A 62,176-nucleotide genomic window follows, 5' to 3' on the forward strand; every position below is an offset into this window, starting at 1 on the left:
TTAATTAGGAAATGGCTTGGGGACTTAAATTGTAATTAACTAGAGGTCCAAAATAGCAATTAGACTGTGCAAAAAAAGTGATAGTGGACGGTAATGTTATGTTTTGGTAATTAAGTAAAATATGATTAATTAAGATAAAAACATAATTAATTAAGTTATAATAATATATATACTTAAAAAAGTGGAAGGAGAGTTGAAAGCATCTCATCTTCTTCCTTTTCATCCTCCCATAACTAAGGAAACAAAGAAAGCTTCAAACATTTCTTAACTTTCAGCAAAAAATTCAAGTTCCAAGCCATTTTTCTTTAATTTTTATAGTTTTGAGGTCATGAGAGCTTGATTTATCTAGCCCATTTACCAATTTGTAAAACTATCAAAGTTTTAAAAAGTTTCCATGATTGTGAAATTGATGAAATTGGTGTGAAATTGATAGAAATTAAGCTTGGATGTTGAAAAGGACTAAATTGTAAAGCTCAATTGATAGTTTCGCAAATTAGGGACCAAATTGAATAAAATGCAAAAATGTTATAAAATTTTGGTAGGAATAAAAAGTATAAGGTCCCAATAAATATTTGTGAAATCGAATTTTAATCCGAATGTCTAGATTGAAAGTTATACTTGCTAAGGGTTTAATGACTAAATTGAATAAATTACAAAATATGTGTAACTTTATAATTGAATGTGATTTGATATTGTATATTGTTGGATTATTATTTGTAGTTAAAGATGATGCAGGATCGTCAAGAGGGAAAGGAAAGGTAATAGTCAACGGGGAGTAACTCGAGTCTTCGATTTGTATTTCTATTATTTGAATAACTTTAATTGTTGTATATTTATACTATTTTGCATAATATGATATTAAGGTAAGTTGAAAATTATTATTTGAATTGAATTGCTATGATTGACATTGGTTATCAAAATAGAAGACTAAATGGAATGAAATAGAAAATAGTGTAACTTGATGAATATATGATATTGGCTTTGAATTGGGTTGAAATATGTTATGTAATGAAATGATGAATTGGTTGATGAATTGAAAATGATGAAATGTAAATTGAGTTATATTGGACATTTTATTACCCTATTAACTGTTCGGGCAGAGTCAAATATAGTTGACATACCATAGGATTGAATGAGTATGGGTTACTTCGGCTATATGTCAATGAGCGTTGGGCGCATTTTCCTTCGGATGTTCTAATGAGTGTAGGACAGAACTTCTATTTTGGTTATATCGATGAGTGCTGGGTGCAATCTATTTACTTCAAACGTTCTGATGAGGCACTAAGTGCCAAATTGGTGTGTTGGTTGGGATCCGTGTATCCGTTCGAGCCCAAGTCATGTTAATAGGGAATATAAATTGTGAATTGGTTGATTGAGATTTAAAAATGAATAAAAGTTATAAAGTTGTACTATAGGTAATTATCAACGACATTGGATTATCAATAGCATGTGAAAAACCATGCAAATCAGTTGATGAGCCTAATGGACGATATAGTAAGATATGGAATAATTGGTTTGATTTGGAAATGGTATGCTAATATTATTGAATCCTATGAATTGAGTAGAAATGTGAAATCAATGATGATAATATGTTAACATGGTATAATTTTTAGATTGGTTAAATGAAACTTGTATAGATTGATTCATATGATATATTTTGGTGCTTGTGGATTCATATATGGATTAATGTGTGATTAAAAAATAGTATGATAACATAATAGTTGGATGAAAATGGAATTTGAATTGAATGTTTCAAATTGATTTAACTTATGTTATACTGATTTGAATAATGAAAATACCACTAAGCTTTATTACTCAACGTACACTTTGTTTTGACAAGCGTAGGTTTAGGTTCATATCGAGGTCCTGAGCATCAACTTCAGCATCCAGACGAAGATCCTAGACTCAACAATCTTTACATGGTTTCTTTTTGTTGGTTATACAACATGTACCTAGGTTGAGTCAATTTTTGCATTAGGTGTAAATATGTTCACAATTGAAGTTTGAAATGATCATATGGTTTGAACTCTTGTATTAAGGATTAGTTCTTAATGAAATTGCTCAAATGTAGCCATATTGGTGTACATATGTATGAATGAATAGGTGAATGTGGTAAGGTTAAGAATGACCATAAGTGTGAAGCGTTAGCATGTATTTATAAATCCTAATTGCATGATTGGTAAGATGTGTTATAAATGTAGAGTTGATAATGGTACAATTGAGTTGAAATGGTATGCAATTGTAGTGGATTTTTTTTTTAGGTGGAACTAGTTGGTATCCAAGTAATACTCTTTAGTAATAGTATGTCATGTTGTGATGTAAACATTTGACGTTGCAACGAGACCAAGTTACCCTGCCACAACACAATGTCATGTATTGCTCGTTGAGATGAGGCCTAGTCAGTATGTTGCATCATGACGAGAAACCCCTTGACGTCGCGACATCAACCCAGTGTTTTGGAATCTTTACAATTTGGTCTTAATTCAACCTCGGGTTAGCTTTAAAGCTTTCATAAGCTAGTATAAGACCCAAAAACGACTATATATTATATTGTATGATTGTATTGTTTGAAATTAATCATTCAATAGAATAAACTTAATATAGTTTGATCATAGTTGGTCCAACAATGAATGTGACACCTTGTAACTCGAACCTGGCGACCGGGTCGGGTAATAGCATGTTACACCTTATCTATTCAAAGTCAAGCTTTTACTTACCTCAAAGTATACGAGTCACACATACATAGCCCATCATCCATTCAAGACTAAGGTATGCCAAATTATGAGCGTCACAATTCCAAATTATGAGCGTCACAAGTGAATAAATTCATAAATGAATTTAGGATCTATTCTACTTGGGTCCTGTCTGATTTACTGTCAGTTCATTTAGTCACATCTATGTCTCTATCTTATGGGAGTCATCCGCTCTGATACTCATGACAAAGCATCTCCCCAATTGGACTCGATAGATGACATATTAGTCTTTCAATTGGTTTGCTCATTTTCGATTAAACTGAGGACATTGTAACACACTTATACTCGACCCGATCTTTGGGTCAAGATATTTAGATGCTACATTTGTTGCCGAAGAAATGACAATCAAATTCATTTGGTTCTGAATGCTTTTGATATGCCTTAGTATCATTTTTGAGTCTTATATGGGTTTATTGCAACCTTTAAAATAGTATAAAGAGGAACATGGGTTAAAGTGAAAGGTTCTCAAAATTTTGGGGTGACGTCGCAATGTTGGGGCGACAAGAATCTTATTTCCCATATTTTACCACATTTCAAGTTTTTAACATCCAAGTCCTTTTTCAAAGCTTAAAATTCAATCAATTCCACTTATTTCAAATATCATTCACATTTACCCATTTATAATATCAAGTCCACATAATAAAACATGATATTTAATCAAAGATTGCAAAACTATTAAATTTAACACAATTATCAAAGTTTTACAAATAAGTCCATTAGAGGACTTACACTTACACTTACAAATACAATTTACTCTTTCTACATACCATAACTATTACCAACATATACCAATCAATTTATCAATTAGGACTACCTTAATTCATTTTATAATCATCACTCGCTTAGTACCTTAACAATATATTTGAACTTCTCTTACGTATTAGCAAATTCGTTAATTGCAACAACTTCTTAGCACTATAACTATTCTATCATTTTTCCCTCCTCCTCTCCATTCCACTTCATTAATGTTTATATGTATATATATATATATGAATCTTTTACTCTTAAAATATCATTCTTATATGTAACATTAATTAATGTTTCTTTAGTTACACACATACTCTTATCAAGGCTGTCTATTTGAGTGACAGACACTAGTTTATTTATATTTCGATATATAGAATTTGAAATTAAGATCTGCTTATTGTGTTTGAAACTAAACTCAATGAGATTTATACCATAAAAATTTCATAACTTCTACTTAAGCCAATTAGTACAATTTTTTATTCAAATCTTCCCATGTTCTACTGCTAGGCAACTTTGACTCTTCTTCACTAAAAATTAAATATCTTTTAGTACAAGTAACGTATTATGTTTCTGTTAGTTTCCCTGGAATATAGACTCATTAATATTTTAAGCATATAAATTCCATCTCCTAATTTTTTTTACAATTTATAATGAATTTCAAAGTTAGAATAGGGGAACCTAAAATCATTCTAACCTTGTCTCACAAAATTTATAATATCTCATAATTTACAATTCCATTGCTTACATTGTTTCTTCTATGAAAAACTAGACTCAATAAGATTTAATTTAATATTTTATTCAACCTCTAAATCATTTTCACAATTTTTGGTGAATTTTTAAAGTTGAATCATTGTTGTTGTCTAGAAACTGTTTTAATGCTAATTTTTACACTTTCATGGTTCTTTGTATTAACTTTCATTTAGACATACATAATCATTATAATTTTAATTATTGCCCAATTTAATCCTTAAATCTCGCTTATCATCTACGTATAGTTTTATCATAACTTGCCTTATTTCAATTATAAATTTCACAAGTTTACAATTTAATTTCTAACATCATGATAATTCATTATTTACTATAATTTTAGCTTAACGTCACTTTGTAATTAATTCACTAACACTAATATTTCATTTAAACTTCCAAACGCAATATTTTATTTCATATATAAACTTTTGTTCACTACAATTTAGTCCTTATTATAAAAAAATTAATGTAACTTGAAAATTTCCCACACATTCACTTTTTATATCATCACAGTTTCATCACAATTCCTTTGTATTCTCTTTTCAACATTTGATTTCACATAACCTATTTTGTTTACTTTACAATTTAGTCCATTTTTCTACTACTTCAATATACCAATTTAGTTTCCATACATAATATTTGCATATTCACAATTAATTCAACTAATTTAGCATACTCTATAATTGATTAAAATTAAATAAAGTAAAAAATTTTGTAATTCTTACCTTGTCTCTCTAATTTCCTCACCTTTTCCACCGTTTTCTCCTCTTCCACTTCTAATTTCTTTATTCCAAGACGATATTCTAACTCTCTAGTGTCTCTACTTCACTTCTTCTGGGCGGCTATGGGAATTTTTAAGGAATTTGGGAGAAAAAGTGGGATTTCATAGTAAAGGACCAAAATTGTAAAGAAATGAAAGCCCTCCTACATCTATTTATAACCAACGTGATATGCATGGAAGATGAAGGGATTTTCTACACTTTTCTCCAAAAATATATCATTTAATCATTTCATTAAAATATTAAAATATCTTATAAAATAATAAAATAATCAACCAATCATAATTGAACACCTTACATTCTTAATTATTATACCATATAATTATATAATTTGATTAATGATTATTTTACCCTTCATATTTCTTCAAAATTCCATTCTTGAGTCACTACTCACTTTTGATAAAATTGTGATTTAGTCCCTCGTATTTCTTTCACTTATCCAATTTGGTCTCTATATCCTAATTTCATATCTTAAGAAATTGGGTTATTTACTTTTGATTCTTTAAATTTTCTCATATTTATACTTTAACCCCTTAAATACTGAATAACTATACTTGGGTCTCAACTTTTAACATTATTACAATCTAGTCCCTTCTTTAAATCAACATTCTTCTTAATTCAAAATTTTCTTTGGCCCTTTTCTTTTATCATCTTTATATCTTCTTCTCATTTTATCAGTAAATCAATTATACTATTTTAATTTAATACTAATTTTATAATATATTGATTTTAGAGGTGTTACAGACATGTTTAGGTTCATCTACTAATATAAGTTGTTTTTTTTTTGTATTACGATCTGACCACGTAATACCATTTAGTATTAGTTAATCATCAGATAACCAGTGAGCTAATTTTTGCTTCCATTTTGCTTTGCATGCAAAAACCATTGAGGACAATATACAAAAGGTATTAATGCAATTCATGAATAATTTTATTAAACCAAACAATTTGAAAAAAATACAGGTGTACATAGACGAAAATACTACACTTAGGGCACTAGATTCAACACCATCGTCATATGCAAATGAATAAATTGAAAATGATTCAGTAGAACCTGAACTTGGATATTCTCTCTCCAACAAAGCCACATGTCACCCAAAAATCCACAAGCCTTAACTTTACAAGAGTATGGAAAGCCAACCTTAGCAATGATAAGGTCAGCCTTCTCACCCTTAGCTTATAACGACATGATTTCCAATAGTGTCGAAAAATACAGTTTTAGAACCCCATTTTTAGAAATTGAGTCCTTAAATAATAGGAATATTTACGGAGTTAATATAAAAATATATTGAGGAATGGTCAAATAATTTAACTAATAAAATACTTAATTAAAGCTTAGGGACTATATTGTAAAAGTCTAATTGCTATGGAGTTTTAATTAAAAAATGCTTGAGGACTTAGATAGCAATTAAACCAGGGGGTTAAAATGGTTATTTAACCAATCAATAGCATGATTTAGTGGATGTTGATGTTAATATCCACTTATGCTAATTATGTGATTAAAATTATAAAAGTATGCTTGGTTAAGATAATTAAGCATAATTTATTAGATTAATTAATCATTAAATGGACTATAAATAAAAATTTAAGTGGAAAGAAAGAGAATATCATCATCTTCTCTATCTTTCCTTAACCGTTTTACCATAGAAAGAATAGGAGAAAACCATTTTGAGGTTTCTTTTCTAGTAAATTCTATAGATTTGTGATCATGAGAGCTTGATTTAACTAGCCCATGTACCAGTTTGATCAATTGTTTAAGTTTTATCAAGTTGCCATTATTGATAAATTGATGAATTATGCTTGAAATTAATAGAAATTAAGCTTAGATTATAATAAGGACTAAATTGTAAAGGTTAATAAACTTGGTTGTTAACTTTGTTACATTAGGCACCAAATTGAATAAAATAAAAATATGTAATGAAATTATGCTAGGAATAGAAAGTATAGGGTCCTTAATGAATAAATGTGAAATTGGATTTTAATTCGAAACTAAATATCGAAATATATGCTTATCCTAAGTTCAAGGACTAAATTGAATAAAATAAAAAATATGTGTCGCTTTGTATTTGGATGTAGAATGGATGAAATATGATATTTTTTATTTATTGAATTATCAATCTTAGTGAAAGACAATGTCAGCCCGTCGAGAGGGAAAGGAAAAGAGAGTCATTGATGAGTGACGCAAGATTTCAGTTTGTCCTTTTATTATTCGAGATCAAATTATTTGTTACATATTCTTATTAATTGCATGATTGAATATCGAGGTGAGTATATAATTTTCGTATGAATTGATCTGCTACAATTGGTTTTCAATAACGAGATAGTGAACTGAATTGAATAAAATGGAAGGTAATATGTTTTAGTGGAATAGGGTTTGTAATATACGAATGCATTGAAACATGCTAAATGATACGAGATACTATGTGTTGATGATGAATTGAAATGTAATTCTAAATTTGAATGTGAAATTATATATATATATGAATTGGATTGAATTTAATTAATATGAAATAAATTAAATAATTTTTATGTAATAGGACAGTGTGCAAGGTACGAAAATACAAATGTGACTCAACACAGGGCATGACAGATAAATGTAAATGATTACAGGGTATGGATATGCGAACAAGAGTAATTACATGTATGATATTGTAAATATGAATATTAATGCCCATATGAACTTAGTAAAATGTTAAGATACGATTGGCATGCCAATAATATGTGCGCTTGTGCAAGAAATGTGATTGTACAAATATTATTACAGGTTATATCGAGATCCAGCATTTTCTGTGAATTATCAGGTATTATATGTCTCTGCGAAGACTTTGGTGTGGTAGAGGGATGTATTTAAAAATGTTTATACATTTGATGTGTACGGGCTTTGCACTTCGGTGTCTTGGTGTGGTGTAGTTTAAGCTCCTATGAACTATCTAGTCTAATGTAGTTCACTCGTGTATATGAGTCTGTTTTACTAGGGTTCCATTAGGCAAAACAATGAAATCAAAACTTGAAATTGGACAATGAAATAAACAGAATTTTGGTAACTATTATAATGTATGATTTGAATTGAAATGGTATGAACTTGTGAATTAATACTGGTATATGATATGATTTGATGATATGGAGCTATATGTGTATATATATGTAATTCGTGGTAAATAAAGTATATTAAGCATTATACGAAACGGTTAGAATCGAACCCTAGAGGCCAGTTTGAGTATGAAAGAGCTATGAAGTTTGAAAGTGATTGAATTGGTATATTGATATTGATTATTCAGTTGAATGAATAACTATGTATATGTGTATGCTTATAGATGATGGTAAGTATTAAAAAGTATGGTATGACACAATCATATGAATTTGTCAATGAGAATATGTTTCAATTTGGTATGCTACAAATGAAAGAATTGGTATCGTAATATTGAATGTTAGGACATGGTAAGTTATATGCAAAAGTTTAGTGAATTGGTATGCAAATTGATATATATATTCATTTAATATGTGAATGGAAACTATTAGCATAAATGGTATATTTGAATGAGTTAAACATAGTTTTGAGTTTGATTGTGTGCATTTGCTATTATAACTTTGACTTGAATCATGAAAGTACCACTGAGTTTTATTACTTAGCATACGTTTTTGTTATTTCGTGCACAAGTATAGGTGAATCCTGAGTTTACGAGAAGTACCAGCATCCCAAGCGTGTCACTCGACTCAGCAATGTTTGTATAGTTTCTATTGTTTCGATAAATGGCATGTACCTAGGGATTTAGTCGATTTTGTATCAAAACTAGTAATTTTAGAAGTTTGGTTATTTAACATTATCTTGAATTGAGTTTATGGTATCTTTTGCCATATATGGAATTGATATGATATTTGAATTGGCTAAATTGATGTTGTTACACAATTTTTCAAGTGTTTTAACTTTGTACCATATGGTCCTTTTGGGAAATAAACAGTCATGTTGTGACAACAAACTCTTTATGTCGTGACGAGATCAAGTAGGGAGTTATGTCACAATGACATATTCTCAATGTTGCAATCAGGTCGAGTCAATGAGTTGCAACGTGACAAGGAACCCCCATAGTCATAGCATCAACCCGATAGTTTGAAAATTTTGCTATTGGGTCATTATTCGACCTCGAGTCACCTTAAGAGCTTTCGTAAGCTCATATAAGATCCGAAAATGTTTGTATAACATGTAATAATGGTTTGAATTTAGTAATATGCCTTAATTGTTGAAATGTATTGTATTTGATAGTAGTTATTTTGACAACGAATATGGTGTCCCATAGCTCAAACTCAACGATTGGGTTGGGTATAGGGTGTTTCATAGCTCTAGTCTCCAATAATGCTATCAAAGCTTGAATGTAATTTTTGATATACTTCTTCACAATTCTAACAAATTTATCACTTCCCCTACCTTGATAATTGCACACTAAAATAGAGTTCACCATAAATAAAAATATTAAAGAACAAAGACCTGACTAAGAATTAGCCTATCCATCACCCTCCGCAGCCAGAGATGACATATTCACTCCCTGGGTTGTAGATTGGTGCTGCAAATCCTTAAAAGTACCTAAACCTATGTTTAAACTTTCCACCAACCTATCATTGTTTCCTTGCCAAGAGATTTTCCCTACTCCATTAGCTTTTAACCTCAGTGTCTTACCTTTCAACTAAGCTAATTTCCTTGGATTTGGAAACCTAACCAGAGTTTTAGAGGAAGATTGGTTGATAGAAAGAGACTGGGAAACCACCCATTCTCCCTCTAATTTCCCAAAACCGACAAGCACGCCATTAGGATTGAAATTTTCCTTCATAACAACCACCGAACTAGATGCGGGATCCAATTGGGTCACCAATCTATTATCCTGAATCTGAAGAAGGCCTTGACTTGCTAATATTCCTCTCAAATGTGCCAGTTCCAACACATCCCTCCCAACCGAAAAGGTTGTTGCACGATAATGTTCTTAAAGGGAAGTTCAATATTGGCCTAAACTATTGGAAATATCTAGTTAAAAATGGCTTTCAGTTGCAATGAAAGTTTAAAAATTTTGAAAATCGAGATGGTTTGTGATATTTATAGCAATAAACCTTTTCCCAAAAAGTACCTGTGTTTTGAAAGGGACAGATTTAATTGTTCACAGCTTTCAACTGAACGACCTTTTCTACTATCTTCATACTCTGAATTGCGTCAAGTGTGGGCTCGAGCAACATGAACCAAACACATAATAAGAAATGTTTTAATTACTTTCAGTAGGAAAGTAATTCTCTCAAATAGAAACTAGTAGAAATTGTAATTCCCAGAAAATAGAATTTATTCTCAAAAAATAAATCTCCACTATTTTTTGGCAGAATAATAATATATGAAAGTTGTGTGTAAATAGCTCTACTAGTGTTTATATTTATAGGAAGAGATAAGAGAATCCTTGTTGAATAAGAATACCATAAATAATATTTATTTAATAGAAAATGCTCCCTTAGTCTAACTAGAAGAGAGGGGGGTGACACCCCCTAGATAATAGCGTTAAGGTTGCCACCCCTTATATGTAACATGAGGGGTTTTTGGCTTCTCCCGTATTAGGTCCAATTATATGTGTTTCCTAAACTTTTGGCCTAGCACTTTATATTCTATTCCAACCCAATATTTGTTTTCTATTTTAAAATATATATTATCTTATTTAATTAATTTCATTAATCAAATTAACTAAATTAATTTCTTAATTAAATAAGATTTTCAATCCAATTCTAATTCCTTTAAAGTTATGACAACTTTACTATAAAAAAATCTATGAGGAAATATATTTAATTTTCACAATAAACGAATTCATAATGACTAGTTAATTTGATTCCATTTTCAAACTTAAGTTACTTAATTATAATTAATTAAATAATAATTAGAAAAACTTAAATTAATTCTCAAGTTATTTTTGTATTTAGTGAGAACACACATTCATTTGTGAATGAACTCATTTCTCTAAGTTCTATTTTTTTCTTATTAATTATAAACTTATTTAGTCACAAAGTCATTCCACCATAGTATCATGACTGAGCTCTCCCTAATTACATACCATTACAAAAGCTACTCAATAAATGTTCGTCCAATAACCTTGTCATAAGTTTGTTACTCTCATAGGATATCCTTAATATCTTTAGGATAAATTTTGTTCCCAATATGATCTTATTTTATCTCATGGTAACCATTATATCTTCATTCATGAGGAGTCAATTACTATAAAATAGTAATCAAGTCATTTATCACAATGACAAACGACTTGTGACCACGTTTACTTTTCATTTATCATGTAACGTTGACAAGAGGATATCATTTACCCATTAGATGAACTATGAATTTCACTATTGTTAATGATGCTATATACTACAGAAGGCGTATGCCTAATGCACCAACTTTCGGTTCCTTATCTATTTGAAATTAGGCTTTTACTTATATCAAATTTGTAATGCCCCAAAATTTCTAATTTCATTATTGTGAAAATATGACGCAAATATCTATTAACTTTTGTGGTTATGTGTTCTTGGAGTGTTTAGGAGGTTAGGCCAGACTTGACCTTCGAGGAAAAGCCGGTTCAGATTCTAGAGCGTGACGTAAAGGTCCTTCGGAAAAAGTCTATCCCCTTAGTAAAGGTTCTATGGCGTAATCATAGCACCAAGGAGGCAACATGGGAGCCTAAGGATGCGATGCTTCAGCAAAATCCCCATTTGTTCTCATCAGGTAAAATTTTGAGGACGAAATTTTCTTTTAGGGGGTAAAGTTGTAACGCCCCAAAATTTCTAATTTCGTTATTGTGAAAATATGACACAAATATCTGTTAGCTTTAGTGGTTATGTGTTCTTGGAGTGTTTGGGAGGTCCCAAGTTCAAGCTTTTGCTTGGGAAAATTTTGGTATTTTGAATGAATTAGGCCTTACTCTTGTTTAGTAGGCTTTTATTTGATTGTTGGGTAAATTAAATCAGAATGGGCCAGGTGGTCTGGTGGTTAAATGGTGTGTTATTATGGTGGAGGTATTGTGTTTGAATCCCTATGCATGAAAGGGTATTTTTTTTTGCTTAGATTTCGGGATAGAGTTGTGTAATAAGGGGATTCTGAGTAGTGGATGTGTAGTGGGAATTAGGGGAGAAGATTAAGGGATTTTAGGGGTTATCGGGATTTTATTTTATTTTTTCCCAAAACTGAATGATTCTCTTTTTCAAAAAAATTCTGCCGTCTATTCTTCTCCCTCTCCTCTTGTCGAAATTCTCTGACTTTTTCCATCTTTCTATTCTTTTTCTTATTCTTGATTTTTCCCTAAACCATTTATTTTCCTTCATTTTTGCACGCGGTTAGTGTTCGCTTAGTTTCGGGGAGGCTCGGACTGGTGAATTCAGTGTTCTCGTCTTAACAATAGTTAAACAGAGGGTTATCATTGGTGGTAAGTTGGGTTTCTGTTCATTCTTGGTTGTCAATTCTCTTGTAAACCCGTTAAATTGATGTTGAGTATCTTGATTATAGGCTTTGGAGTACTTAAGGACTGTTTTAGCATCAAATAAAACCAGGTGTGTACCTGAAACGCAAAAAAAAAAAAGATTCGGCGAAAAGCCGAAATTGCTTTCTGTTTAGACAGCAACAGTGGACTAACTTTGAAAAATCGTCATAAATTGTGAAAATCGAATTAGAGGATGAAAAAAATATTGAATTAAAGCTCATTGAGTATAGTTTCTTATAGAAGAAACGGTGTAAGTAATGGAATTGTAAATCCTGAGGTATAATAAACTTTGTGAGACAATATCAGATTGAATTCGGGTTCCCCTGCACTTTGGAAAATCATCAAAAATTGGAAACAATAGAAACAAATGGAAACATCATCAAAATAATTAGGGTTTAAAATTTACATGTTTAAATTATTAATGAGTCTATTTTCAATAGAAATAAATGGAAACATCATCAAAATTTTTTACTAAGAGATAATTAATTTTTAGCAAAGAAGGGACAAAGTTGTTAGACAACATGACAGGGGTAAGTTTGAAGATTTTACTAAACTTATTGACTGAACCAAAAATTCTGAAAATTTTATGGTAGAGAGGTATTTAAGTCTAGTTTCAAAGACATAAAGCAGATCTTAATTCAAAATTCTGTAGCCCAAGATATAAATAATTTAGTAACAGTGACTCAAGTAGACAACTTTGAAGGAACATATAATTAAATAGTGAAAACATATATGAATAATTAACTAGCACGGGTTACATTAAAAATGGATCACGTTGCCAAGGCCAATTTGGGTCGAGTGGGCCACATGGGCGTGTGATCCCATTTTTCTGAAAAGTTCTGTAAGGTTGCACGGGTCGCCCAAGTCGACCGTGGACCTACTCTAGTGTCAATAAGCTTTACTTAGACCCCTATATGTGTGATCTGTCTGTCTGATTTCTATACCGAGCATGTCTTATGATATCTGAATGTCTGAACTATTAATTGCATAATGGCATGACTTATTTTGTATGTTGCATTGCATCGGGGTGGGTTGATGATATTTGGAGGAAGTGTCTAGAAGGCTATTAAGCATGTTATCTGACAGCTTAGCAGCAAAATTCTGATTATGTGTCTCATTTCGGCACAGCATGGTGTGTAGGGATGAGTGGGTTGATTTAATCCCCACATGGTGTGTAGGGTTGGACGGAGATGGTGTGTAGAGGCTGGTGGGTAGGATTCTGATTTACTGTATCTGTATTCTGTGTCTGATATGGGCCAAGGCCCTAATGTATTTTTGAGACTGTATCTGAATGGGCTAAGGCCCAAATTGATTCTGTGATGGGCACGGCCCCAGACTGTATCTAACTGAATTCTGTTGATTATCTGTATGCATGTTTTCTGTAGTGATTTCATACTGAGTTTGCGAAAACTCACCCTTTCTCTATTTAATCTGTATAGGTAATCCCAAGACTTGACAGGTTGGTGCAGCGGAGGACTCGACAGTGGCCACATGTAAATTTTAAACAGTTTTTCGTTAATGCTTAGAATTTATTACTTATTTAGGGTTTTTGATGTATCTTTTGGACTATGGACTGGTTGGCTTTAAATTTGATACTTTATATTATTTTTTATGATTTTTTTTAAAACTACAACTCCACAAAACACGGTTTTTTTTTCTAAAAACTAAGGTTTTTCGTAAATAGAAACGATTTTCCCTAAATTAATTGGTTACAAAAGCTTCCGCTAAGAGACAAGTTTTAAAGCAAATCAACTAGTTTTTTTTTTGAATTAAATAAAAGCTAACTTACTGTAACGATTTTTAAACTCGACAATCTTGTCTTCAAATCCCTTTCCATGTGACATCGCCAGATTCGACCATAACCTCTAGGCCGAGTTTGGGGTGTTACAAAAGTATACGAGTAAAACATACATGTCCATCATCCACTCAAGATTAATGTATGCCACACTATGAACATCACAATTGAATAAATCCATAAACAGATCTAAGATCTATTCTACTTGGGTCTTACCCGATTTACTGTCATCGAGTCAGTTACATCTATGCCTTTATCTTCTAATATTCATCTGCTCTGATGCTCAAGACAAAACATCTCCCTAATTGGACTTGTTAGATGACATATTAGTCTTTCAATCATTTTCGATTAGACTAAAGACATGTTTAGGTTCATCTACTAATACAAGTTATCTTTCCATATTACGATCTGAAAACGTAATACCGCTTAGTATTTGTTAAACGTTAGATAGCCAATGAGCCAATATTTACTTCCATTTTTCTTTGTGAGCAAAAACATTGAGGACAATATATAAATGGTATTAATGTAATTAATTAATTTTATTAAACCAATTTTTTGGAAAATACAACTATACAAAAGGAATATATTACACTTAGGGAACCAAATCCAACAAAAATAACAACAAGTTTAAAGGCTAGAACGCTAGACACACTAGGACCTTTAGGCCCTTGACTCATTGGGCTACTTGCTCTTCCATTAAATCGCTAACATCAAGGCCTACTTTTTCCTTACCTAGACTCTTCAAAGTGGACCTAGAGCTTATTGCATTACTTTCATCTATAGTAGAAATAAAGGGCCGAATATTATCTTAAAAATTAGGAATATCCATGATTTGAATCCCTTGATTTTGCCTCCATCTTCATCTATGTGGGCCAACTCATATTTTTAATTCACCTTTTTGATTCACCTATTTGGGAATGTAACGAGCCAATTTTTTTTATGTCGAAAAAAGTAAGTTTTAGGATCGAATTTATTAAATTGAGTCGTCCAAATATTTTAATCGAACAGTTATGAAGAGAATATGAAATTAGAAAACAGGAATATTAGTAATTAAACTAGAAATAAAATTATTTAGTAATTAATTAAACAAAATATTAATTTAGATATTTATGTATACAGTATGAAATTATAGGATTGATTTATTAAGTAATTAAATTAGGAAAGTTGTTAAATTATAGTACAAGGACTAAGTTGCAAAATGATTGCACTAGTGAAATTTAATTAAAGAATTCCTTAAGGATTTAACTAGCAATTAAGCCATAGACTGGTGTGATTAACGACATTGGTTGATCTTAGCCGCTGATCTCCACTAGCCATTTTAATGTTTTAATTTAATTTATATGTTTAATTATATGATAATTAAATGTTCATATATAAGAGAAAATGGGATAGAGGAATGAAAAAAATTTCATCTTCTTACGGTTCGTTCTTAAGAAAAGAAGAAATAAATTTTGGTTTATTCATCCATGGTCGTTCATCGTTAAGGGAAAAGGGTAAGCCTTCCATGTAAATTTTAGTTAGATTATTAATCTAAGAAGTTAGTTTTACATCACTCATTAAATAGATTTTTCAATTATGGAAGATGAGTTAACTTGCCACTGTTAAAGCTTAAAAGCATTTAGGTTTTGAAAGGTTGCATTCATGCATGTTGGTGTTAAATTGAACTATGGTAAAATCATGTTATAATTGTTATAGAAAGTGTTGAATTGTAACACCCCAAACCTGGCCCAGACGTTATGGTTAGATCTAGCGATGTCGCATTATAGGGTGTTTGAAAACCGTGTTGTCGCATTAAAATCATTTCCATAGAATTTCTTATCTTAATATCTTATTAGTTCCAAAATTGTGTTGCTCATTTAATCGATAGTTTCAAAACGTTCTTCGTTTGCAGAAGCTTTTAAAATAGATTAAACAATCGTGCGTTTAGGAAAAACATTTGTTTCTTTTGAAAACTGAGGTTTCCTACTACTAGCAATTGTAATCCATAAGGTAAAGATAATTAAAACCCAAAACCAAAGTCCGAAAGTCCAATTACAACCCAAAAACTTAGCCAGTAAAAATAGAATAGAAATAAAACCAATTATCGAAAATATAGGTTAAAAACCATGAAAGTCCAAAATCGTGGTCACCGCCGAGTCATCCGTCGCACCGATCCGTCTAGATCTGGGGATTACCTATGCACATTTAAACAAAATGGGTGAGTTTATGAAAACTCAATGTGTAATCCCAATGAAAACAAACAATAGCAAATCACAGTAGTAGTTTGGGCCATAGCCCATTTCAGTACAGAATCAAATATGTAGTAGGGCCTTAGCCCATCACAGTATCAGCTGCAGTCATGTAGTATTCAATAACAAAGTCCTACCCAACCAGCCTCAACACACCATCTCCGTCCAACCTTACACTCTATGTGGGGATCAAATCAACCCACCCATCCCTACACTCCAGGTACTATCGAATGCAGCACAAAACAGTAATATGCAGCTGAGCTGCTAGTATGTTAGGCTTAAGAGCCTTTCAATACACTTCCTCCAAATATCATTAACCCAATCCCATGCAATGCAACATACAAGTCATGACATGCTATCTCAGGACATCAGTACATATAACCAGTTAAGTATACAAGTATACTATCATCATGCTCAACACATATATAAATCAAACAGTCAGTTATTACAATTAGGGGTCTAAGTGATGCTTACCGACCCTACAGTAGGTTCATAGTCGACTTGGGCGACCCGTGCAACCTTAGCAATGAATTCAGTGATAATGGGCTCACATGCCCATGTGGTCTGTCCATGTAGGCCCACACGCCCGTGTGGCCCACTTGACCCAAATTGGCCTTGACCATGTGGTCCATTTTTAATTTAACTCGTGCTCGCTAAATATTCATATATGTTTTCACTATTTACTTATATGTTCCTTCAAAGCTGTCTACTTGCTGTTACTAAATTATTTCTATCTTGAGCTAGAAAATTCCAAATTAAGGTTTACTTGATGCTTTTGAAACTAGACTCAAATAAATTTATACCATAAAATTTTTACAATTTTTGGTTTAGCCAATAAATACAATAAAATCTTCATTCTTGCCCCTATTCTACTGTCTGATAGCTTCGACCTTTCTTTGCTAAAAATTAATTATCTCTTAGTAAAAAATTTTGATTATGTTACCATTTGTTTCTATTGAAAATAGAGTCATTAATAATTTAAACATGTAAATTTTAGCTCCTAATTAGTTTTCTCCAATTTTTGATGATTTTCCAAAGTCAGAATAGGGGAACCCAAATTCATTCTGACCTTGTCTCACAAAAATTATTATATTTCATGATTTATAATTCCATTACTTACACCGTTTCTTCTATGAGAAACTAGACTCAATAAGGCTTAATTCCATATTTTTTTCATCCTCTAATTTAATTTCTACAATTTATGGTGATTTTTCAAAGTTAGCCTACTGCTACTGTCCAAACAACAACCAATTTTAGCTTTTCACTGAATCCCATTTTTTGCGTTTCGGGTACACATCTAGTTTTATTTGATGCTAAAATAGTCCTCGAGAACTCCAAAGCCTATAATTGAACAAATAAAACTAATTTAATCTCATATAACGTTATCCAAAATCTAACTCGTATCGAGATTTTAACCCATAAGCGACTAAACCTTACGTTCAACCGATGAACAGTACTTCCCACACAAACTAAGACTCCGATTGGTGATTATGAGCCCTTGAATCCTCCCCTAATTGGCATAAACAAATTACTTTAGAAAAAAAGTTAACAAACAGAGACAAATCACTTATCTAAAACTTACAGAACGATCGCAGACAAACATAGAGCGACACGAGGTAGAGTGGGAAAAGAAAAATCAAGAAGATGAAGGGTAAAAGAGAGCAGAAATTCGGCAGCAATGAAGAGAAAAACGGCAAGAGGGTGGAGGGATTATGTGGAAAGAAAAAAAAGGGAAGAAAAAGGTGAAAAGAATATTTGATAACCACCCCAATCTATTATTTCTCTCTATCAAACTCCCCACTAAATCCACTACTCAGATTTTTAGTCCATCTCAAACTCTCCTGGACGCACGAGCAAAAAAATGCCCACGCCAAGATTCAAACACAGGACCTCCTTCACACCAACACTCCACTTATCCACCAGACCAGTAAGCCCATTCTGTTAATTATTTGCCAACTTTTATTTAAAAGCCTACTGACCAAAGATGTCCAAGTCCTGACTTGAACTTGAAACCTCCCAAACACACCCAGAACACATAACCACTAAAGCAGACAGATATTTTGTGTCACACATTCATAATACCCAAAATTAAAATTTTGGGGCATTACAATTCTACCCCCTAAAACAAATTTCGTCCTCAAAATTTACCTGATCAGAACAGATGATGACACATCGCAACCTCAGGCTCCCATGTGGCCTCCTTAGTGCTATGATTATGCCATAGAACCTTTACCAGTGGAATGGATTTCCTTATTAGAACCTTAATGTCGCGATCTAGAAACTGAACCGGCTCTTCCTCAAAGGTCAAATCTGGCCTAACCTCGATCTCTTAAATAGAGACAATATTAGTAGGATCAGAGCGATAGCGCCTCAACATGTCCTCCAGTATCTGAATCACCCTCACAAACTGACCATTTTTCTGAGGATGGAATGAAGTACTGAAGTCCAACCTTGAACCTAGAGCCTCATATAACTTCCTCCAAAACTGAGTCACGAAATGAGGATCCCTATTAGAGGTGATCGAAACCGGTACTCCATGTAGTCTCACTATCTCAGAAATATAAAGTTTCGCCAGCTTCTGTAGAGAATAATCAGTACGAACTGGTACGAAGTGGGCGAACTTGGTCAATCGATCCACGATGACCCATATTTAATCCTTCTTAGTGGGTGTTAGAGGCAACCCATTAACGAAATCCATAGTTACTCGCTCTCATTTCCAAAGAGGTATCTTAACCAGCTGCAGCAAACCCGAAGGTAACTGATGCTCAGCCTTAACCTATTGGCAAGTCAGACATCTACCCACAAAATCAGTAACCTCACATTTCAACCCTAGCCTCCAATATAACTCATGAAGGTATCGATACTTCTTATTTCTGCCAGGATGCATAGCATAAGGGCTAATATGCGCCTCTCTCAATATGGCTTGTCTCAAATAAGTATCATTAAGAACATAGATTCTCCCACGGAAATAGAGTACCCCATCACTGTTCAGTCCAAAATCTGTAGTACTAACACCCTTAATCTGCCGGAATCAAAGACCCAACGACTCATCCTCCAACTACTTACCCTTAATCTGCTCAATCTATGACGGCTTAACCTGAAGCTCGGCTAATAAACTACCATCATCAAATAAACTTAGGCGAGCAAATATCGCCCTCAAATTAGTCATAGCCCTACGGCTCAGTGCATCAGCCACCACATTGGCCTTACCAGGGTGGTACTCAATGGTGCAGCCATAGTCTTTAAACAGCTCAATCTGTCTACGCTGCCAAAGATTAAGTTTATTCTGAGTGAGGAGATACTTGAGGCTCTTATGATCAGTGTAGATGATACACTTCTCACCATATAAATAATGCCTCCAGATTTTCAGTGCGAATACCACAACGGCCAACTCCAAGACATGCGTCAGATAATTCGCTTCATGGGTCTTAAGCTGACGAGACGCATAGGCTACCACCTTACCATCCTGCATCAACATACATCCCAAACCGACATGTGATGCATTACTATAAACAGTGAACTCCTTTCCAGGCTCCGGCTGTATCAGAACAGGGGCCTCAGTTAGTACAGTCTTGAGCTTCTCAAAGCTCTCTTGTTGCGCATCAGTCCAGTTAAATGGTACACCCTTACGTAGCAGCTTAGTCAAGGGTGCTGTAATCAATGAAAAACCCTCTAAAAATCATCGATAATATCCCGCCAGTCCCAGAAAACTACGGATCTCAAACACGTTCCTAGGCTGCTTCCACTCCAATACAGCCTCAATCTTTCGAGGATCAACTTGAATCCCCTCAACCGAAACTACATGACCAAGAAATGTCTCTTCACGTAACCAGAACTCACACTTACTAAACTTAGCATAGAGTTATTTTTCCCTCAAAATCTGAAGAATGACTCGAAGGTGCTCATCATACTCATCCTTAGTCCTCGAGTAAACTAGTATATCGTCGATAAATACCACTACAAACCGATCCAGATAAGGTTGGAACACTCGATTCATTAAATCCATGAAAGTTACCGGTGTATTAGTCAGTCTGAATGGCATCACTAGGAACTGGTAGTGACCATAACGAGTCCTAAACACCGTCTTATGAACATCAACCTCCTTAGCCCTTAATTGATGATATCCAGATCGAAGGTCAATCTTGGAGAAAACAGAAGCTCATCAAAACTGGTCAAATAGATCATCTATCCTCGATAACGGGTACTTATTCTTAATGGTCATCTTGTTCAGTTGCTGGTACTCGATGCACATCAGCATGAATCCATCCTTCTTTTTTACAAATAGTATCGGTGCTCCCCACGGAGACATACTAAGGCAGATGAACCCACGATCCAATAACTCCTAAATTTGAGCCTTAGGCTCCGTAAGCTCCTTCGATGCCATTCGATAGGGGGTGGTAGACACCAGAGTTGTACCAGAAAAGTGCTCTATCCCAAACTCCACTTCACGATTCGGAGTTAAACCTGGTAGCTCCTTAGGAAAGACATCCGAAACATCATTTACCATTCTGATATCCTTAACTGTAGAGTCTCCAGAATCTGAAACACTTACATAGGCCAAGAATGCCTCACATCCCTTACGAACCAACTTCTTCGCCAGCAGTGCAAAGATCACATTAGATAAGTAGTTTCGATGTTCTCCAATCATGACTACCTCCATATCCTCCTCGGCGATTTTTGTCTTCTTTACCAGGGTAGAAAGATCCCACTCCCTCTGCGGGGCTATCAAAACTCTCAAATTATCTCTGAGGCCATCCTCAGATGCCACCTTACCTCGCGCATAGCAGCTCAGTCTTAGAAACTCAGCCTCATACTCGGCCACTGATCGATCCCCCTATTTAAGATTCAAAAACTCCCTCCTATGTGCATCCACATAACTAGCTTCGACATATGTCCCCTAGAAGGCGGTCTTAAAGAACTCCTAGGTCAAATGTTCAGGTTGAGTGCCCTCATTAATAGTAAGCCACCACTGATAAGCCTCGTCCCGCAGCAGCGAGACTACACCCTTTAATTTCTACTTAGGGGTGCAATCTAGATCATCCATGATCCTCTACGTGGCCTCAATCCAATACTCAGCCACATTAGGAGCGACCTTAGTGACACCTTTGAAGAGTTCAACTCCATATCGGAATCGTTTCGTAATCGACCCTCGGCCCCCAAATCCAGTATTGGGCCCAACAACCCTCTCCAAAATCCTTAGCATAGCATGGGATAATACATTGTTCCCAGCCATGCGATCTTGAGACCTAGTCTCAGTAGCGGGCGACACTGGCGCCTCACTCGTATCCAAAATTGGCAGGCTGCCTGATGACGATGACTTAGTTTGAGATCCTCTACGGCCTTTACCTTGGCCTCTCGTACCCCGTCAGCGAATATCTCGTGTGCTCATAGCTAATCGAATTTATCTAGTATTATAAGTTTTATGAATTAATTACAGTACTAGTGTTTATTAACAAATTTTTTATGTAAAATTGTATCGGTTATTCAGAGTTTGTTTTCGTAAATTGCAGTCTTACTACAGTTTCCAGTTTCTCTACAATTTTTAGAATACACTAATTAAAGTGTTTACAGTACAGTTTACTACCTATAGTAGTTTCAGAATATACTATCCATAACAATTTCAGTTTAAAACAAATCATAGTTTAAAATACTTACAAGATCGGCGCCGAAGACTCGGTGTACCACTTACTCAGTAAACACATTTCAAATCATTTGGAAATCAACCAATTTTTCAAAAGCCCAATTTTTATTAAACCCATAATCCAAAGTCGAGTTTTTCAACCTGGCTCTGATACCACTAAATGTAACACCCCAAACCCGGTCTAGACGTTATGGCCGGATCTAGCGATGTCACATTCTAGGGTGTTTGAAAACCGTGTCATCGCGTTAAAACCATTTCCATAGAATTCCTTATCTTAATATCTTATTATTTCCAAAATTGGATTGCTCATTTAATCGATAGTTTCAAAACGTTATTCGTTTGCGGAAGCTTTTAAAACATATTAAACAATCGTGCATTTAGGAAAATCATTTGTTTCTTTTGAAAACTGAGGTTTCCTACTACTAGTAGTTGTAATCCATAAGGTAAAGATAATTAAAACCCAAAACCAAAGTCCAAAAGTCCAATTACAACCCAAAAACTTAGCTAGTAAAAATAGACTAGAAATAAAACCAATTATCAAAAATATGGGTTAAAAACCATGAAAGTCCAAAACCGTGGTCACCGCCGAGTCCTCCGCTGCACTGATCCATCTACATCTGGGAATTACCTGTGCACATTTAAACAAAAGGGGTAAGTTTAAGAAAACGCAGTGTGTAATCCCATAGAAAACAAACAATAGCAAATCACAGTGCACAGTTAAAGTAGTCGTGGACCTAATCCCTTTTTCAGTATCAGTGACAGTTTGGGCCTTAGCCCATCTTAGTACAGTATCAAATATGCAGTAGAGCCTTAGCCTATCACAATATCAGTTGCAGTCATGCAGTATTCAGTAACAAAGTCCCACCCAACCAGCCTCTACACACTATCTCCGTCCAACCCTACACTCCATATGGGGATCAAATCAACCCACCCATCCTTACACTCCAGTTAGTACTGAATGCGGCACAAAACAATAATTTGCAGCTCAGCTGTCAGTATGTTAGGCTTAAGAGCCTTTCAGTACACTTCCTCCAAATATAATTAACCCAACCCCATGCAATGCAACATACAAGTCATGACATGCTATCTCAGGACATCAGTACATATAACCAGTTCAATATACAAGCATACTATCATCATGCTCAACACATATATAAATCAAACAGTCAGTTCGTACAATTAGAGCTCTAAGTGATGGTTACTGACCCTACAGTAGGTTCACAGTCGACTTGGGAGACCCTGCAACCTTAGCAATCAATTCAGTGATAATGGGCTCACACACCCATGTGGTCTGCCCGTGTGGCCCCACACGCCCGTGTGGCCCACTCGACGCAAATTGGCCTTGACCGCGTAGTCCATTTTTAATGTAACCGTGCTAGCTAAATATTCTTCTAGAGTCATTATTACTAAATTATTTATATCTTGAGCTAAAAAACTCCAAATTAAGTTCCGCTTAATGTATTTGAAACTAGACTCAAATACCTTTCTACCATAAAATTTTTAAATTTTTGGTTCAGCCAATAAGTACAATAAAATCTTCAATCTTATCCCTGCTTTGCTGTCTGACAGCTTCAACCTTTCTTTGCTAAATATTAATTATCTCTTAGTAAAAAATTTAGATGATGTTACCATTTGTTTCTATTGAAAATAGACTCATTAATAATTTAAACATGTAAATTCTAACCCCTAATTATTTTTCTCCAAGTTTTGATGATTTTCCAAAGTCTGGACAGGGGAACCGAATTCATTCTAACCTTGTCTCACAAAACTTACTATATCTCACGATTTACAATTCCATTACTTACACCGTTTCTTCTATGAGAAACTAGACTCGAATTTCATATTTTGTTCATTCTATAATTTGATTTCCACAATTTATGGTGATTTTTCAAAGTTAGCCTACTACTGCTGTCCAAACAGCAAGCAATTTGACTTTTCACCGAATCCCATTTTCTGCATTTTGGGTACACACCTAGTTTTGTTTGATGCTAAAACAGTCCCTGAGCACTCCAAAGCCTATAATTAAACAAGTAACACTAATTTAATCTCACATAATGTGATCTCAAATCGAACTCGTATCGAGATTTTAACCAATAAGCGACTAAACCTTACCTTCAACCGATGAGCAGTATTTCCCACAAACTAAGACTCCGATTGGTGATTACGAGCCATTGAATCCTCCCCTAATTGGCATAAATAAAAACTTCAGAAAAAAGTTAACAAACAGAGACAAATCACTTATCTAAAACTTACCGAGCAATCGTAGACAAATGTGGAGCAACACGAGGCAGAGTGGGAAAACAAAAATCAAGAAGATGAAGGGTGAAAGAGAGCAGAAATTTAGCAACAATGAAAAGAAAGTAGTAAACGGTAAAATATTAGTACTTGATTTTATGAAAGGTAAAATAAATTTGGTGAATTAATGTATATATATATATTTTGACTTGGTGATTTATTGTGATATAAATGCATACTTATGTTGTGCTCTTATAATTTGATTTCAATTATGCTTTAATAGACAGTTAAAAAATAATCAAATGATAATGGTGTCAGATATAACTTAAGGTATGTAATACTTTACTATTTGATTTCGATTGAAATATGTCGAAATGTGTATACATTTGTGACTGTGAAAATCGTATTATGATAATGTATATTATCTAGTTTATAATATGTTCTGATGATGTTACAAATATAGTTGGCATGCCATAGGGTATGTTTTAATAGGTGAGAGATTTAACGCTAAGTGCATATCAGATTGTGATAACTCTCTAATACCTTAGAGGTTGAGACTGTATCACCAGCTTAAATACCTTGGGGGTATGAGTATTCTGGTGTGGTTGGTGGGATCAGTGCATTTATGCCCGATTAGCACTTCAGCGCGTATTCTATTGTTTAGGTGGATTGATCTACGTATCCATTTTCAAATCTAAATAAGATAATAAAGGTCATATTAATAAACGAATGTGAACTATAATTTTTAATTGGTTATGTTAAAAAGTATTGATGTAAATCCTATACTCGACTTGATTTACTGGATCCGAATATAGAATGTCACAACACTTAAATAATTAACAAAATTTTACCACTGATGAAAACTATACTGGATGTACTTCTTATTTCTTTATAATCTTTTCTAAGTCAAAGATTTGAATGAAACGTTTATTAATTATAACAGACTCTTAAAAGTAGTATAAAGCATTATGGCTTAAATCTTTAGTGAAACATGTTATGAATATCTTATTAGGTGGATGTCCATCATGATCAAGATAAAGTTTTAATGTACTTTAAATTCTAATAGTTATTAGAATTAGAACTCTTTTTCTTTTATACTTCTTATGCCTATAAATAGAGACTCTGATGAAGCATTGTAATCATCCCTTAGATTAATAAAGTACATTCTCTATTGCTTTCATATTTTCTTTGTTCTTTATTTTTCCTATCTCTCTTTATTTTATAACACGTTATCAGTATGATGATTCTCCATTTTTTCAAAATCTTTTGAAGTCGTCCCACAAATCAAATTCCTTTTCACCTTAAACTTTCTCCCTTTCAACTTCATCTTCGGGATGTTGAAATATTCAATCTCAGAATAGATTGTGGTTCTTTTTCCCGATCTTTGATCTATAATTGTACAAGCATGGGTAAAGAATAGATTTGTAAAGGTGATGACGATGATATTAACGATCTTCAAGTATATTTTACTATATTTTATTTATTATATCATGTTTATTATAATTGGAGACTAATCATGACAATATGAATAGATAGATTTTGATTTGAAATCTCACGCATGTGTTGCGATGGTGATTATGAAATAAAGAATCTATTGGGATGTTTATAAGTTCATCCTACTAGATTTGTTGCATTCCCCGAAGTGAATGTAAACATAAAGAAAATAAAAGATATACTTATGGACTACTAAAAGTGAGAACATAGTAATAAATAAGAGAACAATGAGAGTTCTTAAGATAACTTTTCAAAGGGTAAAGATAACTTATGTTATCAATGTGATATGAAAGATTATTGGTCACATATGTGGTGTATGCCCAAATATTTTGTCTCTGTTAATATTCTTTAAGGAAGGATATGAGAACGTAGTAATGAATTTTATCATTAGAAATAGAAAATATTTTTCTTATTTGGTACTAAAATAAAAAAATATTATTCCAATATTTGATTGTACAAAATTAGTTGAAAGCTCCAAAAGAGCTAATATATCAATATCTAAAAGCACAAAACTATGATGGTTAATGCATTATTTTTAAAAGATATTTGTAATGGATCTCATATTGAGATTGTGAATGAAGAAAAGATTATATTTCATATAAATCAAAAAAGGATTGAGTTATTTATATTTTGAATTGAACTCAGGACGCACTCTAAGCGAGAATCATACCACCAGACCAAATGTCTTATATTTGAAGATTCTAACATATTCCCTGAAGCAAATATTACATATAATTGTTTGAAAATTATATTTATTTATTGACTTAGTGGCATTATAGACTTCACATTGATTTAGACATTTCTAGTAGTAAATGTTACAATAGCATTTATATGTGGATACAAAATAAAAAAATAACAATAAAATTATCAATTGTCAAAATTTATATTTACATTATTAGTACAACTGAAAAACATGTTAAAGTAAACCAGAAGTTTACTAATACAAATACATTTACTACTTGGCGTGACCAGTTAGACCATCCTGAATCATATATGATGCAAAAATTAATTGAGAATTTATATGGCCATTCATTAAAGAACCAGAAGATTCTTTAATTTAAAGAATTCTTATTTGTTGTTTGTTCTTAATGAAAATTGATTCTTAGAAACTCACTAGCTAAAGTTGAGATTTAATTTCTTGCACTTCTAAAATGAATATGGGCCCATTCGTCCACCATGTGGATGGTTTTGATATTATATGATTTTGGTAGATGCATCTACCAAATAATCACATGCGTTATCAACTCGCAACCTGTCGTTTGCGAGATTGCTTGTTTAAATAATTAATTTCAGATTGTGCAATTAAAAAAATTCATCTTTCTAATGTTGATAAGTTTACATCCCAAGTTTTCAATGATTATTGTATGTCAATTGGGATAAAAGTTGAACATCCTGTAGCTCATGTTCACACACAAAATGATTTAGCTGAATTGTTTATCAAATGCCTCCAACTAATAGCTAAATCATTACTTATGAGAACAAAAATTTTTATTTCAGCATGAGATTGTATTGATTTACATGTTGTATGCATCAAGCCAATAAATAATAAATACTCCCCATTACAATTGATTTTTAGTCAAAAGTCAAATATTTCCCAACTTATAATTTTTGGATGTGTGGTATATGTTCCAGCTGCTCCACCACAATGCACAAAAATGAGTCATCATAAGGGATTGGGAATCTATATTTATATGAGTCTCATTATAATATTTTTGAGCTATTAATTCGATGTTTGGTTATGACATGAGTTGTCAGTTTTCCCAACATTAGGGAGAGAAAATAAAAAGTTGGATTAATAAAGTACTTGAAATGAATTATCAATGTATATGATCCTCGTATAAAGCAATATGAACCAGAAGTTCAACAGATAAATCATTTTACAAATCAACTGCCAGATTCATTAAATCTCACATACCAGCTGAAAATGCTCCAATACAAATTGATGTCCTAATAGGGCAAACTGTTAGTGAAAAAGAAAGTAATCTATGCCTGAAGCGTGAAAGACCGGTCGATTCCAAAGCTAAAAATCCTCGTAAAAAAAGGGAGCAAACATTCAAGATGGTCATATAGTGGAGGTGGGGGTTCCTGAAGAGACCCATGATATAACTAATTATAAAACTCAAGAAGAGATTCAGGTACCTAAAAGTGAAAATGAAAATGATGAAAATAAAGAGATCTCGATAAGTTATGTCAATACGAGAAAAAGATGAAACCGAAAAAAATGTAGTTGTCGACAAAAATTTTGCTTATAATGTTGCTATTGAAATAACAAAATAAAATGAGAATCCTGAGCCTAAATCTACTAATGAATGCAAAAAATGGCCAAAATGCAAAGATGCTATTCAAGCATAATTGAATTCACTTTCTAAACGTAAAGTTTTTGGACCTGTAGTCTGAACACCTAAAGGTGTAAAGCCGGTAGGATATAAATGGGTATTTATGCGAAAAAAAAATGAAATTGATGAAGTCATAAGATATAAAGCTCACCTTGTAGCACAAGGATTTTCACAAAGGCTCGGCATTGATTATGAATAGACATATTCTCCTGTGGTGGATGCAATCACTTTTAGATATCTTATTAGTCCGGCAATACGTGAAAAACTTAATATGCATTTAATGGATGTCGTTACATCCTATTTATATGGTACACTTGATAGGGAAATTTATATGAAAATCCCTGAAGGATTTAAAATCCCAAAAAGATATAGAGTTTCTTGAGAAAATTGTTGATCAGATTAAAGAAAAGTTTATATGGATTAAAACAATCTGGACGTATGTGGTCCAATCGTCTTAGTGAATACTTCTTAAAAGAAGGTTACAAAAATGATTCAATTTTTCCATGTGTCTTTATAAAAAGGTTTGGATTAGATTTAGTGATAATTGTTGTTTATGTTGATGATCTAAATATTATTGGAACTCCTGAAGAGTTTCAAAATACAATAAATTGTTTAAAAAAAGCATTTGAGATGAAAAATCTTGGAAAAATAAAGTTTTATCTTGGCTTACAAATCGAGCATTTAAAAGATAAAATTCATGTTCATTAATCAACTTATATGAAAAAGATATTAAAGAAATTTAACATGGGTAAAGCACACCCATTGAGTATTCCGATGGTTGTACAATCGTTAGATGTGACTAAAGATCAATTTTTTCCTTGCGAGAATGATGAAAAGTTTCTTGGTCCTGAAGTACCATATCTAAGTGTCATAGGGGCATTGATGTATCTTACAAACAACACAAGACCCGATATAGCTTTCACTGTAAACTTGTTAACAAGATTTAGTTTTTCTCCAACACGTAGACATTGGAATGAAATTAAACATGTATTTAGATATTTCAGAGGGACCATTGATATGGGGTTATTTTATTCAAATTATTCAAAATCCCTATTAGTTGGCTATGCTAATGCTGGATACTTATCATATCTACATAAAGGTTGATCTCAAACAAGATATTTATTTACATGTGGGGGTACTACCATATCATGGCGTTCGACAAAGCAAACATTACCTGTTGCTTCTTCAAATCATGCAGAAATAATTGCAATGCATTAGGCACGTCAAGAATGTGTTTGGATAAGATTATTGACCCAACATATCCAGAAGATATGTAATTTTCCTTTATAAGAAAAGTTTCTAAATATCTTATATGAAGATAATGTAATATGTATAACTCAATTGAAGGGTGGTTACATCAAAGGTGATAGAACGAAACATATTTCACCAAAATTATTCTTCACCCATGATCTTGAGAAAATAGATGATATAAATGTTCAACAAATTCGTTCTAGTGATAATTTAGCATATTTTTTACTAAGGCGTTGCCAACTTCAACATTTGAAAGACTACTGCACAAGATTGGAATGTGTCAACTCAAAGATGTAACGTAATGTTGCCATTAGGGGGAGTCTAAAATAAGTTGTACTCTTTTCCTTTAACCAAGGTTTTGTCCCATTGGGTTTTCCTGGTAAAGGTTTTTAATGAGGCAACTTGTAATAGAAGGTTGTGTACTCTTTTTCCTTCATTAGGTTTTTATCCCATAGGGTTTTTCCTAATAAGGTTTTAACGAGGCATATTATCTACCAATGGACATCCAAGAGGGAGCGTTATGAATATCTTATTAAGTGGATGCCCATCATGATCAAGATAAAGTTTTGATGTACTTTAAATTCTAATAGTTATTAGAATTAGATCTCTACTTTTTTTTATTCTTCTTATGCCTATAAATAGACATATTTATTACATAGAGGACTATTCTCCATGTTCCCAAGAGTGTCTCTCTGTAAACATAATATCGCTCTTCAAACTGCCACCGTGGCGCATTCTTAACTTGGTCCCTCGTATCGCACTGGTTCAATTCCAAAAACTTGCATTACAAATAAACGCTTGTAAGTTCAACAGAACTTAGTGGATCTCAACCATTGTTACCTTTAAACGATGATGCTGAATTCCTCGACTTAAGAATTCTAGGCTTCCTTTCAAGTTTTGAAGGATACTTTTCTGATTCCTAGCGGATAACTATATGCTAACCTCTAACTCGACCACCTTGTACATGTTCCGCTCGATTGGCAGATTTCAAACTTCGTACCTTATAGCGGATCCCATTTCTCAATCGCTTGAAGATAGATATTGGATACATTTCCCAGAATGATATACCTACGGACACTACTCTTGATGAACTCATACACTGCTTTGGCAGTTGTCTGCATACCAGTCATGTCATAACTTCACGTCAACCCAAACAATGAACTTGGTTCAATAAAGGTAATATTTTAGATCACCTAATAAAAATTCAGATAACTTCAATACAAAATAGGAAAACTTCTAGATTTGGCAGACACTCACACCACCCATAATTACATATATGCCAAGCTCTCTTTCTAACCTAGCAAGTTACTATGGAAGATTCATTACTCGAGTGCACTGTCGAAGACTTTTTCAGAAAATGCCTCAAATACATACCTAGATCTCACCACAAAGGAGGACTAACAACTCAGTACTTAGGCATTATAGAATTTGCCTAACAGGCTTTCTAGTCATTATGCCACATAGCCTTTATAGGTAACCTTCCTCAAAGACTTTACAGGTAACCTGCCACAAAGGCTTTCCAAATAAATCGCCACAAAGGCTTCTAAAATAAATCGCCACAAAGGCTTTACAAGTGACTCACCACAAAGGCACCACATAAATCGTTGTGCTTGATGAGATGAATTTGTCTAATATCAACATTACTTAAGGTTTGCCCATCACCGCCCCTAAGACACACAAAAACCCCTAGTAGACAAATGCGGCTCATTTGCAATTCCCAGAATGTGTCATGACCATAGTCTTTACACATATCTGCCATGCTGGCCTTATCTCGAGTTTACTGTCCCAACGGATGTTATCAAGCACCACCACGGGGTTTATTATCATATTACATATTTTCTCGACACTCCGTCTGAACCCTCTTATCGCTAACTATACTTTGTCATGCATAACTTAAATTTCACTCATACTCTTAACAGAATCACACTTCCTAACATATAATTTCCCATGCATGCTTACCACGCATCGTCATATTTATGCATCACATCGTACACTTCAGAACATACATACAGATGCTTCATAGAAAAACACAAACATACATACTAACTGTAACTCCTCAAGAAGATACTCTCATTTATATAGACGTATACAGAGAATCATTATAATATAACATGTAAGTGACGGGTCTAGAGACTCACTAGAGACCTACCTTTTTCTCAGTCTAAAGCTTCTATTTCAATCGTTTGTCTCGATCTGGTAGCAACAACTGCTTACAAGATCATGAAAGTTTCATTAGAATCCCTATTTAATAGTTTACTAACATTTCAACTATGTGCGACCCCCATACAAGGCCTTTCACTCACACCCTATTGTTCTTACACCACTTAACATCCTTCCTCATCAACAATCATAACATACAGGGCTATAAGACTTACCAGAAGGTTGAATCATTCATTGATTAAATGAAGTCTTAGCTATATTTTAATGAAGAAAAAAAGGACATTTAGGTTAGAAAGAATGACGAGAACGTAGAGTAGAAAGAGAACCACCTGGAAAGTATTTCCCATTCACTAGATATAAACTCTTTGTCCCCCTACTGTGGAATTTGACAAGTGACAATGCTTACTTAAACCAAATCTCTTGATTTTCTCACAAAAATCCGGGGGAAGGTAAAGAGAATTTGATGAAAATCTTTGTTATTGTTTGACCAGCCATTGAGAGGGTCTAATCAATCTAATTGACTCCCAATTAATCACGTTACGAAAACCAACTAAAATAGTACTCGTGTAAATCGGGCACACTATACCTTGATGGTGACTCGCGTACGACATGGTCTTAAAGACAATCAAATCTCCTACAACTTTATCATACATTTGATAAGCTCTTAGTGCTCAGCCAAAAATCTGGGGCGCACTCTTTCTTAAGTGTACCATTTCCTCACTTGAAGGTACCCTGTAACTAAATCCTCAGATACTGCTAACGGGCGGATACTTTAATGCTAGTATGTGCTAATAGTCTAAATTACCAGCAAGTTAGCAGGGTGGCAGATTATACTACCACGGTGCCAAAACAATTTACATACATATTTACTCATCTTTTTGGATTTTCCATTTTTGAGGTGTGACAATAGATATAAAGATCAATTCATGTTATATGAAATGAGACGCTAAAACCCTAAGGGTGCGTTGATATTCTTGATTTTTTATTGTGTAAAATGAATACCCTAAGAGTGATCTAATAGATGGACAATATGGAATGCTATGTGAATTGAGATACTAAAACAAAACTTATTAATACGTGATATAATGATTTCCAACTTTGCTATTCAATTTGATTTCATGTTATTTATATATTAATTTCTAATTATGTTAGTGTCACTGAGTATTGCATACGATTGTGTTTGTTTCAGTGCGCATGCTTCAGACATGTTTTTAGTATACAAAATTCGTAAAACATCCAAGGTCAGTAACTCAACTCAACTCAGCTCAAGTCAAGTTTATATTCCTTCATTTAAAAATGGTTAACGACATGTACCTAGGTTGTTTGTGGTGGTTCAATATTGGTTTGGTCAATTTAGTATGCTTTGGTTGACTATGGACCTATAAGGTTTCTTTTTTTGAATTTTAATGCTCAAGTAATGAATGAGTATACATGGTTATAAGTATTAAGCCATTTATTTAACAACATTAGATTGAGGTGACTTGATTGCTAAGTTTTTCCAATGTTTGTTAAATTAATGCATATGAAATTGGTATGAAGTTTGCTTATGTTAGGTATAAATTGGTTAATGTTTGAATACATTTAAATGTTCATTTTAGGCCATATTACATTAGTGTCTCGAGACATAATGACCACGTCTCAAGATCCCAAGAACAAAATGACCAAATCGTGCATTGCTTGGTACATATCTCGAGACTTACCAAGCAAGTCTTAAGATATCATGATACAAGTCTTGAGACACAATGACCTATGTATCGAGATGATAAAACATCGAAATTAGAAATTTGAAACAAAGGATCTGTGTCTCAGACATTAGGGCCTAAGTCTTTATGTCTCGAGACACATCAACATCGAATCAAAATAAAAATAAAATTCACCATGTCCCGAGACATGAAGGCCTGTCTCGAGACCCCCGTAGAATTTGGATAAATGAGTTTGGATTTGAATCCTAACTTTGTATTTGACCTCGTACAACTACTAAATACTTTAAACTAGATCAATTGACATTCATTGAACATGTATATGTGATTTAATTGAAATTATATGTGATGTATTTGTTTGTATGATAGATAGTAAAATGATATCAAGTTAATCTGAGTTGTTTCGGCAACGTAATATGATGTAACGTATTTGGATCAGGTGACTGAGTTAAGTATGGGTTGTCACAGAGAATCTCCTTCCTAAAATTTCTCTGAGTCTTATGTTCTACAATCATCCAACTTTCGAAATTCTAGGACGCCATCTTTTCCATTAACTTTGAATTCGATAGAATACCTATAGAAGTACAGTCCTCTGTCTGTAATTGACTACAAGAATCCTTCACATGACCATAACAAACACATTGAAAACAAATCAAAGGTAACAATTCATATTAAAAACATTGGATTTTCTCCTCCACCTCTTTCTTAGAAATTAACGGACTTTTCAAATCAATGCTCACAGCCCTTCTAGCAAAATGACCCTAAACCTCGCTATTTGTGTTATAGTCAATTTTAATGACCTTCTCAATAGTCGATCTAATAGCGATAAGAATTCTTCATTTGTACATAGCATTGGAAAATCTTAGAAATTTAATCCATGCTATGACGTTCCTCGATATAAGGTCTTTAGTAGAAAAAAATGACGACCAAGATTGAATCGTTAAATACTGACCAAAGATAACCTAAGGTCCATCTGTAAGAGCATTTGCATAGTCCTTGTCATTCTGAAATTTGACAAGATAGTAATCATTCACTAAATCCATCAATTGAATGGCACTTATTAACTTTCAAAGAACTTAAATCTTATTGAGGAGCACATCAAAACCAATTCTATGTCCTAATAATTTGATGACCATAATCTTTGACATAGTAGCATCAATAAGACTATGCACATGTTTGGAAAAATGGATTGAGGGCACTCCATCGGCTAAACCTATGATTATATGACCCTTCCCAAGGTCTATGTCTTCCACGTTGAAAGTGACATTCTTCCTCTTGTTAGATCTCGAATTACTAATCAATATAACCCTAAAAGAAGTCTACTACTCCTCTTGCAAAAAGTCCCTCCAAACTTATCGACCTTCCCTTTATCGATGCCTTCCCTAAGATCTAAAGCTAGACTAGTTAGATCTCCTATGTCTGACTCCACCATCACACATTCGTCATCCTTTGATCCAGATCCTGTGACAACTTCCATCAATAAAACTTGTTTTCTTTGATTTTCTTTTTACCCTCAAAGTTTATAAAGTTAACACCAAAACTGGAATATAATGTGGATTAATTTACTCTGTCATGAATGATGCAATAACTGTGAAGTAGTTTCAAAAATAAGTTTAACTACAAAATTGACCCCTTAACTATATCATTTTTCAATTAGGTATCTAAAGTTTTTTTTTGGAAAGTGGTACATAAATTATCAATTTCATCTCATTTTATATAAAAGAAGATACAAAATCCAATAAAAACATGACACATGTCATGGTCTTATGGCTGAAATTTTATTTTGGTGTAAAATTAGACGAAATAATGCTTTTGACAAAAAATTTGTAGGTAAATGGAAAAAAAAGTATAATGTAAGGGCTAATTTTAGATTTAAGCCAGAAACTCAAGAGAACCTTCGATAGCCATAACACCAGTAAATCTTATCCTCCAATCTCAATCCGCGCGTATTTCCACGCATTTCCATTTCGTATTCCTTTCAAAATATCTCCTCACGCGCTTTGCTCACCCTCCCGCTCTCTTCAGCTCCTCACTGTCGACTCCTCCATATCTTTTACTCCAAAACCTTTTTTCGATGGAGGATCCAAGCAACCTCTCAGCTGTTTCCTCCGAAGATGCGGGGAAGTTCGGTTTCACGCGCGATGAGATGTACTCCAGTAACCTTGCCGGCACCGTCAACCCGTACGACCGCCACTTGTTCCTCCGCCATAAGTCGTATAACGATTGGGCTTCCCGTGTCGAAGAGGACGGCCTCCCTAATCTCCTCTCCTCCGCTCTTAAGTCTCGCAAAAACGACATCCCAGTCAAGGTAAGTTCGTTTCGTTCTATCAGCTCTCGTTTACTTTTAAGGTTTAAAATTGTCAATTAATCGTAGTTCTATATTTTTCTTTTCCGATATAGACACTGTTGACGGTAATTGAAGGAGCGGAATCTGACGGAGATGTGTTAGTTTTCCCAGAAATGATCAAATACAAGTAAGCTTTCCTTTTTTGCACCTTTTTTTTATTATAATAAATTTCTTTCTAAATGCTGTTGAATTTCCTTTTACTAGATCGGATGCTTTTAAAACTTACAAAAGATGGAGCTGAACTTTACATTTTGTAATTTATAGGGTATGAATCTATTTTTCTTTCAGATGTTGAGTAAGAATCTGCTAAAATTTTTCTTAATGGAACTACTTTCTAGAAATATTTTTCATGTGGTCATCTAACTGTAAATCAGGAAATTAGCATTTCTTGAATTATGATTAAATATTTAGTTTAATGGGCATATGTCATGTACAGTACCCCAAAAAAAAGACATGTGCCAAAGTCGGCTATTTTACCAAAATATTCTAAAAAATATTATATTTATAAAAATAACTCAAGTTTAAAAATAATCACCAAAATAACTTAAAAGAAACAGTAAAATTGGCTTGTGGTCTGTCAATGGCCGGAACTCACTCGTATTTTGCACCCATGATTGCCTAATAATTGTGTCAAACTTAAAAAAATTAATTTTTTGAGTTTGGGCCTGTCAATAGTCGGAACCCATGTATTTTTTTTAAAATTGTATAATACTGATATACGAAAAAGAAAAAAACAAAATTTTTGGGTGCTGGCCTGTCAATGACCGGCACCTAATACAATTTAAAAAAAAATTTCATGTCAGAATCAGATATCAGTATACGAAAAAAGTAAAAAAAAATTTTGGGTGCTGGCCTGTCAATGGTCGGCACCCAGTACAATTTAAAAAAATTTTCTTTTTTTTTTTGTGTCAGAATCAGATATCAGTATACGAAAAAAGTAAAAAAAAATTTGGGTGCTGGCCTGTCAATGGCCGGCACCCAGTACAATTTAAAAAAAATTTCTTTTTTTTTCGTGTCAAAATCAGATATGAATATACGAAAAAAACAAAAATAAAAATTTTTTTTTGGGTGCTGGCCTGTCAATGGCCGGCACCCAGTACAATTTTAAAAAAAATTTCTTTTTTTCGCGTCAGACTCAGATATCAGTATACGAAAACAGTAAAAAAATAATTTTGGGTGTTTGCCTGTCAATGGCTGGCACCAAATTTATCATATATATATAGGGCATTTTATCTTCTATTTTGTCTAATTTGAAAAGTTTTTTTTCCTCTGTTTAAAATAAATCAATTTTTTTTGAAAATGAGTTCTCAAATACTGTTTGTTTATGTTCATTTTGATGGTAAAATGATAAATACAAATGATGAAGGATGTGTATTTCAAAGCCAAAAAAAATAAGAATGAGATTCAACAAACAAATTTCGCTGTCGGATTTCAAACGAAAAATCAGTACAAAGATAGCAAGCCGTTGCGGAAAGCAAATGTCGAGACTGTTTTATAGATTTCTGATTTCAACTGATCCGCTAAAGTTCTCAGAAATGGAGCTTGAAGATGATGATGGTTTAGGTACAATGATAGCAATTTATTGCCCCCATCGAATAGAAAATCCCAGTCCAGTTGAGTTGTTCGCAGAGATAACTGAACCAGATCCCATTCAAATGGTAATTCCAGCAAGCCAGCGCTCCGGAATTGATTTTGATCTTAACGTCCCTTGGGAAGATCAGTCAGGCTTTGTACTGTCAGCGCCAACTTCCGAAAATCCAAACACTGATGGATGTTTGTATAACACCCCATACTCGAGTCATTGTCTAGAGATCCATCCAGAGTTGTTGGCCACCATAGAAGATTGTGATGAAGGGTTCGATAATGATGATCAGTCCCACTATGATCCCAACGATGATTTTAGTGACCCCGATTTGGATGATATCCTTGAAGACATAAACGAGGAAGGGCCGGTAGAGGGTGAAAATGCGAACCCCCATTCGGCTGGAAACACGAACCCTGGTATAGTTATAAGAAATAATCCAGGAACCTTCATGAGCGACGTGGATCCTGATGTAGCTCTTGCACGCGAGTTCTCGAAATACCCAGATATTGTGCCGACTCACTTAGTTTACAATGAATTTGACAAAGAAGAGTTGTTTATAGGGCAACAATTTAATAACAAAAAAAGACTGTTTACATGCTATAAAAAAACTTAGCTTGAAATTAGGTGTGGATTATAAAGTAACGAAGTCGACGCAGTCTTTGTACGCAGGAGAATGTTGGAAAGCGTCAAGTGGTTGTAAATGGCGTGTCCGAGCCGCGTTAATGCAGCGGACACAGATGTGGATGATAAGGAAACTAGAAGGTCCACACACATGCACGTCTGCTCGTATGTTTTAAGACCATAGAAAGTTCGATGCAAAAACTATATGCAACTGCATCATCCCTTTGGTGAAAGAGTCACCCACCATTCAAGTGTTGGCCCTTATTGCGGATATGCAAGCTCGATTCAAGTACAAAGTGTCGTACCGAAAGGCATGGTGGGCAAAACAAATGGCGATGCGAGAGTTGTATGGTGACTGGGATGTGTCATACAACGAGCTTCAAGGGTGGATAGCTGAAATGCATGAATATGTGCCGGGGACAGTCACTGATTTGCAAACACTGCCATATAAAAACCCTGACGGGGAGATACAACCGGGGAAACAAGTTTTTCACTGGTTGTTTTGGACGTTCGAGCCGTGTGTTAGGGCCTTCCCTTATTGTAAGCCAATGGTGCAAGTGGATGGGATGTTGTTATATGGCAAATACACGCAAATCCTCCTGATTGCTGTTGCACAAGACGGCAATCGAAATGTACTTCCGATCGCTTTCACCATCGTGGAGCGTGAGTGCTTCGAGTCTTGGGAATTTTTCCTTACAAATCTGCGGAGGCACGTTTTCAGAGAAGACAATATTTGTCTTATATTAGATAGATCCAAAGGATTACTTGCTGCGATAAAGCGATCAGGGGTTCCGTGGAGGTCTGTTTATTACATCCGGCACATGGCGGTAAACTTTCATAGAGATTACAAGAATAAAGATTGAAAAAAAGAACTCGTGAACATGGGTAAAAAAATTTGTTTGTATTTATTTAAAAAATTACTTTTCAAAAATTTTATTGTTTTTAATTTGGTGGAGTGAAATTAAATATGCAGCCTATGAGTTAGAACCGAGAAGATTCAGGCAGATGTTCGCAAGGCTTGAATCTCAGATGTCATCTTTACCAACAAATATTCGGACATGGTTGGGGAGTATGGAAAACTGGCAATGGACTCAAAGTTACGATGAATGGTTTCGGTATAGGCAGATGACGACTAACCTCGTGAAGGCGGTCAATTCTGTATTGAGGCGCACACGCCATCTCCCAATTTCTGCTGCATTCTCAGCAAAAGTCTATAGGTTGGCGACATTGATGCCTAAGATGGGGTTGAAACAAGCTAAGCAGATCGAGACCGGGCACGTGCACGTAGTGGTCGTCCGAAAGGCCATGGCGGTATATAGTCGAAGGGCACAAACAATGAACGCAAAATTGTATTCGTGTGACTTAAAGACTTTTCGAGTACAGGAGTACATCGGTTGCGTTCAGGTCTTCCACCTAGGTTGTACGCATTTGATCTGCGAAATAGGCGATGCAAGTGCGGGATATTTCAGACTCTTCGATATCCGTGTGCGCATGTTCATGCAGCGTGTGCGAGAGCAAACAATGTTGAACAATTCATAGACGAGATCTACACGTTGCAACGCGCATTACGTATATGGGGGAACGAATTTCCTGTAATGCTCGATGTCTCAAACTGGGAAGTTCCACCGCCTGCTTTCGAGATGGTGCCTGACCGTAGTCTCCGCAGACATCTTAAAGGTCGACCTCAATCGTCAAGAATTCGAAATGACATGGACGTTAGAGAGATGGGTGAACCGAAATTGTACACTGTGTGTCGAATATCCGGACACAACCGATCAACATGCCCACATCGTGTCTACGTTTCTGGTCAATCGTCTCGTAATGCTGGACTCCAAGATGACGACTGATATTTTATTAAGCGCATATTCTTGTAAAATTAAATGAGATTTAATGAAAAACAAGGTGTTAGATGTAGGAAAAAATTTGAAATAAATGAGATTTAATGAAAAAAAAGGTGTTAGATGTAGGAAAAAATTTGAAATTAATGAGACTGAATGAAAAAAAGAGTGTCAGATGGATTTGTCAAAATAAATGAGATTGAAATAAATGGAATAGGAAAAAGAAAGTGAGTCAATAAATGAGATTGAATTAAATTAAATGAAATTCTGAAAAGTGAGTCAAAATAAATTGGATAAAAACAAATAAAATTTGAAAAGTGAGTCAAAGATGGATGTGATAGAAATAAATGAAATTTGAAAAGTTAGTCAGAATAATTATAGAAATTTACGGCATGCCTTAATTTCAAACATTGAAATAAATTAAATTGAATGAAAAAAAAAGTTGTCAAAAGTATTATTTTTTTTCCACTTTTGCCCTCATTTCAAAATGGTCCCCCACTATAAATAGGTCATTCCGCCCACCACTCTCAACCACAGCCAACGACCGCCGCTCTTCCCAATCGTCGGCTGTGGTTGAGAGTGGTGGGCAGAATGGCCTATTTATAGTGGGGGACCATTTTGAAATGAGGGCAAAAGTGGAAAAAAATAATACTTTTGACAACTTTTTTTTTCATTCAATTTAATTTATTTCAATGTTTGAAATTAAGGCATGCCATAAATTGCTATAATTGTTCCGACTAACTTTTCAAATTTCATTTATTTCTATCCCATCCATCTTTGACTCACTTTTCAAATTTCATTTGTTTCTATCCAATTCATTTTGACTCACTTTTCAGAATTTCATTTAATTCAATTCAATCTCATTTATTGACTCACTTTCTTTTTCCTATTCCATTTATTTCAAACTCATTTATTTTGACAAATCCATTTGACACTCTTTTTTTTCATTCAGTCTCATTAATTTCAAATTTTTTTTCTACATCTAACACCTTTTTCTTTCATTAAATCTCATTTATTTCAAATTTTTTTCCTACATCTAACACCTTTCTTTTTTCATTAAATCTCATTTAATTTTACAAGAATATGCGCTTAATAAAATATCAATCGTCATCATGGAGTCCAGCATTACAAGACGATTGACCAGAAACGTAGACACGATGTGGGCATGTTGATCGGTTGTGTCCGGATATTCGACACACAATGCACAATTTCGGCTCACCCGTCTCCCTAACGTCCATGTCATTTCGAATTCTTGACGATTGAGGTCGACCTTTAGGATGTCTGCGGAGACTACGGCCAGGCACCATCTCGAAAGCAGGCGGTGGAACTTCCCAGTTTGAGACATCGGACATTACAGGAAATTCGTTCCCCCATAGACGTAATGCACGTTGCAACGTGTAGATCTCGTCTATGAATTGTTCAACATTTAAGTTTGCTCTCACACACGCTGCATGAACATGCGCACACGGATATCGAAGAGTCTGAAATATCCCGCACTCGCATCGCCTGTTTCGCAGATCAACTGCGTACGACTTAGGTGGAAGACCCAAATAGCGACCGATGTACTCTTGTACTCGGAAAGTCTCCAAGTCACGCGAATAAATTCTACGTTCATTGTTTGTGCCGTTCGACTATATACCGCCATGGCCTTTCGGACGACCTCTACATACACGTGCCCGGCCTCGATCTGCTTAGCTTGTTTCAACCCCATCTTAGGCATCAATGTTGCCAACCTATAGAATGTTGCCGAGAATACAACATAAATTGGGAGATGGCTTGTGCGCCTCAATACAGAATTGACCGCCTCCACGAGGTTAGTCGTCATCTGCCCATACCGAAACCCTTCATCATAACTTTGAGTCTATTGCTAGTTTTCCATGCTCCCCAACCATGTCCGAAGATTTGTTGGTAAAGATGACATCTGAAATTCAAGCCTTGCGAACCTCTGCCTGAATCTTCTCGGTTCTAACTCGTAGGCTGCATATTTAATTTCACTCCACCAAATTAAAAACAATAAAATTTTTAAAAAATAATTTTTTAAATAAATACAAACAATTTTTTGTACCCATGTTCACAAGTTCTTTTTTCCAATCTTTATTCTTGTAATCTCTATGAAAGTTTGCCGCGATGTACCGGATGTAATAAACAGACCTCCACAGAACCCCCGATCGCCTTATCGTAGCAAGTAATCATTTCGATCTATCTGATATAAGACAAATATTGTCTTCTCTGAGAACGTGCCTCCGCAGATTTGTGAGGAAAAATTCTCAAGACTCGAAGCATTCACGCTCCACGATGGCGAAAGTGTTTGGAAGTACATTTCGATTGCCGTCTTGTGCAACAGCAATCAGGAGGATTTGCGTGTATTTGCCAAACAACCACGTCCCATCCACCTGCACCATTGGCTTGCAATAAGGGAAGGCCCTAACACACGGCTCAAACGTCCAAAAAAATCGGTGAAAAACTCGTTTCCCCGGTTGTATCTCCCCGTCAGGGTTTTTATACGGCAGTGTTTGCAAATCAGTGACTGTCCCCGGCACATACTCATGCATTCCAGCTATCCACCCTTGAAGCTCGTTGTATGACACATCCCAGTCACCATACAACTCTCGCATCGCCATTTGCTTTGCCCACCATGCCTTTCGGTACGACACTTTGTACTTGAATCGAGCTTGCATATCCGCAATAAGGACCGACACTTGAATGGTGGGTGACTCTTTCACCAAAGGGATGATGTAGTTGCATATAGTTTTTGCATCTAACTTTCTATGGTCTTGCGACATACGAGCAGACGTGCATGTTTGTGGACCTTCTAGTTTCCTTATCATCCACATCTGTGTCCGCTACATTAACGCGGCTCGGACACGCCATTTACAACCACTAGACGCTTTCCAACATTCTTCTGCGTACAAAGACTGCGTCGACTTCGTTACTTTATAATCCACACCTAATTTCAAGCTAAGTTTTTTTATAGCATGTAAACAGTCTTTTTTTTGTTATCAAATTGTTGCCCTATAAACAACTCTTCTTTGTCAAATTCATTGTAAACTAAGTGAGTCGGCACAATATCTGGGTATTCCGAGAACTCGCGTGCAAGAGCTGCATTAGGATCCACGTCGCTCATAAAGGTTCCTGGATTATTTCTTATAACTATACCAAGGTTCGTGTTTCCAGCCGAATTGGGGTTCGCATTTTCACCCTCTACCGGCCCTTTCTCGTCTATGTCTTCAGGGATATCATCCAAATCGGGGTCACTAAAATCATCGTTGGGATCACGGTGGGACTGATCATCATTATCGGACCCTTCATCACAATCTTCTATGGTGGCCAACAACTCTGGATGGATCTCTAGACAATGACTAGAGTATGGGGTGTTATACGAACATCCACCAGTGTTTGGATTTTCGGGAGTTGGCGCTGACAGTACAAAGCCTGACTGATCTTCCCAAGGGACGTTAAGATCAAAATCAATTCCGGAGCGCTGGCTTGCTGGAATTACCATTTGAATGGGATCCGGTTCAGTTATCTCTGCGAACAACTCAACTGGACTGAGATTTTCTATTCCAAGGGGGTAATAAATTGCTATCATTGTACCTAAATTATTATCATCTTCAAGCTCCATTTCTAAGAACTTTAGCAGGTCAGTTGAAATCGGAAATCTATAAAACAGTCTCGACATTTGCTTTCCGCAACGGCTTGCTATCTTTGTACTGATTTTTTCATTTGAAATCCGACAGCGAAATCTGTTTGTTGAATCTCATTCCTATTTTTTTCAGCTTTGAAATACACATCCTTCTTCATTTGTATTTATCATCTCACCATCGAAATGAACATAAACAAACAGTATTTGAGAACTTATTTTCAAAAAAATTTGCTTTCTTTTAAACAAAGGAAAAAAAAATCTTTTCAAACTAGACAAAATGGAAGATGAAATGCCCTATATATATATGATAAATTTGGTACTGGCCATTAACAGGTCAGCACCCAAAAAAGTTTTTTTTTTACTTTTTTTGTATACTGATATCTGATTCTGACACAAAAAAAAAGAAAAAAAATTTAAAATTGTACTGGGTGCTGGCTGTCAAAAAAATTTTTTTTTTATTTTTTTCGTATACTTATCTGATTCTGACATGAAAAAAAAAAGAAAAAAATTTTCTTTTTTTTAAATTGTACTGGCCGGCACCAAAATTTTTTTTTTATTACTTTTTTCGTATATTGATATCTGATTCTGACAAGATTAACATGTGTTTTGTTTATGTAATATTTTCTTATGTTTATTTATTGAGTTGAGTTGAGATTTATTATTTTATTTTATTTCTTTTGTTTGTAAAATAATGAGAGAATGCTAAGATTATGAGTGAAGGGATTTTTATGCTGATTCTCTTTTATTGTATTGATGGAAGGGGTTTGACGGACTCCGATGTGGAAGGTTTTGTTGAGGATGTGCTTGTGAATGGCAAGCCATGGGCTTCTGGAGTGCAGGAAACATTGACTGGTTCATATATCTTTGTGTGCGCTCATGGTAATCGTGACAAGAGATGTGGTGTTTGTGGACCAGCTCTGATTCAAAAGCTGAATGAGGAGATTGAGTTGCGTGGACAGAAGGATCAGATGTTTGTAAGTGCTTGCTGTCACATTGGAGGGCACAAGTATGCTGGGAACTTGATTATCTTCAGCCTAGATTCTGAGGGAAAGATCACGGGCAACTGGTAATATCAGCATCAGCATCACTATGTCATTACGCTTCTATGTGTTGAACGGATTTTTATATTATTGGTCTTTTGCCTTCAATGGTTGCAGGTATGGCTATGTTACTCCAGAAGATGTGCCTGAGTTACTTGATCAGCAAATTGCAAAAGGAGAAATAATACAACACCTTTGGAGGTTTGTGGTTTTTTTAATTTATGCTGTACTTAAGTTGGTTGAATCTGTAGTATTCCAGTTTGTTCTATTTCTGGGTACATTCATCTATTGGAGATGAACTTACTACCTCAAACTTGTGTTAGAAGAAGTTTTGACCCATCAACTTTGTCACTAAGTACTTGAAATGCAGAATTTTGGAAGCTATCCAGTCACTGAAAGATTTTGTAGATTACTCTTAGTGCTGCAGCCATTGATTGACTTAACTTGCTCTCAAGGCAGCCAATAGTATTTCATGCACATAACTAATAGTAATTGGCTCTTAGCTTTAGTTTGCCTAGAAAGATTTGGAATTCTGATTCCAAACACAGTGCTTGAATATTTTGTTTCTCATAAAACCAAGGTTTTTAGAACTGGACTGGTAGTTGAACCGGTCAGACCACCAGTTTTTGATTCGACCAGCTCATTCGATTTAATTGAATAAATTATTAAAAATTCATAAAAAATAAAAAATTATTTTTAAAAAAAGTGAAAACCGGTTCAATCAGTTTTTTTTAGCTCAGTTCTGAGTGGTTCATGGGTCAACCGGTGAACCCCTCTCCAGACCAATACCCCGGCTGGTTCCTGGTCCAACCGGTCTAATTGGTCAGTTCGGTGTAAACAAAAATTGCCTAAAATGCTCTAATGAAAGTTTTCTTTTCTGTCTCTGTGCTCCTTATTTTTGTTAGGATTTTAGTAAAATCGTTCACACTACGACTGCTTATTTTACAGTGTGCCTTGCCGCTAGGAAGCTCCATGTCAATTGCGTGACTCATCGCATATGCCATATTAAGCTTTCAATTGTTTCTAGTGTTATATTTTTCTATTATACTTAGTAAGTAGTTCACTTATATTCTTCTCAATTAAATGTAAGATGAAAACATGTATAATCCATACATCTACAGGGGTCAAATGGGGGCTTCTACTGAAGGAGGTGATAAAACAGATGAACAGAAGCTTCCAAATGGGACTGAAGTGAAGAAAAATGAGAAGCACGAAGAAACTACTACTCAGAAGACAAAGGAAAATGTGGATGGTTGTTGTCAGGGTGCTAATGGGTTTACCTGTTGCATGACTGCTAGTTTGGAAGCAAATGAAAAAGAGAAAAGTGAAGAGCCAAGAGAAGTGTGTGGAAAGACTGGGATGTGCAAATTGACAAGCTGGGTAGAATCATGGGAGCAACATCACGTTCTTACAGCAGCAGCCGTGGTTGGAGTTGTTGCAACCATTGCGGTGGCTTATAGCCATTATAGAAGGTCAGGCTGAAGTAATCCTTGTAATCCAATGTCTCACTGTTTGCTTGTGTGTTGTATACCCCTTTTTTTGGTCCCTGAGGCAAAATAGTTAGTAAAATAATCCTCCAAACCACAAACTTGTTTGGGAGATTGATACTATAGTCACTTTTTACTATACAGGGATTTGAAGTACCAAACTTTAGCTGGTGTAGGGATGAAATATTACCCCCACTGGTTTTTTCCAGTTGATATCTGCTCAAAGTTAGATATTTCATTATATGTATGACTTTGTTTTTATTAACATTATACGAATGGAGTTTGAGTGCTTCATCTTGACACAATAGTCCTGGTTTTTGTGGAGATATTGTTTTCTTTCAATGATTTGCAGAAGAGTCTCTTTCAACAGGTTATAAGAGAGTCTTGTTTCTCTTACTGGAGGGTCGTGTAATGAAGCTCTTATTTCAGTATTTTTTTTCCCGTAGTGATGGCAATGGATGGTAAAAATCGATATCCAACATTATTTGATTTGATTTTTGTGGATTTGGATGTTAATTTTAATATCCATGGTGGATTCTCTTATATATCTTATATTTGAATTGCTGCGGTTTTGGTTTGGATAGTGTTGGAAATCCGAATTCATGTAAAGTGCAGATAACCTGTTTGAATTAATTGCCTTTGCATTCACCGATGTTAGAAAATCAGGTTAAGCAGCACCAAATACCAGTATTTAATTACAGAGATTTCAATTACCCTTTGAGTGAGCCTGAAATCTATAGGCTAAAGAGTTATCATCCTAAAGACCAACCTCAGTGTTGAACCTGTAACTTTCTCTCCATCTTGCTTCGCCATCATAATATGCTCTACAATGTCATGCTTTGATTGTTTACTTGTTGTCGACGCGTAATCTGAGTAATCCTGCTGAAGAATTAACAGCTTTCGAGCTGTATTCTAAGCTCTCCAGGTTCCAGCTACTGTGAGTTGAAGCAGCCTTGGCATTACACCTTCCATCAATATACTACATCTCCAGCATATACGGAGGATTCTGATGACATGCTCTTTGCACTTGTGGTGAACCCTCTTCCACTGCTTCCGCTAGAACCCTAATTGCTCCACCAGTCCCTTCTTGGATCCTCTGACGAAGAAACAATGTTTTCTAGTAGTGCCATTGCTTTCTGTCAGCTTAGATGACTTTTCACCTTTTCGGAACAATGGATAAGTTGAAGCAAGCTATATATTACACCAGAAGAAGCCATTTTGATGTAATTATCTGACGACAAATTGACAGATTCCAAAGTGTAGCTATTGCATCTATAATTGCTTGCATGCTAAAGCTACTAATATTGTTTGGATCATCATTTACCAGGTTCAGGATTTCTACAATGAAGCAATTACCAGCTTGTTAGCTGTGGAAGATGGCAAGATCAACATCGCAGCGATCATAAGTTGGGTCAGTTCTGGATTTTGGCATCGAAAAAGGTCCAACAATGCAGCAGGTATGACACCAGCTTCTTCCACTGCCGGAGGCAATAGAGAAGCTTCAATGGCTTCATCATCTTGTGACTGAAGCATTGAGATCAATGGTGAAATAATCCCTGTTGTTTCACCCAATCTATGCTATTGCTTGCTGCTTAACTTACCGAGTCGAATAGTAGCTCGAATCTGCAGTTCTTTGTCCAGAAATAGAGTTAAAAAATCATGATTAAAAAAAGGTAAAAGTAAAAAATTAATTAACGGACATGGAAAAATTTTCACTAAAAATGTATTAAATGCTAACCTGTTTAGGGTATGCATAATAATTATGTGGATATTAAAGATTGCTTAAGAAAATGAAAAGTAAATAGTAATTATAATTGAGATTGAGATATATTTTGGGTTTTCTATTATTTTCAAGATATAATGGTCGATTAGGTTATTGATTTTGGAATATTCATGCATATTAAATTGAGATTTACTTTTTCTATTTTCCTACAACAAACTACCCATGTTTTTCATTTCATTATGTACCTAATATAGGTTTTTTTATATAAATATACTTTAAATTTTTTCATATCTATATGTGTATACTATACTATTAGGTATTAGGCAAACTTTGGTATGATGGAAAGCGTATTTTTTTTTGGAAATTTAATTAGTTGGGTAGTGATTTCAACATTTAGTATGTCAAATTTTATTTATTTTAATTGGAATCTAATTTTTTGTTAAAAATTACTTTTTCATAAACATGTTGTGATTCCCATGGTAAAAGGTAAGAATGTTACTTTCTCATGTAGATTAGAAATTTAAAAATTATCAAAACGAAATTAATCTTATTTTATATTAGTTTAGGGTATTAGTATATAAACGAAGATGAAGCTATTGCCTCCTTCCTACTACTTGATTTTCTCTACAACGGATTCTTCAAAACTAAGTTTTTTTTTTCTCTAATTTTATTTTGAGTAAATTACATTCAAGGTCGCTAAATTATTAGTAAGTTTATATTTTGGTCACTCAATTTTAAAATATACAAAATCGTTGTTGTATGGGCTTCTCTGTTCGTATCACCTACAACAGTCAAAAGCTTTCCTCCTTATCTTTTATAGTTAGTTTCTTTTCATGAAACAACTTTGAATGTCACGAATCTACAACTAAAATTTGAATAACTTTTTTCTTCGATCTCAGATATTAATCATCAGATCGAGTTATATCTAAGTTATGTTCTTCTACTTGTCGATGGGAATCGATCTGTCGTACTAATCGTAGAATCGTAGCTTGGAGTATGCTAGTTGAACTTCTTTAAAAATAAACTTAACAACCTAGTGACTTAACAAAAAGCTTTTGTATAGTTTAGTGGCTTAGATGAAAATTTTTGAATAGTTTAATGACTATTTTGTAACTTTTTGAAGTTGAATGACCTAAATGTAAACTTACTAATAGTTTAGTGACCTTAGATGTAGTTTACCCTTTTATTTTTATATGTGTATTTAATATATATTATATGGTTTACATACTATATTTTTTTCTATTATTTTTTTCTTTTAGTATATTAATTGAAAATTCAATTTTATTATAGTATTTATGAATCCAGAAAAAAGAAAAAAAATTTAAGGTTTAAGTTTGGCTCTAAGACTAATTTGACCATAATCTTTTTGCATGATTTACCTTTCAATTATGGTTTGTTGTATATGATTAAGAATTTTATTGAAATAATTTTCGAGAATGAGCAAATGATTGACAACTTATTTAAAAGTGGAATAGATAACACAAGAGCTCAATCAAATCCTAAAGCAGTTATGTATTATATTCAAGTAAAATATCCAACATAAATTATGTTACATTGGAGCTTTGAAGAAAAATGTAAAAATTATCAATTAAATTTTAATACTAAATATGTATTTCAAATATGTGTTAAGAATTAAGTTTATTATAAAAACTAAATACATTAATATTATATTTCATTTAATAATGGTAAATTCATAAATCATCATTATATTTTTAGGAAAGTAATTAACAAACCCAATGTGATAATGTAACTTTTCCAAGATTTTAATTAATATCTTTCAATATATACCAAAGTTGTAAAGTAATCTTCTTGGTGTAAACTCGAAATTATATAGGATTTATCTAGTAGTTTTTACCACTTTTTTACTTAAAAAAATATTAATCTTGAGTATTTGTTAATTAATTAAGTGAATTTTGCTTAAATTTTAATAATGGACATGAATTTATAAAGTATGCAAATTTGTGCCTTTTTATATGATGTTATGCATAAAATTAAAGTATTTCATGTTAATTATTAATATGTTAAATTTACTTATGCAGTGGGACCATAGAGTTGAATTTATGATAATATTGCATAGACATTAGCTATTATTCTCATGTGTTGGACAACAAGACCAAGCTTAGTGGGTCATCAAGATGCCACCTTGACCCAATAAAAAAAGATAATACATGTTGGTCAAGTCTACAAGCTAATTGGGTCATTAACCGTCTAGTTCAAGAGAAGAGAGGCCCAATTCGACAACCACAATTGGGCAACCAATAAATCAATTTTGGGACAATTATTTGAAGGCCCTCACACTTGGAAGAACATTGGAAATCAGAACACAAGATTTGCTTGAGAAACCGTCCATCCCTTGCATTATTCTAGCATGAACCAAACCACCTTTTCTTCCACATATCATGGCCAGTCACAGGAGGGAGAAATCCAAGGGATTGTTGCTGCTATTTTTAGTAAATTCTCCCACCTACTTCAAGTATAAATACCACACCTATCTCACCTTTTCAACCATCCCTTACTCATCCCTTCATCCCTCATTTTCACAACATTCTTTATTCTCTCTCTTGCTCTCTTCATCCACCACGCCTATCATTCCATTTTTCCCTTAGTTCTTAGCTAGCAAAAACCTTGAAAAGATCATCTCTTGGTCAATCACCTTGAAGAGCTATTAGCAAAAGTGCAACAGGAGGAGCGGAGGAAAACACCTTCAATCAAAGTCCGCGAGACTACCGACATGAAATTGAGTTTATTCTTCCCTTATTTTAAAATGGTAGCTTAAATTTGTTTAGATAGATTAATTGCATTAATTCAATGAGATTTGTTTGATTTGTATAGTTTTTAGGTTTATGTGATTAAACTATTTCAAACCTAACCCGTCCCTGTTACTTCACATAAATATTAAGAAACTTTTAGTTTAAGATGATCAGTAAAATGCATGTTTCACTAAGTATAAAATTCGGAAAGGACTTAATTTGATTTCCAAACTTACAAAAGATTGAGTTACCATGGAATGTTTTTCGAACACTGTTAAGAATGATGAAAATGAATCAAGAAGATTAATGTAGTTATCCTAGCCTATTCCTGTTATTGATTGTTGAAGTTGTGTTTCTACTGCTAAATCCATTCATACATTTAGATAATTTGCATACTTGAATTAAAATTACATTAGGGATCAATTTTGCATCTAGTTAAATTAATCTAGTTTGATCACCATCACTCAAATTATTGTGTTTTTATTACCAAATTGTTAACTTATAATTTTACAACTAATCAATTAACATACACAGTCCCTGTGGAGATGATAACACTTTTACCTACTTATTACTTGATAATGACTGTGTACACTTGCACAAACCGAGCGTAACAAGTTTTTGGTGCCGTTGTCGAGGACTATTGGCATAATAATTTTTTTGAAATTATTTTTCCAGTTTGGTTTTTATCTAACTTCTAACTTTACTAATTTATTCTTTATTTTTTTGATTTATTTTCAGGTGTTTCTGAGCATAGATCAAATTATCGATATATTACTTGTAGACCCTGAGATCGAGTGGACATTTAGACAGAGAAGACGTTAGAGATCAACTCAAAGGCAAGTCGAGATGGACTCTAGAAATCAAAATGATGGACAAGGTAATAGAGCTGATCATGTGTACAATTTAATTCTTCTTGTTGATGATATGGATCGTGCCATAAGACAATACACTATGCCACTTTTCAATGAATTAAATTCGGGAACTAAGAGGTCAAATATTAAGGCACCGTAATTCAAATTGAAACTGGTGATGTTTCAAATTCTTCAAACGGTGGCTCAGTTCAGTGGTATGCCCATGGAAGATCCACTTCTTTACCTTCGATTACTCATGAAGGTAAGTGATTCATTTAAAATAGTCGGTGTTACTGAAGACGCATTGTGGTTGAAGTTGTTTCCATACTCGTTGCGAGATCGAGCACGAGCATGGCTGAATTCATTACTACCAAGTTTAATAACTACTTGGCAATAATTAACAGAAAGTTTTTTGGTTAAGTATTTTCCACCGAGTAAGAACTCCAAGTTGCGAAATGAGATAACCACTTTTTCACAATTGGATGAGGAATCCTTGTACGAGGCGTGAGAAAGATTCAAGGAGTTACTTCGTAAGTGTCCTCATCATGGAATTCAACATTGTATCTAGTTGGAGACATTTTATAACGGTCTAAACACACTGATGGTAGATGATTCTGCGAATGGTGCGATTTTTTCTAAGTCTTATAATGAGGCTTACGAGATCATTGAGAAGATCGCTAGCAACAACTATCAATGGCCAACAAACCGAGCAACTTTAGGAAGACAAGTAGCTGAAGTGCACAAAGTGGACGCACTAACATCACTCTCAGCTCAAGTATCTTCTATTTCCTCAATGTTAAAACAGTTTACCACTAATGGTTCTAATAGTTTTACAGCTCAATCACCAAGTCCATATGATGTTGTTTTTTGCGTATATTGTGGGGATCGCCATTCTTTCGAGAATTGCCCTTCAAACTCTGAGTTTGTTTGTTACATAAGGAATTAGTCTCAAAATTGAAGTGGACAAAAACCATAGTTCAACTTCAATAATCCTTCATGGCGTAATCATCTAAATTTTTCTTGAAGTAACCAAGGAAATGGACCGAACAACACCTACATGCAGCATAGACTCAAGGGTTTAACCAACAAGCTTCAAAACCATTTCAAGCTGAATTACCAAATAGTTTGGAGGACTTGTTGAAGGCGTACACGGTGAAAAATGACGCCTTAATCTAAAGTTAAGTAGTAACATTGAGAAATCTAGAGAACCAGTTGGGTCAGTTAGCTACTGAGCTTCGTAATAGACCACAAGGAGCTTTGTCGAGTGATACAGAAAATCTAAGGAAATTGGGTAAGGAACATTGTAAGGTAGTTGCATTACAAAGTGGTAAGATTTTGGAACCCAAAGAGGTTGTGATTGAGGATGAGCTTATTGAGAAGGAGGAAAGTCAACCAACAACTGAAGTTCCTACACTAGAAAAGCTAGATGTTGAGAAATCTGATGAGGTAAAATCTAAACTAGTGTATTCTGATAAGCTAACACCTTCTTTTGCAGATTTGCCTCATTAAAAAAGTTGTCTGATTCAACCTAAAGTTTCATCACCTCTATAACCTTAAAGACTCCAACAGCATAAGTAGAAACAAGAGGTGTAATTAAAGAAGTTCTTGGATGGTTTAAAGCAACTTCACATCAACGTCTCGTTAGTGGAAGCTTTAGAGCAAATGCTCAATTATGTGAAGTTTATGAAGGATATTCTATCCAAGAAGAAAATACTTAGTGAGTATGAGACGGGAGCCTTAACAAAGGAGTGTAGTGCATTCTTACAGAATAAGCTACCATCAAAACTGAAAGACCCTAGAAGCTTTACTATACCCTGTAATATAAGAGAATCTTATTGTAGTAAAGCTTTGTAAGATTTAGGAGCAAGCATCAACTTGATACCCAAATATATTTACAAACTATTGGGAATAGGTGAAGTAAGAGCCACTACAGTGACACTTCAACTAACATATCAATTTTTAGCATATCCCGAGGGAAAGATCGATGATGTTTTGGTAAGAGTTGATAAATTCATTTTTCCTGCTGAATTTATTGTCTTAGATTTTGAAGTAGATAAGAAAGTGTTGATCATCATTGGGAGACCTTTCCGGGAAGAATATTGATAGACGTGCAAATAGAACTCACGATGAGAGTTCAGGAATGTTCTTAAAGCTATGAAATTTCTTAATTCGATGGAGGAATGTTCAGTAATGGAAAAGCTAAAAACCTTAGTTTCTATAGAATAGGAGAACAATTTTGAAGACCCATTGGAGAACACTTTAAGGTCTAAGCCATTGGAAGATGAAAAATGTAATAAAAACATGGCTTTGATGGAAGCCAATCCGAGGGATTATGTTCAACCAGCACGGTTTGAACCACTAGAATTGAAAGTTTGGGAATTTACACAACCAAATTTGTCAATCAATGAACCACCTTAACTCGAACTTAAGGTACTTCATTCCCATTTAAAATAAGTTTATTTAGGCAACTGTTCTACCTTGACTGTGATTGTTTCAACAGAATTAACAGAACACCAAAAGGAACAACTAATTGTTGTTTTAAAGAAATTTAAAAAGGCAATTGGTTGGACCATAGCTGAGATTCGAGGTATAAGCCCTCCCTTCTGTATGCACAAGATTATTTTAGAGAAAGGTGAGCGAGCTAGAATCAATGGGCAAAGGAGACTTAATCCTATCATGAAAGTGGTAGTGCGGAAGGAAGTGATCAAATGGTTAGATGCGGGAATTATCTACCCCATCTTAGATAGTTCATGGGTAAGTCCAGTAAAATGTGTACTAAAGAAAGGTGGAATCACGATTGTCGAGAATGAACATAATGAGTTAATCTTGACGAGAACTGTCATGGGTTGGAGAATTTGTATTAACTACAGAAAGTTGAACAAAGCCACTCGAAAGGATCATTTTTCGTTGCCTTTCATGGATCAGATGTTAGATCGATTGGTAGGTAACAAATTTTACTGCTTTTTAGATGGATATTTGGGATACAATCAAATAGTTGTAGCCCCAGAATATCAACATAAAACCACTTTTACATGTCCGTACGGTACATTTGCTTTTAGGTGAATGTCTTTCAACTTATGTAATGCACTGGCCACATTTCAGCGATCTATGATGGCAAATTTCACTTATATGGTGGAAAATTTTGTCGAAGTTTTCACGAATGGTTTTTCTGTTTTTGGCAACACTTATGATGTTTGTTTGTGTAATTTGGCTAAGATACTAAAAAGATGCGAGGAGGCGAATCTTGTCCTTAACTGGGAGAAATGTCATTTTATGGTTAAGGAGAGAATTGTCTTAGGACATAAACTTTCCAAAAACAAGATCGAAGTTCATAAAGTGAAGGTGGGCGTAATTGAAAAATTACCACCACCAGTTAGTGTGAAAGGAGTTCGTAGCTTCTTAGGCCATGTCAGTTTTTATCGAAGGTTTATCAAGTATTTTTCAAAACTTTCTAAACCTTTGTGTATGCTTTTATAAAAATGTATTATTTTTTTATTTTAACAAAGCATGTTTAAAAACTTTTGAGGAATTGAAAAATCGTTTAATCTTAGCCCCAATAATTGTTACACCTGATTGGAACTCTCCTTTTGAATTGATGTGTGACGCAAGTGACTTCGCTGTTGGAGCTATGATGGGTCAAAGAAGAAACAAAATGTTTTACCCAATCTATTATGCAAGCAGAACTTTGACAGGAGCCCAACTCAATTACACGGTAACTGAGAAAGAACTTTTTGCTGTAGTTTTTACTTTTGAAAAGTTTCGTTCATATCTTATAGGTACTAAAGTTACAGTATTTACTGACCATGCGGCCATTAAGTACTTGCTCACGAAGAAAGATGCTAAACCAAGGTTAATTCGATGGATACTTTTACTATCAAGGGTGTTGAAAACCAAGTAGCTGACTATTTATCAAGGTTGGAACAAAATGAGGTAACCCCTTCACTTGTTCCAATTAATGAAAAATTTCCTGATGACCATATCTCCGAGGTAAGTCAAATTCATGAAACACATTGGTTCGCTGATTTTGCAAATTATTTAGTATGTGGAATAATTCCTCAAGAAATGGCATACCAACAAAGGAAGAAATTCCTTCATGATAGTCGATATTATTCATAGGATGATCCGTTTTTGTTTAAACAATGTGCAAATAACATAATCAGGAAATGCATAGTTGAAAGTGAAATTGTCGAGATCTTGTACCATTTCCATTCATTTCCTAATGGGGGACACTTTGGTGGTTCCCGTATTACAGCAAAGATTTTACAAGCAGGATTCTTTTGGCTAACACTGTTTAAGGATGCATATGCATATGTGAAAAACTGCGATAGATGCCAAAGGAAGAAAAACATATCAATGAGGAACGAGATGCCCTTGACAAATATTTTAGAGGTTGAATTATTCGATGTATGGGGAATTGATTTTTAGGCCCGTTTCCTTCTTCTTACAGGAATAAGTATATTTTGGTAATTGTGGGTTATGTATCCAAGTGGGTTGAAGTTAAGGCATACCTAACAAATGATGTTAAGGTAGTTATATTCCTACATAAGCATGCGTTTACATGGTTTTGGACTCCGAGAGCTATAACTAGCGATGAAGGATCTTGCTTTGTAAATAAATGGCTTAAGTGGTTGCTTGACAAGTACGATGTGAAACATAAAATTGCTACTGCCTATCACCCATAATCAAATGGGCAAGTTGAAAGGGTGAATTGTGAAATTAAAGGTATTCTTGAGAGGTTAGTGTGCCTTAATAGAAAATATTAGTCTCGAAGGCTCAATGATGCTCTATGGGCCTATCGAATTGCTATTAAGACACCATTAGGAATGACTCTTTATCGATTAGTATTTTGAAAGGTATGTCATTTGCCACTTGAATTAGAAAATAAAGCTCACTAGGCTTTGAAACAATTAAATTTGGATATTAAACAAGTCGGTGAGAGAAGAATGTTATAGCTTGACAAGTTGGAAGAGTTGAGGTTATTTTCATACGATAATGCTAAGAGGTATAAAGAAAAGACTAAGAGATCTCATGACAGTCGTGTACAACCTCATGAATCCAAAAAAGGTCAGAAAGTGTTGTTGTTTAATTCGAGGCTAAGGTTATTTCTTGGGAAGCTCAAGTCCCGATGGAAAGGACCTTATACCATCTATAAAGCTTATCCATATGGAGCTGTAGAATTGTACGACAACCAGTGAGATACGTTTAAAGTTAATGGTCAACATTTCAAACACTATTGGGATGGTGAAGTTGAGCGAATTGAAACTTCATTCAATTTAATAGACACTTAATTTTTCATGTTTTTACTTTTTAATAAATAATTAGAAATTATTTTTCTTAAATTAGTACATTTAATTAATTATGTCTAAGGAGATTGAAACTTAAGCGAGACCATTTGTGACCCCTCCAACCTTTCATGGGAATTAATTTAATGTAATATTTTGAGAATAAATTTTCTAATTAACTTCAAAATTTTTATTTTCATTTTAATCTTGTTTTTAATGTTAATTTTACTTGTTTATGTTTAATAAGGGGATCAAATTGGCCCAAGTACTAATCAGTTTATTTCATTTTAAGTAGTCTAGTTTGTAAATACAGTTTGGGCTCAAGGCCTGAAACAACAAAGAGGAGAAAATTTACTCCACATTGTCGTCCAAATGGTTCCCAAAAACCTATTGTTGCCACCACTTTCTTTTCCATCTTACCTTGCCGCCCAACCCCCCTTTGTAGTTAAATTTTTGCTACAAGTTTTCCCTAATTTACTAATATATAAACCCCTCTTTACCACCATATTTTTCACAACCATTCAAGCAATTAGCTTAAACCCTAGCCACTTATTCTTTTTCCTCTTAGCCATCGGCCTTAAATCCCGAATAATCTCCCCAATTTCCTTCCCTTATCACAAAACCCTCCTTATTGCCGTTGCATAACTCTTATCGAAACAATCTTATCGTCGCTGAAAGGCTTCCACCACCACAATCCCGTTACTTTTGCAAGCCTATCACCATCACAAACCTCTTGCTACCATCTATTGCCAATTTCTTTTCCTTTCCTTTTGCCAAAATTCTGCCTATTTTTAGGGAAAAATCACCATGTCTCACAAAAGAACTAGATCTTCCAAGACCTCTATCGAAAATTCGATCGTGATTCAAGATGAGGAAGTGAAAGAAATGTTTGATTCCATCTTCAAAAATCAACCTATGATGCAAGAAAAAGGTTTCAATTTGGAGAGCAATGACAAGTTGGTGGTGCCCCTTCCAATTCGAAAAATAATTAATGCCCTCAATTGGAACTATTTTTGTGATGCGCGATCACTACCTAAAGAAGAGTTAGTTTGAAAATTCTATGCTAAATCGTGCCAGATGCTACTGAAGTTCTTGTTCACAAAAATAAGGTAACCCTTACTTCTAAGTCAATTAATGATTTATTTAATCTGCCTGATGTTGAAGAAAATGAGTACTTTGCCATGATGACAAATATAAATTGGGATTTTCTTCAACAAGTGCTTAATGTTGTTGCAAATCCGGGATCCCAATAGATTATAAGAAAGTATGGTAGTCATTCTTGCCGAAAGGAATATTTAAAACCGATGGCTAAGGTATGGTTCTACTTTGTTCAATATAACTTCATGCCTATCTCACATAGTTCCACCATCTTGATGGAACGAATTCTTTTGTTGCACGCAATTATGACAGAAAGGTCTATCAATGTTGGGAAAATTATTCTCAAAGAGATCCACGATTGTGCCAGAAAGAAGGTAGAAAGTGTTTACTTTCCATCATTGATTACTTCACTTTGCTTAAGGGCCCAAGTTAAATCAAAAGCAAACTTGAAGGGCTAGTATGTTCAATGTTGCATCATAGCCCATGATCTTGAAAGGTTAGTGGAGAATGTCCATGAGTTAAACCCAATTGAACCAAGTGAGCCAACCAAACTAGAAACTGATGACTTGTCTAATAAATCTAAACCGAAATCTGACTCAGTTGAGGAGAGAGATGAAGTAGAATCTGAATAGGAACCAAACAACCCTGAACCGGTGATGGAATCTAATGTTGCTGAACCAGTAAAGTTGAGTTTTAATCCTGAGTTGACCATGCCAATGCCTACTTCAAATACTATAAAAGAAATTAGAATTTTCAACTATGATGGATATGTGGAAATTCATGCATAACCAACAACAGGCCTATTGGAGATATGCAATTCGAAATACTTTTAAGAATATCTCTAACACTTTTGTTCCTGAGTTCCCATATCATATCTTCGAGACATGGCAAGAAGAGCTTATGGGATCAAGTGTGACCAAGAAGGGAAAGGAGAAAGACTTAGACGACAATTTGAATTAAAAATGGGAACTTTCTTTTTCTTAGTATTTTTAGTTATTTACTTTCGCAGTTAGTTGTTTTCACACAATAAAATTGCAGGCATGAATAAAATAAAGTTCAATGCCTCTACTCTAATAAAAAAAACTAAGTAGTGTGGTAATATGAATGAACATGTCTATGATTGGATTGTTGAGAAAGACTTAGTACTTAAGCAGTCTTCATGACTCACCTCTCTTTCTTGCTATCCTAACTGGTGTTTAATTCTCATTCATTACTTTGCTTACACAATCAGGACTTTGTTTCTTTTTAAGGTAGGGGCAGGGCAATATTAACATGAAATTTATTTAGAATAGCAGTGAGCATCAATTTTAAATTTTTTTCTTAAGTATGTTTCAATGATTACACATAAGTATGTTGAAATAAAATGATGTTTAGAGAAAAAAATTTTCATAAGTTAGCTCAAATGCAAGTATGGATTCTGATTTTATGTGAGTTTTTTTTATGTTATCTTAAGTTATGGAATGCTTGTATGTTCTTAGGTCGTATGTAGCCTTTTGCCATGAAAATTGAACTTCTTTTGAAATAGACATGCATGAAGGTTTAATCTTTAGAATTGACTTAGTAACTTTCTTGAGGAAAAATCCTAGGAGGCATAAGAATCTAAACATGATTTAGGCACATTTTCTTTGGATCATTTGAGCATTTCGAGCCTACCATATGAATGTGACCTTTGAAACCTTAATTTTAGCCTTCAAGCCTATTTTTGATGTTTACCTACATAATAAGCCATTTACCATCTTTTTTTTAAAGCTTATCTTATTTTTGCACCTATCTTAACTATACTTGTCATGGTGAGTAAAGATCGAGGAAAAATTCAAATAGATGTACATGTTATTAATATGTTCAGAGGTGTTTAAAAAAGAGAGAGAGAGAGAAAGAGAGCTCCATTCAAATGTCAAGCAAAAAGAACAAAATAAATAGCTCAAAGTATTAAGAAATATTGGGCATGTGCTTCAAAATTAAGTTTGAGGGGGTAAAGAACCCATTAGTTGGAGAGATGTACCTCAAATTGATCCAAGGCAAAGCTAAGGTTAAGATTACTGAACCTAAAAATTCACTTCTCTTTTATCCTTACCTTGAGCCTAGCCCCGTTACAACCGTATAAAAGACCTATTAATTTTGATGATTATGCTGACTATATTAGTGGAGAGGAATTACTAAGTTTAACATATAAGAACCATTAACTAAACCTTATGATTGTTCTATTTGATTTATAAGAAATTTTGATTAAATGGTGAATGATATGTATGATCTTCAAAAGCATGCACTTTATGACTTATGCTAGCATCTTTCCACGCTTAGAATAAAAATTTTGAAATAATGTTTGCATATGAGCGGCTTATCAATAAAAAAAGTTTGTGAGCATGATTTTTTTGATGCGTGATTATGTGCAAAGATTGATGCTGCTGAATCATATTGCAAAATTGCCTTAGCAAATTTTTTTGCTGTACCTGAACATTACTTGGGACAAACAATTGTTTAAGTTTGGGGGTGTGTAAACTTGAAATTATATAGGATTTTTCTAGTAACTTTTACCACCTTTTTATTTAAAAATAATATTAATCTTGATTATTTGTTGATCAATTAAGTGAGTTTTGCTTAAATGTTAATAATATATATGAATTTATAAAGTATGTGAATTTGTGCCTTTTATATAATTTTGTGCATAAAATTAAAGTATTTCATGTTATTTATTAATCTGTTAAATTTACTTATATAGTGGGACCATAGAGTTGAGTTTATTATAATGTTGCATGGGCATGAGCTATTATTCTCATGGGTTGGACCACAAGAACAAACTTAATGGGTCATCAAGATTCCACCTTGACCTAATAAAAAAATATGATACATGTTGGTCAAGTCTACTAGCTAGTTGGGTCATTAACCGTCCAATTCAACAGAAAATAGGCCCAATTCGGCAACCACAATTGGGCAGCCAAGAAATCAATTTTGGGACAATTATTTGAAGGTCCTCACACTTGGAAGAACATTGGAAATCGGCACACAAGATTTGCTTGAGAAACCGTCCACCTCTTGTATGATTCAAGCAAGATTTCATGCTTTAATCAAGCAACCAAACCACCTTCTCTTCCACATATCATGGTCTGGGATAGGAGGGAGAAATCAAAGGGATTGTTGCTACTATTTTTAGTAAACTCTCCCACCTACTTCAAGTATAAATACCACACCTATCTTACCTTTTCAATCATCCCTTACTCATCCCTTCATCCTTCATTTTCACAACTTTCTTCATTCCCTCTCTGGCTCTCTTCATCCATCACACCTATCATTCCTTTTTTTTCTTTAGTTTTTAGCCAGCAAAAGCCTTGAAGAGATCATCTCTTGGCCGACCACCTTAATGAGCCATTAGTAAAAGTGCAACAGGAGGAGCGAAGAAAAACACCTTCAATCAGAGTCCACGAGACTACTGACTTGGAATAAAGTTTATTCTTCCCTTATTGTTTTAAATTAATTATGTTTTGCAATGTGTCTTGTGATCTTGACATCAACAATGGTAGCTTAAATCTGTTTACTAGGTTAATTGTATTAATTCAATGAGATTTGTCCGATTCATGTTTAAAGTGTGTATGCCTCAGTCAATCATGTTTTCAATTAAAGTCAAGTATGTATTTCATTCATACGTGATTGGATGCATTAGAATTAGCTGAGCGATCCTAACCAGACGAAGGCCAGTGGACACAATAGTTGAAAAGTGCATGCTTAATTTAGATCCTAACCCGACTAAATTGAAGGTTCATAATAACTTTAATGAGCTCTATTATCTTACATAGTTTTTAGGTTTATGTGATTAAAATGTTTCAAACCTAACCCATCCCTATTACTTCACATAAATACTAAGAAACTCTTAGTTTAAGATGATCAGTAAAATGCATGTTTCACTAAGTATAAGATTCTGAAAAGACTTAATTTGGTTATCAAACTCACAAAAGACCCAATTGCCATGGAATATTTTCCGAACACTGTTAAACATGATGAAAATGAACCAGCCTATTCATGTTATTAATTGTTAAAGTTGTGTTTCTGCTACTAAATTCATTCATATATTTAGATAATTTGCATACTTAGATTAAAATTGCATTAGGGATCAATTTTGTATCTAGCTAAATTAATCTAGTTTAATTATCATCACTCAAATTATTGTGTTTTTATCATCAAATTGTTAACTTATAATTTTACAATTAATCAATTAACATACACAGTCTCTGTGGAGACTATAACTCTTTTACTTACTTATTACTTGATAACGACTGTGTACACTTGCACAAACCGAGCGTTACACTTGGCAACCGCTTCTCAGTAATCACGTTTCAAAATATCACATTCCATTAAAATCATAACATGAGAAAGCACCAAACGCTACCTTAAAAGTAATCTCATTAAATGAGAGCTAAGATTAAAATTTAGAGGGTTTTAATTTTGATGCAAATAACCCATGTGATTTTTTTGATGGGGTGGAGAGTAATTAGGTTATTTTCATTGCAATTTTTTAAAAAAAATCATTTACAAAATTAAAAAGAATTGACGAAAAAGAGAAACT

At 34.2% G+C, this 62,176-nt stretch overlaps 1 protein-coding gene and 1 non-coding gene across 2 annotated transcripts; one reads left to right on the forward strand and one right to left on the reverse strand.

The window, feature by feature from the left end:
• The first annotated feature begins 35,185 nt into the window (after positions 1-35,185).
• LOC107892249 (uncharacterized) lies at positions 35,186-46,219 on the forward strand. Its single transcript, XM_016817273.2, has 5 exons — positions 35,186-35,661; positions 35,754-35,827; positions 44,148-44,453; positions 44,545-44,628; positions 45,549-46,219. Exons 1-5 carry the CDS (start codon positions 35,428-35,430, stop codon positions 45,907-45,909), a joined length of 1,059 nt encoding a protein of 352 aa, XP_016672762.1. The 5' UTR covers positions 35,186-35,427; the 3' UTR covers positions 45,910-46,219.
• A 5,465-nt stretch (positions 46,220-51,684) lies between these two features.
• On the reverse strand, positions 51,685-51,790 carry LOC121221441 (small nucleolar RNA R71). The gene has a single exon (XR_005918833.1). It is a non-coding gene; the product is annotated as a small nucleolar RNA R71 (small nucleolar RNA).
• Positions 51,791-62,176: the final 10,386 nt, after the last annotated feature.

Source organism: Gossypium hirsutum, chromosome D09 (assembly GCF_007990345.1).
Source record: "Gossypium hirsutum isolate 1008001.06 chromosome D09, Gossypium_hirsutum_v2.1, whole genome shotgun sequence".
In the NCBI taxonomy this organism is placed as follows: domain Eukaryota; kingdom Viridiplantae; phylum Streptophyta; class Magnoliopsida; order Malvales; family Malvaceae; genus Gossypium; species Gossypium hirsutum.

What these genes read in the sequence shown, in the direction of transcription:
- LOC107892249 (XM_016817273.2), top strand. Translation starts at nt 35,428, where the DNA reads ATGGAGGATCCAAGCAACCTCTCAGCTGTTTCCTCCGAAGATGCGGGG. An exon ending in AAAACGACATCCCAGTCAAG is followed by an intron (nt 35,662 to 35,753) that starts GTAAGTTCGTTT and finishes TTTCCGATATAG; the next exon opens with ACACTGTTGACGGTAATTGA. An exon ending in ATAATACAACACCTTTGGAG is followed by an intron (nt 44,629 to 45,548) that starts GTTTGTGGTTTT and finishes ATACATCTACAG; the next exon opens with GGGTCAAATGGGGGCTTCTA.